The 58,905-nt window shown below is 56.7% G+C and overlaps 4 protein-coding genes across 6 annotated transcripts; 1 reads left to right on the plus strand and 3 right to left on the minus strand.

Annotated features, from left to right (window-relative positions):
• Positions 1–4,485: 4,485 nt before the first annotated feature.
• On the minus strand, positions 4,486–12,149 carry ALKBH4 (alkB homolog 4, lysine demethylase). Its single transcript, XM_063091315.1, has 3 exons — positions 12,004–12,149; positions 8,447–8,644; positions 4,486–5,411 (listed from the first exon to the last, which is right to left on the minus strand). Exons 1-3 carry the CDS (start codon positions 12,136–12,138, stop codon positions 4,824–4,826), a joined length of 921 nt encoding a protein of 306 aa, XP_062947385.1. The 5' UTR covers positions 12,139–12,149; the 3' UTR covers positions 4,486–4,823.
• A 75-nt stretch (positions 12,150–12,224) lies between these two features.
• Positions 12,225–18,926, plus strand: LRWD1 (leucine rich repeats and WD repeat domain containing 1). 2 transcript variants are annotated; one of them, XM_063089167.1, is made up of 15 exons: positions 12,225–12,437; positions 12,941–13,175; positions 13,267–13,383; positions 13,790–13,930; positions 14,149–14,253; positions 14,496–14,618; positions 14,698–14,812; positions 14,998–15,107; positions 15,309–15,516; positions 16,026–16,098; positions 16,192–16,332; positions 17,985–18,076; positions 18,241–18,396; positions 18,485–18,597; positions 18,673–18,926. In XM_063089167.1, exons 1-15 carry the CDS (start codon positions 12,358–12,360, stop codon positions 18,811–18,813), a joined length of 1,950 nt encoding a protein of 649 aa, XP_062945237.1. In that variant the 5' UTR covers positions 12,225–12,357; the 3' UTR covers positions 18,814–18,926. The 2 variants fall into 2 exon arrangements, with proteins under 2 accessions (XP_062945237.1, XP_062945238.1); XM_063089168.1 differs by lacking the exons at positions 18,485–18,597; positions 18,673–18,926 and having other exon boundaries at positions 17,985–18,147; positions 18,241–18,307.
• Positions 18,927–19,277: 351 nt separating this feature from the next.
• Positions 19,278–23,178, minus strand: POLR2J (RNA polymerase II subunit J). Its single transcript, XM_063089169.1, has 4 exons — positions 23,062–23,178; positions 21,832–21,921; positions 20,308–20,482; positions 19,278–19,511 (listed from the first exon to the last, which is right to left on the minus strand). Exons 1-4 carry the CDS (start codon positions 23,112–23,114, stop codon positions 19,476–19,478), a joined length of 354 nt encoding a protein of 117 aa, XP_062945239.1. The 5' UTR covers positions 23,115–23,178; the 3' UTR covers positions 19,278–19,475.
• Positions 23,179–28,460: 5,282 nt separating this feature from the next.
• On the minus strand, positions 28,461–55,864 carry RASA4B (RAS p21 protein activator 4B). 2 transcript variants are annotated; one of them, XM_063089161.1, is made up of 21 exons: positions 55,668–55,864; positions 50,872–50,928; positions 49,387–49,500; positions 48,841–48,902; positions 47,661–47,790; positions 45,496–45,577; positions 44,843–44,974; positions 44,559–44,653; positions 43,230–43,347; positions 42,835–42,985; positions 42,530–42,594; positions 42,128–42,240; positions 41,726–41,918; positions 41,439–41,576; positions 40,740–40,884; positions 40,468–40,637; positions 36,548–36,685; positions 35,074–35,209; positions 33,481–33,601; positions 29,233–29,297; positions 28,461–29,089 (listed from the first exon to the last, which is right to left on the minus strand). In XM_063089161.1, exons 1-21 carry the CDS (start codon positions 55,730–55,732, stop codon positions 28,968–28,970), a joined length of 2,412 nt encoding a protein of 803 aa, XP_062945231.1. In that variant the 5' UTR covers positions 55,733–55,864; the 3' UTR covers positions 28,461–28,967. The 2 variants fall into 2 exon arrangements, with proteins under 2 accessions (XP_062945231.1, XP_062945232.1); XM_063089162.1 differs by having other exon boundaries at positions 55,659–55,718.
• Between the last annotated feature and the right edge of the window lie 3,041 nt (positions 55,865–58,905).

Consider the following 58,905-nt stretch of genomic DNA (forward strand, 5'->3'; position numbering starts at 1 on the left):
GGGGGCTTCCTGTCTAGATAAGGCCATTGACCCAGGATCCCCCCTTGTTATGACACCAAGCAACTGCAGGGAAGGCGCAGCCCTAGACAGTGTCCCTTGCTGTGTCCTCCATGCCTCTCAGCTGGATGCAGGTCGCAGCTCACACACTCACACAGCTGTGCTGTGTAGGCACTGGTGTTTCCACTAAGGGTATCTGGTAGACCTGGGCCCATGTAATTGGGCCACATATATACATGCTACAGCACCAGCTGACGGGGAGCTGCTTTTCAAAACCACATTTACTTGGAGAGGATGCCTTGTGTTATGTTCCCATAGTCATCAGGCCTCTTCATGTTCTGGTTACTGTGAGGTCTGGGTCGTCTGTGTCGTGGAATCCCGGATGGCCTGATTGAGGTCTCTGAGAATGTGACATACTGTTGGAAGCATAAACCTTAACACATAACTCTGAAATGCCGAGTCCCCAGAGACTTCTATGGAGAGCCTGCGCAGTGTGTCCCATGGGGCTGAAGAGCCCTGTGTCTTCCCGAGGGCGGGGCCCTTGCCTCCCTGCAGACGTCTGTCTGTGACTTGCTTGCCCTGCAGCACACATCCGTACTTTCCTGGAGCCTCGTTGAAAAGACTCATCTGGTTTAATATGTGTTTGCTTTGCTAAAGAACGTCAGCATCACTCCAAGACTGCTGCTCTGTGTCCTGGCTGGGCCAAGATGGGCTTGCTATTCTGAATGAGTGGCTCCCTGCAGCTGGGAGGGGGCAGCAGGCCCTTCCCTGGCCTGAGCCTTTTCAGAGGGGCCATGCTGGGCCCACTCCTGCTGCGCACTTTCCTGGGCCATCTGGTACTCCTGCACATGGAGCGCCAAGCTCCCCAGATGGTGGAAGGCATACCCGCAGTGGCAGCCCTGGTCCCTGGGCAGGGTTTTTGGCTTGGCCTGGCCTGGCCTGGCAGCATCAGGGTCTGACATTAGGTGCCCAGTGATGGTACATACCACATCCTTAACAGAGAATAACGTGCTTGTAATTTCTTGTTCTCTTCCATCCAGAGTGCTCTCCCAGCTCCAGCCTTTCTAGTTCCAAGGCAAGAGCAGTTTCTATGGGAACAGAGATGACCCTGGGGATGGGGAATGGTGACCAGGAGCGGCGACCTCAGGGTTGCCCCAGAGTTTGTCGGGAGATGGACAAACTGCTGCTGGGAGCTGCAGGGACAGCTCCGCAGGGAAACTTGGGGGATGGGAAAGCGAATTGCAGGCTGGAAATTGGGCGTCTGAAGGGTTAACCTCACTTGGAAGCATGTTTGAAGATCTGTGGCCTCTGCCGTGGTGAGAGTTGCCCAGTGCCCTGGAGCCGGCGTGGGCTTTGTCTTTGCAGAGCCTTTCTGGTGCTCATCAAATGAGTGCCCTTAGCCACGATCAGGCCTTTCCAGTGTGGAACACGGTCTCCACTTAGTACCTGACCTCAAGTTTCAAAACCTAAGTGTTTCTAGTTTAGAAACTGTGAAGGCAGAATGTGTTTTAGCGTCTTCTAGGAAGGTGTGTTGAGGACCAAACCACATAAGCCTGAGTGGATCAAGGTTCACCTGCAGCAAGCCTTTTCCTGCCTGTGCTCATCGATTATGTATGCATGACATTATGTAGATCATGTTTGGTGTATGTAACCCCTGCCCTGTGTATGGATTTTCACAATGGTTGCCCTGGATTGAACTGAATAAAACAGTAAAGCTATTCAAAGTTCCTTCCGCTCTTAGTGGGGCACTGTGGGTAGAGGGACATGCAGCAGCCCCTGGACCTTCCCTAGTGTCACTGGTCAGTGCCCTAACAGGCTGCCTGGGCGAGGGGGCATGGACTTCTCTAGAATGGAGAGTCAGGGTGCTCAGACCCAGACATGCCATGATGCTCCCACCAGCTGGGGCCCAGAGAGTGTGCTGCTTGGCTGCTTCCTTCCCAAGCCGGAAACACAGGAAGGGGCAGCCTTCCTCAGCCACCATGTGGGTGGCTGAGGGCCAACATAGCCCATCTACACAGCATTGGCTAGAAGGTCCCCCAGCTCTCCAGGAAAGGAGCCACTAAAGCTCTGGACCCTTCAGGACATTCCCCAACCCCAGGTCCCTGTAGCTGGTGCCCAGGCTGTCCAGCCAGGCAGCAGGACCATGCAGATCCCTGCCACAGCCTGGTGGCACTGATGAGGAAGCACCCATTGTGTTTTGTAACAGTCGCCCACTGAGGTAGAGGCCTCTTTTAGGAAAGAATTTCTGTCCTTTCTTATTATTATTAACTTTCTGGCACTTCAACCTAGCAGCGTCTAGGAGTCAGGTGTGCAAAGCAGCTGGCACCACTACATGAAGAGTCTGGGGCAGTACATGTCTTCTGCCAATCCAGAGGGACCAGGCTGCACCTGCAGCCCAGAAGGGCAGCTTCCCCAGGCAGCTGTACAGAGACCCAGGCCAGCAAGCCCAACATTTTCCAGCCTAACTGAAAGTGGAGGTTATAGTTTCCTTAAAGGAAAAAAACACAGCAAAAACAAAGACATGAACACCGTTCCCCACTGTGGAGGGCAGGACATAACAGTCACTGTTGGCTCCATGGACCTTTTCTGCTGAGCCCTGCAAGCCTGCCATGCAGAACTCACTCAATGCCCAGAAAACCCAGTGACAGAAGACTTTTTTCTTGATGCAGACGCCTCTGGAAGACTGACGGGTAGAGTCCACAGAACCCTGGGTAGGGCCCTGCAGGGCAAGGCTGGGACAGGAAAGGGACACCTTGCTAGGCTCACTTAGAACCTGCTAAACCCTCTTCCCAGCCCATCTGCTGGCCCACCCATGGTTGCTGTGGAACACAGTGCAGGCAATTCAACATGAATCTAGGCAGAGAGGATCCCAGAGGATGCTCCATGGACTGAGCTTAGCCCCCCTCCCACCTCTAGTTGGACCAGCCTGGGTCTCACCACCTGCCACGCTAAACAAATACGCAGCACCAGGTTTCCTAGACATCCTGCCAAAGCGGCAGGCTGGGAACGTCTGCAGAGCCAGCCCTGGGCTTGCTCTGGAATAGGATGCCTCAGGCAGCGCCATGGAGTGGACGCTTCACCTGAGCGCGTTCCCACAGGCTGATGCCATCTCCTTGTTTGAGACTTCAAGAGCATCAGAACAGATAACCTAGTCTGCTCAGCATGTGTCTGGTGCTTAAGGAAAGTGTGCTGAAGGAATGTACGAACGGCCACCTGAAAGACGGGGTAAGCAGACGTCATCACCCCTCTGCACCCAGCGATAGCTGCAGGGGACCAATGTACAGTGCAGTGTTCTTGAGAGCCGGGCTGTGGTGTACAGCAGGCACATGGAGCTGACAGTCTTCATAGCTTTCAAGGACAGATTCGACTCTGGTGGACACCACCCTGACACCAGAGTTGTTTCCTTGAGTGTGCTCTGCAGAAGGGCTGAAAGGCTGGCTGTCAAATGGCCAGCACTGAGTGATACTGGGAAAACAGGTTTATTTGCTGAATGGCTCCCCAGGCCTTAACATGCCTTTCCCCGAGTAAACAGACATTTCCCCAAGCCCTCTGTTGGCACAGCTTGCACAGGCTGCCGCTCTGAGGCCCAGCCTGTCAGGGGCAGAGACTCCCCGGAGCACCCCTCTACAGAGGCCCGCTTGGTTGCTCAGAGGCAGCCATGATCGACTGGAGCTCCGGCTGGCTCTCAGCTGAATGCCCAGTGAGGGACCTGTATGGGGGTCATGTTGTTTGGGACAAAGCCAAATAAGCTGACCCAGGGAGTGGCAGTCAAGGTGGCCTGGGAGCCCACCCCTGCCCACCTGACTGCTGGGTTCACTCAGACAACAGATACCCAAGCAGCCTCCCCACAGGGTATTCACAGGTTCTGCAGACCTCACCGGTGGCTCAGCACCTGGGATGCCACATCACAGACAGCACAAGGCAGCCAGCAGCTCACCCACCTGACAGCTCTCCATGGGTCCCGAGAGTTGACTGTAAAGAGCAGTGCTGACTGGAACCTTTCCTGGCTGTGACGTGGCCTATTGCCCAGTGAGCCACTCAAGTGTATTTTGTCTCACAAGCAGCAGGAGAGAGGGCTGGCCACTAGGTCCAGACACGCTGCCACTCCCTCAACCTCCCCAGCCTGCTCCTCACCTAGCCGCAGGTGTGCCGGGGCAGCAGCCCCATCCAGGTAAGTGCACCACACAGCGTTGGCGCCACTAAGTGAACAACCTCGCAGTGGCCTGGGAGGTGGGGAGTCTTTTTCCCTACTTTTTAACAGCACTGTGGCCGGGGGGGAGGGGGAACCAGGGTCTCAGATCTTCTGCGCTCATCGCATCCCCCACTCCAAGGGGTCAAGTGTGAACCAGGCTAAGCCTGACACAGAAACTGTCACCAATTCTGAAGTCTGAACTTCAGATCTACCAATTCCACTCTCCAATCCAATCCACTCCCCTAACAAAGAAACTGGATAGTGGGATAGCAGGAAACCTTATTAAGAGAGGCGGATAAAGGAAAAGGTAGTTTTAAATGGTACCAACATTTTTTAGGTTCAAATTAGCCCACTCTCCACAAACAGTAACCAATTAAATAACCCAAACAAGAGTGGCAACAGTGCAGGTCAAAGGGGACTGACCCAAGGTGCATTCCCATCAAACCCAGCTCCTGCAGGGCTCACACTGCCTGTGGCATCAGAGATCAGATGTCTTCCCTTAAAAACCTAATGGGCAGGGAAAAAAGACCCTTGCATGGGGCTCCCCACGTCAGTTGTGGCAAATGGTCAACTCTGGAGCCAGCATCTCCACCGGGCCCCACCCAGAGTGAGCTCCTGTCCCCAGGAAGGTGGCTCACACGGGTCTTCCTTGGAAAGAGAGCGCGATTTGCAGGAGCTCGTGCCCCAAGTCTTGCTGCCTCCCTCCAGGGCAGAACTCAGCTGAGAGCTCCCGGAAGGTGGCGCAGACACGGCGGGCCTTGATGTGCCTGCGGTGGATGGCATGTTTCCACTGGTGCCGCGCAGCTCCGGTGAGCACGAGCAGAGAGCGGCGGGGGAAGGGGATGGCCACCTCCACCTCCTGGCACAGGATGGACCTGCTGGGGGCTATCACGCTGTCCTCCCAGGCCTCCAGGGCAGCAGAAGGTGCGGAGAAGAGCAGCAGGCTGCCGGGTGCCTCCCTGCACATGGACAGCACCGTGGAGGAGAGGAGGTTGAGGCTCACCAGCCGCTCTCCCCACAGCCAGGCATCGTCCAGGTGGGGGTCGATGGCAGAGCCCCGCTCGGGGCAGTAGTCCAGGTTACACTGCTCCACGGGCCGGAAGCCCTCCAGCCCCGGGTAGAGGGCCATTCTCCGCACCACCTCCTGGCTGAAGCTGGGGAGGCCCTGGAAGCCTGCGGTCTTTAGCTTCTGTTTCCGAAAGTTGACTTTGGGGCCATAGTCCTGAAGGATGGGGACAAAAAGGAAGTGGAGAAGTGTCTGAGTTTACAGAAATGTCTATCACAGACTAGGGCCAAGGACTGAAATCACAGTGACCAAGATGAGCGAAAGTCCTTGACTTCAGAGATGGGACATTTCAGCAGGAAGCTGAGGCCAAGGAGATGGAAATGAACACAAAACATCAGATGGCAGTAAATGCTAATGAAAGAATAAAGCAGGGAAGGAGGGTACAATGTGTTGGGGTGAGTGTCTTAGCCCATGTATCCCAGAAAGTGGAGCTGGAGACAAAAGGCCCGTGTGCAGGGAGCTTATTTTGGGATGTGATGATCCCAAGGCGTGAGGATCTGGGAAGAGGGAATAACGCAGAAGGGAAGACCAAGCCAAGGCAGCATTCTTGAGCTGGTCAACACCAAGGTCAACTGAGGTTCAAAACCATTAGGAGGAACATAGTTACCAGATGACCCAGCAGTTCCACTTCTATGAACATGCCCAAGAGAACTGAAAACCGATGCTCACAGCAACGCTATTCACAAGAGGCAAGAGTAGAAACAACCCAGATGTCCATTAGCAGATGAGTAGATAACAAAGTGTGTACCCTTGCAATGGGACCTTACTCAGCCATAAAGGAAGGAGGCACTCATACATGCTACAGCGGGGAGGAACCTTGGAAACATGCTAAATGAAAGAAGCAGACACAAAGGGTCACACATTATATGATTCCATTTATATGAAATATCCAGAAAAGATAAATCCACAGTGACAGGAGATTAGTGGTTTCCAGAGGAGAGGGGGAAAGGGGAGTGACTGCTAATGGGTGTGGGGTTGCCTTTTGGGTGATGAAAATGTTCTGGAACTAGACAGTGGTGATGGTTACACAACACTGTGAATATACTAAAACCAAACCACAGAACTGTCACTGTGAATGGGTGAATTTTATGGTATGTGGATTGTTCTAAAAACAAAATAAAACTAAAAGACATGAGGAACGAGCCCTGTAGGATGCACTCAGAACTGTGGCCAGAGGGATGGAAGAAAGGAGCCCTTCTCCACTGACTCCTGCACCCCGGGTCCCCTCTGGATGAGCAGAGCTCCCCCAGGTGTTAACGTCTTCCTCCTTCCAGGCTCCCATGCTGCAGAGCACCAGGGCGAGTTGGCTCCTGAGGGTCACACCTGGGCTGCAGCCAGCTGAGAGCCTGAGATGCCAGTGCTATGGGGAGAGAAAGTGAAGCTGGAGCATTCAAGGAGCAAGGAGGAGGTGGCCGTGACTGCCATGGGACCGTGCCAAATGGCAGTGGAGAGGAAGGTCAGCTGGCGGCCATGGTCACGCCAGGCCTTCCAGGTCTTCACGATGACTTTGTGTTTATGTTGAGAGGGGAGGCCTTGGAGCGTATGTAACTGAGAAATGACATGACGTGACTTAGGTTTAATAGCATCATTGTCCTCTATACTGAAAACTAAAGAGGAGCCAGGGCTGCCGCAGGAAGCTCCTGCAGGATCCCAGTGAGAACTGGTGGCTCAGGCCTAGGTGATGGCCATGGCAGGGGTGACAAGGCTAAGATTCAGGATGTATTCTGAAGGAAGAGCTGACAGGAATTCCCCACGATGGACTGGAAGTGCATAAGGACAGAGAGAAAACTGAAAAGTTCCTGGTTTCTGGCCTGAGCAGGTGGAAGATGGAATGTGCAGAGATAGGGACAGTGTGAGGGCTGCAGGTGCCACAGCTCAGTGTAGGGTCTGACAGACATGAGCAGCCTGGGCTGCAGACATAGGTGTGGGGGTCCCAAACACACAGACAATCAGAGCCGTGACTTGCTGAGATCACCCAGGGAGTGAGGCTGGAGAAGAAAGAATGGGCCCAGGTCAGAAGAGGAGGAAGAATCTGCCTGCCATGCGAGTGAGTGGCCTGGGATGTGGAGAAGCTCAAGGGCTGTGGGGTCCTGGAAGTCAAGTGAAGAAAGTGTTTCAGAGAGGACGGAGCCCAGCACCACATGCAAGACGGAGTCTGAGACCTCGCTAGCGGGCTTGGGTCGCGGAGGTCAGTGACGGAGGCAGTTTTTGAGCAGGTAAAGAGGGCACGGGAGGAGAGAAACTGAAGATAGTGGGAATAAGCAACTCTTTTGAGGAATTCTCTGCCAGACGAAAGAGCCGGCGCCTACTGGTGCACTGATGGAGAAGATGCAGCAAAGGCAGGACTGGTCTTGTAGGAGAGGGGACAGGATGGGATCCATCACCCGGGCAGAGGGGCCTCAGTCATGGGACAGGAGGGCACCTCATCTGCACAGGGGCAGGTGGGGCTGCATATGCACTTCTGTCTTCCCAGAAGTTTGGCCGTAGTAGAGGGTGGAGGGGAAGGAGGAGACAGGAAGGATGAGAGCAGAGTGGATGGCTGGGGACCCGCCAGCAGGATGAATGTCATCAGGGCCGGGGCTTAGCCAAAAGAGGATGATCAAGTGAAGGCCAGAAGGGTGAGCGAGCAGCTGTGGAAGTGACTGTAGTACATGGCCAGGTATGGAGGGTGAATAAGGAAAAACAGGAGGGGTGGGGACGTGCGGAGGTGGGCAGGCAGATGGTGTGCAGGCTTGGTGGGGGCTGAAGACACTGCAGGGACGGAGCGAGCTAGACAGAGCAGTGAGACTGAGGAGGAGGGATGCCACGGTCCCTGACCTCAGAGGCCCGAGTATTAGCAGCAAAGTCTGCAAAGAGACAGGACACCGATGGAGAGACAATGGGGAGGTGAAGACACCTGGCAGCCATGGAGGCCTGGGATTGCTGTCCAGAACTCCCTGTGACACCCCACCACCAAGCCAGCTGCGCAGAGGGATACAAAGAGCCAACAGCATGACCTGTAGAGAGGCTGAGCACACCAGATGCACCTCTGGCCTGTCCCCTGACACACACTCCTGGCAGCCCCCCAGGTCAGGGTAAGCGTGCCCACTACCAACTCTGGGGCTCATGGAGCATGGCTGCAGAGGAGGCCCCCAGTAGTGTGACGGTCCTCTCTGACCAGCCTGGCCTCACCCCAAGCTCAGCCGGTGTACCTGCTTCCTCCGTCCAGACTGAGAGAGCTTCCAGGGGTCGCAGTCCATCAGACGCACCATTTCAGCTTCTTCCTCCCGCGTCACAAAGTCCTCTATCAGCATCACTCCGGGGAAGGGGAAGGCCCAGCCCTCAAAGTCAGACTCCTGGGCGCCCACAGCCCAGCCAGTGTCAGGGAAGTAAATGAAATGGTGTGTTTTCTGCAAAAGAAAGGCAGGGTCCTGGAGCCACCGAGACCCTTCCTCACCCCTGCCCCAGTGTGCCCCGCAGAGGCCCCCTCAGGAGCAGCCCCTGCCTGTGGCCGGCTACCTCTGAGGGGGCTTCCAGAGGTTCAGCCCTCCGCTGAGGCCACTTGGAAGGCGACTGGCATCTAGGGGAGGTGCAGGAGAAGCCCTGCCCAAGGTTGCCCTGGCAAAGGCTGCAGCCCTCCTGAGTGAGCAGGAATTCTCACCTTCCTCACTGGTAAAAGGGAAGAGCCCACACAACCCTTTTTCATTCTCCATTTTACAGACGACCCTCAGCAAAGTTAAGGAAGTGGCCTAGAGCTGTAGCAGCCTGCGAGTCCAAGCTGTCTCTATGTCACTGCAGGTGTCTTCGGTCCTCCCCAGTCTCAGGAGGATTAAAGGAGAGGACTTGTGTGAAAGCACCTAGGTCAGCCCAGGAGTCTGAGAAATAGGCTAACCCTAAAGCTGGGGCCCTGGGGCTGCCTGGGGGATAGCAGCACATGTTGGGAGGCCAGAGGACAGCAATCTTCTCCATCCAGGAAGGGATCGCTCTGGGTCCTGCCCTCCTCTGCGGCAGCCACTGGGGCTTCCCGCTGGAATTTCCCTTCAAAGAACAGCCTTGCCAGTCACCCTTAAGGAGCACGGTCAGCCAGCCACCTCCTGCTGCAGTGCCTTCCCCAGGCAGCTAATGACTGCATGGGCCTGGCCACCTCTGCCCAGCATGGGAGTCCCCTAACCAGACCTCCAGGATGGGCTGGCCATGACTGTCAGCTCTGCACGGCAGTCAGGGTCTCCCTGCTCAATTAATCCTGCTTCCTCCCCTTTACGTTTCAGCTGCAGTACTGCCATAATCTGCACTCCAAACCCTGTCTTAACATCTGCTTCCAAGAGGACCCAAACTGCCTCCTCTCCTGTATCTGTGTACATCCAATCTCTCCAGGTCTTTGCTGACTCCACCCTGGTTTCCCAGGGGCTGGATGGTACCTGATAGGTCCTCTGGGAGGGCCCGCCTCTTCCAGCAGGCCTTTCTGATGGCCCTTCCCACCTGCCCCTACTCGCCCAAGCCATGGTGCAGCTTTTCTGGGGCCTCTCCCCAGGTGTGGGGTTTGCCTCTCTCTCCGACAGGATCAAGATCCTGCCCCACCATGCCTGGCCTGAAGAGCAGGTCCACCTCTATGTCCATGGCCGTGACAATCCCACTGTCTTGGAGGTCCTGAGTCTCGCTCAGAAGGGCCAGCCCCTTTCCCCTGGGCCTTGCCCACTCCCCGCGCTGAGCTGGGCATTCACCTCGAGCTCCTCAACACTCTAGTCTTTCTCCTGATCCTCACTCCCTTCCTTCTCTCTCAGTGGAACAAACTCTTCACACCCTGGGCTGCCACTCCCTCCCCTCTTCCATGTCCCTCTCTGCTCTGCCACCATCCCTGAGACCTAACAATACCCTCTGGTCTCCCCCATTCTAAGCCACAGCCCCTCCTCCTCCCATCCTGTCACACACTTCACCCCTCATTCCTGTACCTGCAGCCTCCCACCCCGCAACAACCCTCCCAGGGCCCCCGCTCTCTATCACCTGTCTCTTTCTGCTTTCCATCCAGTCAACCTCAACCACAAGTCACACCACCAATGACTATTTCTTAAAACTCTCCCCTGGCTTCCAATATACTTTCCTCTTCTGGCTCTCTTCATTAATGAGTTAATGAAATAGCTAATATTTGCTTCTATGGCACTAAACATTTTATATGGATTACCTAGTTTCAGCCCCAGGACAACCCTAGGTGGAAGGTACCACAACCATCCCAACGTGTGGAGGTTCTGTCCAGAGTCACCCAGCTAGGCCTTCAGACGCCACCAGAACTCAACCCTGGCTTCTGTGGCCTCTCTCCTCTCCCACTCCCATGCTGGCCCTATATTTTCCTCTGTTCTTCTCTGGAGATCACACACACACATACACACGCCCCAAGCTTCACCCCTAGCCTCCAACTCCGGCTCAGACACCTCCTGAGCTTTGGACTAGCATCTCCTCCTCTGGCTCCTGGGCCCCTCACACAGGACACAATAGAATTGGAAAATCATCCCGGACATCTTGCTCTCCTTGTCCCACAATCATAAGGTTGGGACAGTGTGGCCTCCAGTGTCCTGTGTCTCCACTCCCATGGCTACTGGCACAGTTCAGACCTTCCACACTTTTTTTTTTTTTTAAATGTTAAATTATGGTAAAATATACATAAGAGTCACCCTTTTTAAGTATACAGTTAAGTGGCATTTAGGTACTTTCACAGTGTTATGCAGCCATCGCCTCTATCCATCTCCAGAACTCTTTTCATCTTGCAAAACTGAAGCTCTGTACCCATTAAACAACTCCTCATCTCCCTCACCTAGTCCCTGGCAACCACCATTCTACTCTGTCTCTGAATTTGACTCCTCTAGGTACCTCATTTAAGAGGAATCAAACAGTATTATCTTTTGTGACTGGTTTATTTCACTTAGCATCGTGTCCTCAACGTTCATTCGTGTGTCAGAATTTCCTTCCTTTTTTTCCTGAATAATACAATTGACCCTTCAACAACGTGAGGGTTAGAGGTGCCAACACCCCTCCCCCAGTAGAAAATCCTCCTATAACTTTTGAAGTGTGCTATCCCCAAAGTGGAGAGTGGCTGTGCCAAGGCCCTGTTGGGGGTGCTCCACGTGTTGTTACTTAAGTAGTAAAGTAGTAACCAGTAGCATACTTTTAGGTAGGATACTTAACTGGAGCTCTCCATGGCCTTCCGGACAAGTCCAGCTTGCTCAGCGGACACTCGAGGCCCTCTGGACCACTCCAGCCTCATTTCCCTCACCTGAAGCATCACTCCACCATCCAAGCACACGCACCTACCCCAGGGCTCTACCCAAGCAGTTTCCCTAGCTGGACCGCCCTTGCAACCACCTACAATACTTGCAGGACAGTTCAAAGACCCCGAGTTCTTTCTCATTAGTTAACTGAAATAAATCTCCTCCTTGCCAATTTCCTTCCAAGATGTACCAACACCGTTGGCCTGGTATTCAGTACCCTCAACTCTTTCCATGTCGTCTCCCCTCGTGCCCATGAAGCTCCCAGCACCAGACACAAGGGCTAAGTCAAGGTTTGCTGACGGATTCCCCCAAAGTCCCAGAGGTGAGCTGTGGTCGGACCCGCCCACGCTCCAGACCCTTCCCCACTCCCAAGCTCACTCCTCAAAACGGTCATCTCCTCACCCTGCAATGCCCCTACTGCAGGCTTTGATACTGGCCCGTCTCATGGGCCTCAGTTTCCCCATATAAGAACGGGGTTTGTGGGCGCGGTCCCTTCTCCCAGCCCTTACCCCCGGGGGCAGCTGCCAGGGTGGGTCACTAACGCGCTGCCGCTCGCAGATCAGACAGGTCCGGATGCCCTTGCAGCCACATTCCCGAAGGACCTCAGGAGCCTTGGCCGCCGCCGCTGCTGCTGCCACCGCCATCGCGGCGCCGGGCGGCCAGGGCGCAGGCGCGGGGCCGCGGGGGCTGCTGGGAGCTGTAGTCGCGCGCGGGGCACGCGATCTCGGCTCCGCTTCCTTCCGGTCGTCGCCAGCTCCTGGGCTCCTCCAGCCGCGAGCGTTAGTTCCCGGACTCCGAGAGGCGCGGGCTCCGCGGGCTGCCTTGGCTGCTGACCGGGCCGGAGCGGGCCGCGCCTCCTCACCATGGGCCCCCTCTCGGCGCGGCTGCTGATACAGCGCGGGCGACCCAAGACCGACCGGCTGGGGAAGATCCGGAGCCTGGAGTAAGAGCCGGGCCGGGGGCGAGGCTGTGTCCTCGGGGCCGGGGCCCCACAGCCTGCCACCCCGGCCCGGGTCGCCGGGCGGTCGAGAAAAAGGCTGGGACCCTTCCCCACTCCTCGCCTGTCCCTGTTCTCGCCCTCTCGGTTCGGCGGAATCTGTCATCGCTCGCGCCAAACGTCTTCTGTTATGAGATGCGCCGGGTGGGGCCTTACCCCTGAAGAGGGCCGGGGCTGCTAGGGGGACAGTCTTGCAGAAGGAGGATTGGGCAACCTGTTGAGATAGTTAGGGGGCCTGGGAAGCATAGAGGAGCCTCCAGAGGATCAGGAAAAGCATCCTGAGGGGGCCGCGTTGCCCCGAGTTCAAAAGTAGTTACAAGAATTTTTTAAAAGCAGGGGAAGCTGTGCATGCAAAAGAAATGTCGGGTGAAAAAGCATTCCGAGGCAGGCTGGTGTGGGGTGGGAGGCCTGCCTGCCCCCTGAGACTTCCCGGTCTGCCTCCACCCCAGCCTGTCAGGGCTGAAGCTGCTCTCCGAGCACTTGGACCCCAAGCTCCTGGGCCGCCTGACGCAGCTGCAAGAGCTGGACCTCTCCAACAACCAGCTGGACACGCTGCCCGCTGACCTGGGCCTATCGCATCTGCGCATCCTCCGCTGCGCCAACAACCAGCTGGGGGACGTCACCGCCTTGTGCCAGTTCCCGCAGCTGGAGGAGCTCAGCCTGGAAGGCAACCCCTTCCTGACAGTGAGTGGGAACTCCTCTCCCTTCCCCAGCCACTTGCCTGGAGCCAGGATTCTGTTGGGCTCAGGGGCTACACTATTCCTTCATCTCCCAGGTCAGCGATAAACTGAAGGTCTCCTTTCTCCTGCCTAAGCTCCGTAAGGTCAATGGCAAGGATGCGTCCACAACGTGCTCTCAGGTGGAGAACCTGAACCGGGAGCTGATCAACAGAGTAAGGAGGATGGGAAGTTTGAGGTGTGCTTGGAGCAGTAGGGCCACTAAGGAGGGAGTGACAGAATGGGACATTTGGAGGACATTGAGGAGGGGGCTAGGGGCTCTTTGCCTGCTGTGTATTCTCAATGTGGCTGTGGTGTTTCCTTCTCTGTCCTTGGGGGTTCCTGCCCTCCAGGTGTGCGGGCAGGGCACAGAGAGAGAGGCTGAGATACTTGTCAGAGTAACTTTGTGCTAAGTTTTTCTGATGTGTGTGCATGGCTCAGGTTGTGCAGATAAGAAACTGTGGTTCTGGAGGCTTCCAACAGGTGGTGAGGTTGAGATACCTGTGACCATGAGGAGATTGGGGGCAGAGGTCCAGGAGAGCTGAGGTGGGCTGGGCCTGGATCTGGTCCCTCTCACACCAGGTCACAGCTCATTGGGAGAAGTTCATGGCCGCACTGGGCCCTGAAGAGGAGGCTGAGAAGGCCCAGGCGGACTTCGTGAGGTCTGCCGTCAGAGACGTCCACTATGGGCCCGAGTCCCTCAGCGAGTTCACCCAGTGGCGGGTATGTCTTCATCCCACTGTGCTTGGAGTCAGCTCCCATGGCCCTCAGCTGACCTGGAGATTTCTGGGGAGTGGGGTGGGTCAGGGAAGGCAGCCCTGTTGGCTGGAGCCGTCTTCTTCCAACTCAGGAAGCACAAGCTCCATCTGACCAGGCATCCGGAGAGGGGCTGGGGGCACCCGGGTCTTTGCTCAGCAGCCTGATATCCTGGCCCCACCCAGGTGCGGATGATCTCTGAGGAGCTGGTGGCCTCCGGTGGGACCCAAGTGCATGAGGCAGACAACCCAGTGGGGCCCCCAGAAGCCACAGCTGCCTGCAGGCCTCAGGTGAGTATACCTCTTTATGGCTCCCAGGGCCCGCCTTGGCTCTTTCTGCCTGGGGAAGCTGCAGAAAAGCAGGGGGTCCTGGAAATGGGCACAGGAAATAGTTGCTGATGCCCAAGCTAGCTCCCTTTGCGACCCCAGACCAGCCCCTACCTCCTGTACCATGGGAAGGCGCAGTCCAGCCTGTGATGGGGAGGAAGGAAGCCTACACAGATGGGCACACAGTCACAAGGCACCCTCCACAGGCCAAGCTGGTGGTCTTGAAACGGCCAGCCGATACCCCGTTCAACCTCTCTCCCAATAAGCGGGTGTGTGCCTCCCCTTTGGCCCAGATGGAGGGCAGCCCCGTGAGCTCTGATGGCAGCCAGGTAAGCTGGCGAAGTGGCAGGGAGTGTGTGTTGGGTGTGCCAGGGCTGGGGCAGCTCTGACCCCACTTTGCCCCCACAGCCTGCCCTGCAGCTAGAGCCCCTGCACTTCCTGCAGTGCCACAGCAAGAACAACAGCCCTCGGGACCTCGAGACCCAGCTGTGGGCCTGTGCCTTCGAGCCAGCCTGGGACGAGGGTACATCCTTGTGGGCAGACAGGGCCGTGGGACAGGGAGGGCCTCAGAAAACAAAGGGGGAAGCCTGAAGGGATGGGGACTCAGAAGAGGCACAGCTGAAAATATGGTGTCCAGGCTGGGAGGAGGGAGCTTCATGGAGGAACTTTGCAGAAAAAGTTTTCACTTAGTTGACCCCCTCAAAACAGGGCGCTTAGGGGCCACATCCCAGACCGTGGCCACATGTGGTGGGGAGGCCGTTTGTGTGATAGACTGCCAGACGGGCATCGTACTCCACAAGTACAAGGCACCTGGTGAGGTGAGTACCAGGGCCCTGTTCCCACAGGGCGGTAGGCTGGCTGCAGGATCAGGGGTGCTGGCATTGGGGGTCCAGGCTCGACCACCTCTTCACCGTGACCTTTCCCATCTACGCTGGGCCTCATTTCCCCAGGCCCAGTCCTGCGTGCGTGTTCACACCAGTAGCTCTGCCCCAGGACCACCTCCCTCACTCCCTCCCCAGGAGTTCTTCTCAGTGGCGTGGACAGCCCTGATGGTAGTCACACAGGCAGGCCACAAGAAGCGTTGGAGTGTGCTAGCAGTCGCAGGCCTGCGGGGCCTGGTCCGTCTGCTACACGTGCGTGCCGGCTTCTGCTGCGGGGTCATCCGGGCCCATAAGAAGGCCATTGCCACCCTCTGCTTCAGCCCCACCCACGAGACCCATCTGTTCAGTAAGACCGTCTCCCCACACTCCTGGGGATACCCCAGCACCCATGTCCTGCCACCCTGATGGCCTCTGCACTCCCCTCCCTGGGATGGTAAGGAGCTCAGGCGGCTGCAGGGGTCCCCGTCCAGGCCTTTGTTCAGCTCTGGGTTTGGTAGGAAGTGATGCAGCTTTGTGGTCAACTGACTGGGTTTGGATCCTGGCTTTATCCCCAGCCAGCTCTGTGACCTTGAGGGTTTCTGACAACCTTGGCCACCCTGTTCCCCTGTAAGTGACATGGGTGGATACACCTGGTCCTCTAGGTGTGGTGAACCCAACAAGGGTGGTGTATGAGCTGCAAAGATGGTTGCCGCACATTAGGCTAGAGCAAAATGTAGATTGTGGGCCCCGGAGTCTTCCTGTCTCCCTGCCTCGGAGGGGCTGGCCTCAGGACCCCAGTCTCAGTCTGAGATACAGCCTGCAGGAGGATGCAGGACCTCCTCAGGGCCACCTCTCCCGTTCCCCACCCCTCCTCAGCTGCCTCCTATGACAAGCGGATCATCCTCTGGGACATTGGGGTGCCCAACCACGACTACGAATTCCAGGCCAGGTGATGCGTTGGCCAGGGCTGGGGAAGGGCCAGCAGCTGGGCAGGTAGATGCCCAGATCCGTGGGCTCATGTGCTCCCACTCACCCGCTGCAGCCAGCTGCTCACGCTCGATACCACCTCCATCCCCCTGCGCCTCTGCCCCGTCGCCTCCTGCCCAGACGAGTACCTGCTGGCTGGCTGTGAGGGTGGCTGCTGCTGCTGGGACGTGCGGCTGGACCAGCCCCAGAAGAGGAGGTGAGGACGGGGGGATGCTACGGAAGCCAGACTGTGGAGCTGGGCTGCTGTCAGGCCCAGTGGGCTCTGTCAGCCCAAGCACACCACACCCCCTGCCCTGGGCAGCCACGGGCAGAGCTGTCCTTTCCCTACCTCCTCCTAGGTTCTCGAGGATAGGACCCCATGACGCCTTCCTCCCTGGTGGTGAGCTGTGGGATTGGGCTGTGATCTCACCTTTACTTGGGGCTTCAGCATCACAGGGAGACCAGTGGTTGAGCCTAGATCCTATTACTCATCAGCAATGTGACTTTCCTCTGACCTAGTGTAATATACTCGTGTGTAAAGAGGAGATTGTGACTTTCGTCCCACGCTAGTGGAGGGCAAATGAGATGGTCTCTGGGCAGGGAGGAGGCTCTGGAACTGTCATGCAGGCCCTGTGGCTCACCCGTACCACCTGGAAGGCCCTGAGACTGTGCTCGGCACAGGGTCCCTGCCCTCTGGGGCCCACAGACTAGCAGGGAAGACAGGCATTCGGCAAAGATAGCCAATTAAAACCCCACAAAGTGTGACAGCAGCTACAAAGAAAAGAGTAACAGACTCTGCTGAGGTGACCAGTGGCAGACGGATCAGCTCTCAGGCTCATGCACACCCTCACCCCCACCCCCACCACAAGCCCTACGAAGGATTCAGCCAGGCAGAGAGGGGAGGTGCTAGCGCAGAGGAACCACACGTGCAAAGGGTCAGTGGTGGGGAGAGCTGGCCAACCACGCACCCTTGGCCACAGCTTAGCAAAACAGGTGGAAGTGGCCCAGAGTGAGTGGGCCACTTTGAGGTTGCTGGGGCCAGGGTGCACTGGGCTTTGTTGGCCATGGTAAGATTTTGAATTTCACCCTAAATACAGTGAACAGCCCAGGAGGAACGTCAGCATGGGTGGCGGGGGCAAAGTACCACAGCATGTAGGGGAGCAGCGGAAGCCTCAGCAGAGGCTGTGCTGGTGTCCAGCCACGTGTCAGTCGTGGCCATGGGCTTCTCTCATCCCTGGCACATCTGGGAGTTACTGCTGGGCCTATCTTCTCCCTCCCTTCCTCCTTGCCCATGTCTGCTGGTCTCCAAGTCCCGTGGCCTTTCTCCCCCATCCCCTCTGCAGCTGCCTTGCCTCCAGGCTGGCCTCTCCAAGACACTGGGCAGCTGCTGGTGGCCTTTCCAAGCACAGATGAGAGCGCATACACACACAGTCACCTTTGAAATATTCAGCAGCCACTCACCACTGTCCTTGGAGTCAGAGCAAATCCCCTTCACACACCCCCAGGTCCCCAGCACAAGGCCCAGAAGCACCCACCCTACATGGCCACCTGGTGAACTGCTCATGTCATACTTGGTCCTGGGGGCACCATCTCTCTCCAGACCCTGATCACCCACACCCATCCTGGAAGAATCAGCCCTACGCATATCTAGGTTCCCACCACGTATGACTCAGGAGATTTGGCCACTGGCTCCCCCTTCAAGGGCAAAGCTGAACCTCTCTGGAGCCAAGAACATATCTTCCTGGTTGCTCCTTCCAACCTTTTAACACAGAGCAGAGCCTGAAGCAGGTACCTAGGAGATGTCTGAATGAATGAGCAGTTCTTTGTACATGCAAGGGATATCCGACTGGTGTCTTCTGCTGCCCGCAGGATGTGTGAGGTTGAGTTTGTCTTCTCCGAGGGCTCTGAGGCTTCTGGACGGAGAGTGGATGGACTGGCATTTGTGAACAAGGATGTTGTGGGTGAGCCCAGCTCAAGACAGCCTGGCCTCCTGGGACCCAGATGAGTCGCACTTCCCTGGGCTGGTGTTTAGGTCTGAGGGCTTCTGCGGCATCTCCGGTATGGAAAAGGTGGTGTCTGGGGAGGACAGGACCACCCATGCACAGTTCTCCCTTCTCCCCTGCAGCTTCCAAGGGGAATGGCCTGGGCACCATCTGCCTGTGGAGCTGGAGCCAGACATGGGCAGGCCGGGGCAGCCAGTCCACGGTGGCAGTGGTCGTCCTGGTTCAGCTGCAGTGGTCACCCACCAAGCTGGCCTACTTCTCACTCAGCACCTGCGCTGGTGAGCCCACCTGCCCCATCCCACTCTCCACCTCTTTGAGCTCTGCCCCACCGCCTGCCCCACCTTAGGCTCCCCCCTGTTGTGGCAGATGAGGGAATCGTGCTCTGTGGGGACGAGGAGGGCAACGTGTGGATCTACGATGTCAGGCACATCCTGAAGCAGCCGCTTCCACTGCCGGCAGCCCCACAGGCCCCCACACAGGTACTGTGCAGCTCACTCCTCCCCCCGCCTGGTCCCTGGGAAGCAGGAGCCCAGCCCCCTCTCTCTTCCCACCAGATCCTCAAGTGGCCCCAGCCCTGGGCCCTTGGCCAGATGGTGACCAAGACCATGGTGAACACAGTGGTGGCCAACCCCACCTTTACCTACCTCACCGCTCTGACGGACTCCAACATTGTAGCCATTTGGAAGAGACCTTAGCTCAAGCAGGAGCTCCTGCCTTCATTGCAGTTCCAGGGGCATAGCTTAACTTATTCAGCTTCTGGGCTAACGGTGGGTCTTTCTATGTGGATATTTTTATTAAACTCTCTACTGTGGACACAATGCCTGGGGAGAGCTGTTTATGGTTACACAGGTCCCATCCTGTGTTTCTAGTTTAAGAAAGGCAGACTTGGCAGCTGAGGCTTCTAGAACAGAGACTCATGGAAGCACCTGGGTTTTCTCAATTCCCTTCTGCTCGAGACTGCCTCCCCTGTAGCCCCCCAGGTTCCTTAGTTTGGGTCCAGAATGAGTTTGTCCCTGCCAACCTCTCACACAGAAATCAAGGTCTCTAGGCGAATCCACTCTTTGAAATGTGGCCCCAGAGGGCCTCTGAGACAGGTCATCTGCCTCCTCTGAGCCTGATAGTTCATCTGCTTCTGAAGTCATCTCAGCTTAAGCCCACATTCAGGTCTCTTCCTGCCATACTTTATTAGGAAGATAAAATAGACTCTGTACGGGACAGAGTGTCGGGGGCTTGCGGGGATAGCTACAAGGAGGGCTACAGCTGGGACTGGCCGCTGTCTCTGCTTGGTGCCTGTGGAGGAGGTCCCGGTGCAGGTAGGAACTGGGCTCACAGGCCAAGCAGGACTCCTTCCAGCCCATTATTCAATTCCTTCTTGCTTGTCTTTGATGGCCACCTGGAGGAGAGGGGGAAAGCAGCAACTCAGCTGGAATGACTGGGGCAAGGGTGCTGGTAAGTGCAACCCAAGCATCCCCTGACCAGTGTCCGCCGGGAAACTGCTGGTATGGGCTTCCTCCAGAGGGCAGCCATTGGCTACACTCCCACTCCCCAGGCCCCAAACAGCTCCAGGGAGTTGGGCAGCCATAGCCGAAGGGCCCCTCTGAGCTGGCCTAACCACCCATCCTCTGCAGCACCTGGCTGCTGCGTGGGAATGAAGTCAGTGGAGCAGAGGTGCTTCCTGATGGGCATACAACTTAGACACAGTTTGAAAATCTCACACTCTGGCTCTTTCCCACTCTAAATTGTTCTGAACACTGAGGTGTCCTGCCGGGAACAGGTGTGACCCTAACCTGGGGTGAGCTGCCCGCTAGACAGACAAATGCCCGGAAGTTCCAGGCTTGACAAACCACAGAGCAGCCAGCACCACAGAGGAGAGACATGGAAGAGCAGCCCCAAAAGGCAGTAGGTCCCCTGCTTCCATAAGGACTGTGAGAGTGCACAAGGAGAGACCCTGGGACACTATGTATGATTCCCATGCATAGGGCAGACAGCAGGCCACAGGTCTCAGCTCCATGGCCCCTTAGCCCACACTTTCTGGAGGCTGCAGTGGACATCCCTGCTCTGTTACTGCCACTGCCCCTCCCCACAGACACCTCTGAGGAAACCACCCAGGGGCCATCCTAGGTGGGGGCACTTGCTCACTGCAGCTCTGGGCACACAGGCCCGCCCACCCTGCACGCCGGGCTCCTCACCCGGAAGCGCTCCTCCAACAGAGAGAGCTCACTGATGAGGTCTGTGATGGCATTGGTGAAGGCCTCCTGGGGGCTGTAGTCTGGTGTGGTCTGCACACGGATGATGATCTTGTGCTCCAAGGGGTGGGGGACTTTGTAGCCAGCAAATAGCACCTGTGGGTCCTTCAGCAGCTGCCTGAGATACAGGATGGACAGTGTGAAGAAGGCTGAGCCCAGTGTCCTGGGGCTCCAGCCCAAGCCAGGCCTCAAGGCTGCCAGGTAGCCCCCAGCTCACGGCTTACCAGGCTTTCTAGACAAGGGATGTTCTTTTTCCAAAAATCTTCAAGTAAAACAGACACTTTCAAGAAGATATATCCTGTGGGGCACCCTCATACACACACAACTTGCATCCATGGGGATTGAGGACCCTAGCTGGGAAAGAGTGTTTCCAGCAACCTCTTCCCTCAGAGGAAGTCAAGGACACTGCCATGTCAGCAAAGAGACCTCCCGAAGGAGTAAACATCCAGCCAGTGTTCAGTAAACCAGAATACAAAAGTCCTGTTCCCAGCCAAAAATGAGCTTCTGCACAGCAAATAAAGGCAGCAAGGAGAGGGTACAGGCTCTAAGCAGTTAGTGAGATGGAAATGGCAGCTGTTGTTCTCACACACAAGGCCCTGCCAGTGGAGGCTGCCCCAGTACTGTGCTCTGGCATGCAGGGGTCTTGTCTACAGCAGCTCAGAGTCGAGTCTGCACACCAGGAGGGAGGGCCTTTGCAGAGTGGGGCCACTGGGCTTACACAGCAGGGGAGCAGCAGGGCCACGGAAGAGCCAGGTGCACTGCTGGCTTGGCTCAGGGCAGGAGTCATCCAGGCAGAAAGATGGGCATCCTCACGCCCTATTGCACCAGGAGATCAGGCAGGCTCCTGCCCACAGCCTCAAACATGCAGGCCTGTGAAAGGCCTGACTTCACTGCTGGTAACAGAGGGGAGTCAAGTCTCTGTAGTGAAATGACACATCCCTGGACCAGAGTGGTAATCAAATCCCTGACCACCTACCTGCCTAGGACTTCACTGCTGTGAACACCCATCAACCAATGTTAGGTACCCTACCAGGGGCACTGGATACCATAGCATGCATCTTCCCCTTTCCCTTATTCATTGGAGGTTACAATCTCTGCCACATAAACCTTAGAGTGCCAGGTGTGACTGAGGTCACTGTCACAAATAGGGGTGGTGTGGGGGGAGCTAATCCTGACTGCTTCTTAATGCTCATTAGCATGAAAACAAAAGTAGCCTGCTTCTCTGTGGCTTGCTGCACATTCACTGCAGTCAGATAAATAAGCCAACACAGAAATGTGGCTTACGTGAACAATATGGGTCGGCGTCATTTTGAAAAAAGGGTACTGGAATTGTGAAATGCCACAGCAAGCACCCAGAAGGACTTCCTGTAGCTTAGAGAGGCTGAAGAAAATCTTATGGAATGTGTGCTTTGTCCCCAAAGAGCCCCGTCCAACACAGCCCCTGAGAGCCTTTACCCTGGAACTTACGATTTAATGATGTTTCCTAGTGTGTGGTCTTCTTTGTTGATGGTGAACAAACAGGCATTGGGTACCTTGGTGTCCTTGTTAATGGTGATCCTAGTAAGAGGCAGAGGCAGCAGATGAGGGGCAGGGGCTCCTTTGGGCTCCCTCCCTCCTCCTGAAAGCCTTTCTTAATCTCTTCATCCCACGAAGAGCTCTCTGACGCAGAGCAGCACTGTGTCTATGCACTGACCCCAGCTACCCTTGACTGTGGAACCCTTGCCTACTGTGGATTGCTCCTTTCTTCTAACACAGTTTCTCAACCTTGGCACCGTTGACATTTTAGGCCTGACAGTTATTTCCTATGGGGAGCTGTCTTGTACATTGTAGGACATTAGCAGCATCCCAAGCCTCTACCCACTGGATGCCAGTAGCAACCCTTTTGTGACAACCAAAACTGTTTCCAGATATTGCCAAATGTCCCCTGGGGGGCAATATCGTCCCCAGTTGAGAGTCTTCGCTCTAAAAAGAGGCTGAAGTGGCTGGCAAGGGCCAGACTATAGAACCCTGCATACCAGGCTGTTAAGAATAAGAAAGCCAATGTTTACGAGGTCTTCATGTGATAAGCCCTGGATTGAACACTTTATACAAATTAACTCATTTAATCTCTCAGAGAAAACCCTATGATTAAATACAGTAATACTAAGCCCATTTTCCAGATGAGGAAACTGGGCCTCAGATCAAATCTCTTGCCCAAAGATAGAGCTGTTAAGTGGGAGAACAAGGAGCCAAGGCCAGGCTGTCTGGACCACTAGATTCCTTCAACCTGCAGGCACGAGAGGTCACTGCTGGTTTTACACAAGCCAGTCGGATCAAGGCGGATTGGATATGAGCTCTAGAGTCATCACTCTGGCTGTCTCGCGGAGGATGGAGGTGACAGGCCGGGAGACGAGGGAGGAGGCCGCCAGACCCCAGAAGAAAAGGATTTTGGAGTCAGACACTGGGTTCGAATAGAGGCCCCGCCACTTCCAGCGTCTCTGGATCAAGTTACTCAACTACTCTGAGCCTCAGTGTCTTCACCTGCAAAATGGGCACACTCGCCACTGCCCGCTGGATTGCCTTAAGTGCGGCACACACAGGCCTAGCAAACGCTCGAGCAAAAGCTGCTTGCGTCCCCCGCGAGCACGGGCGGGAGGACCGCCAGAGCCCACAGGAGCCGAGGACGCCGCCCGCCCTCGTCCCGGAGGCCCCACTCACTTCTTCTCGCCCTCGAAGAGCAAGAACGATTCGAAGGCGGGAGGGGCGTTCATCCTAGCGCCACGGCAGCGTCCAGACCCGAAGTGGCCGCCCCCACCTCCTCCCCAGCCCTACAACGCGAACTCTTCCGGGTTACGCCGGTGGTCACCCCCGTCCCCGGTGTAAGGACCGGCTCACTGCCCTCTTTCGGGCGGGAGGACCTTACGCAGGCGCGAGAAAAGCCCGGGCGGCCGGCGGCTCTGCGCATGCATCAGCTTGGACGGCGCGTTCACCCGCGGGCGCGCTCTGGCGCATGCTCGGCGCTGGGAGGGATGCTCTACTCCTACCGAGACAGCCTCGCCCAGGCTGAGCGGGGACCTTGAGCTGTGCCTCTCTCCGCTCCCCACGTCCCTTGACCTTTCTTTGGAAATGTGCATTTGCAGTACCCAGCAAGAGGTCCTGAGTCGAGCATGGAGTCATGAGGGTGATGGGCACTTGTGGTGGGTGGCAGTTAGGGAGATGAAGAAGGTCTCACGGCCAGAGGAGTGTATATATGGATAAGTCCCTGCCAAGGCTGCCTGACCCCTGACTGCTGCAAAACCCCTGCCTGGGTGGCCATTAGCTTCTTGTTAGCGGAGACAGTGGGTGAGGGTTGGGGGAGAAGCAGATGTATACAGGTGTCAAGAGAAGAGCTCGGAGGGATTAGTGTATCATGCCCTGCTCGGATTGATATTTTGCAGACTGCGGTGTAGCCTAAAGGCCCTACCTGGGTTGTCTGAAGCAACAAGGACTGGGGTCTCAGATTAGCTACTGGCTTCTCCCAGGCTAGGCAGCAGTCATGGAGCCCCCAAAGGAAGCTGGAGCTTCCACCAGTACTTCCTGGGAAGGACCATTTCCTACTTGAACCCTCAAGCCCTAGGGTGAGGAAATGTCGCTCTGCTGGAGCCCCCCACAGAACCTTGACTCTCCAGGCCAAGTGGGTGGGGGCCTCTAACTGGTGAGGAATAGAAGGCCAGAAGCATAATGATTCCCTGAGGCTGCAACCTCCATCCTTCTGGGTCACTGTGAGAAAGTTTGGGTCAAGAATGCTGCCTTTACCAGGATAGCAGGGCCCCAGAGGTGATGAGGCTGGGCACTCTTAACTGGGCTAGGGTTAGAGTGGGGAGAGGGTTTTTACCCACCAAGGGCTTCACCGTCCCTGCCACTGTGGAAGTCTGTTCTCTCTTGGGGAGTTCTGACGACACTTGCTCTTTGATTCCCAAAGATGAGATCCTGGACTCCAGAAGTTATCAGCCTGCAAAGAGTCTTCAGCAGCTCAATGTTGGGGTTCCCCAAGCGGAGGCCAAGTGACCATTCCCAGCCTCTCATAAGACTAAGGGAGACAGGTAGGCACAATAGTGGAAGCAGCTGCTGGAACACAGGGTGTTAAGAAAAATTATGTTTGTAAATAAGGTGAAGGGGGACTGTGTGGCATGTTCTGTCAATGTCATACTGGAAATATTGTTGAACAGGCCTCACCAAGGGTTATTTAATTATCCAGAGCAGAGGTTGGCAAACCACGGGGGGCCTGCAGACCAAACCCAGCCTGCTGCCTGTTCTTGTGAAAATATTAGTGGAATACACCATGCCCACTTGTTTATGCAGTGTCAGTGGCTGCTTTTGTGATACACAGCATAGTAGTTGTGGCTGAGACCTGCATGCCTGGCCCTTTACAGGCAAATCTAATCTTGGGGACTGTGCCTGTGTTTGACATTGCTATGTATTGTTCGATTTGAGCCCAGACACTGAAGTTACTCATTAACTTGTAGGTTTCTATCCCACAAAGAAGAAAACTCCATTAACCAGTTTTGTATCTAACATCACATCTAACATTCTAGCATTCTTCTCTTAGAATGCTTACGAAAACCAGCTCCTTAAAATGCTCTATGAATCAGCTTTCCCAATCCACTGGTTTCCTCACCGATGTGTCATAATAGATCTTGTGATGAGTGTTCATTCTACATTTGTAAAGGAGTAACTTTTATTATGTATTTGAAAATTATACTTTGACAAGACTTTGCCAGAAGGTGGCTGGTACAAACCTGCTCAGATTTCCTAAGGGACAGGCCCGGAGGATGAGAGAAGCAGGTACCATGTAGGTTGGGCCCACTCAGGGCTTCCCGGGGCATCTGCCTGTGAATGCCAGCCCCCTGGGCTGCAGACCTCCATCTGGGGATCAATCAGATCCTCAAGACATCGGGGGACCTGCCCCAGGTCCCAGTTGAATAACAGGCTTGGAAATCCCAGGGGAGCAGGGGGTGACCTCCAGCACCTTCCCAACCAACAGGCAGGCAGGGATCTCCTGTTCCTCTCCCTTTTCCAGGTAGCTTCCAAAAATAATATGGTATCCTGGGCTGTAGGCAGCTCACTTCAAGGCCTGAGAGAACTGGGGGCAGCTCCAGGCACATGCTCAGGTTAACTCCCCTTCTGGCTGAAACAGCCACACCTACACCAGGATCCACGAGAGGCATGATAGATGTCACCTGGAGGTTGGCTGTGTGTGTGCAGTCAGAATCCAGGGTTGTACTACTGCAGCCCCAATGAGTCCACACCTCTCTGTCCCCCTTCTCTCCTTGCATGAGGGATCAGTAGACCCTGAGGTCCAAACTTCCTGAGCATTAGGTCCTTGAAACCCAAGAAGATCCAACAGGCATGAGGATTTTTGTGAGACCATAAGGAAGTAGCCAGAGAACCACATGTTAGTGATTTGGGGAGGGGTGGAGGGTACAATAGGCCCAGCCACCCCCGGACCCAAACCTTGGGCCAGGAAGGAGGGGAGGGCCCTAGCCCTAGAAAAAGGCACATGAGGCCCATAGGATGCTAGTATCAAGGCTAAGAGGCGATGAACACCCAAGGGGTCAGGTGGTGGGATGCTTGTGGGGGATGCTCCCCACCATCAAGGCCATAGCCAGGAGAAAAGGTCAATATGGCCCCCAAAGCCATAGGGCAGAGGGAAGGGGGCAGCCCCCTGCTCCTTCATCCCCTTTGCTTTTCTAAAGTGTCCCTGGAAGAGCCATGTATGCAGCCTGCCCAGCTGGCCCTGCCCCCGAGCATGGACCTAGGATGCACAGGGTAGTGGGCCCAGAGCTTAGCTGGATGAGTTTTAAGAAGGTGCTGGAAGACTCTGCCCCTCCCCTGTCTTGTTAATTATACTGGAGTTTACCATGTGCCAAGACACTGGGTCGAGGATGGCGAGGTGATTACCAGAGGGAGCCAGCTTCAGCTGAGGGGACCAGCACAAGTCAGCAAGGCCCAGGGCCCCTCTGATCTGGGCTCTCCAAATTCAGGGTGCAGAGGTGCAAGGGACGTGTTCAAATGCAGACCCTGGGCCTCGCTGGCTAAAGATTTGTAGTACTTTAGTCTCTGGGCATGTGCCACCAGGGCATGTGCACTCAAAATTTGTATTCCAGAAAAGTTCAAAGATACGCAAAGGCAGACATATGTATCATGAGCCCCCACATACTCATTACCTCCACTTCAACAATAAGCAACTCGTGGCCAGCTTCATCTCTACCTCCATCCCCCACCCCCGCCTCTGGGTTATTCTGAAGCAAACCGCACACACTCCTGTCGTATATATTCATGAATATTCTGGTATGCATCTCTGAAAAATAAGGACTCTTAAAACACTCACGATTGTAATATCTTATCACATCTTTAAAAATTAGCAATCGTTACTATCATCCTTAGTCGATCAGTGTTCAAATTTCCAATTGTCTCACAGAAATATTTCTCAACATTTTTTGTTGCAACTGGTTGCTGTCTCTTAAGTCTATTTTTTTTTATTGTTGTAAAATACACAGAACATAAAATTTGCCATTTTAACCATTTTTAAGTGCTGTGGCATTAATGACACTTGGGATGTGCAACCATCATCACTATCTAGTTCTAAGATCTCAACTCTCTTTTAATTTACAGAGTTACTCTTTCCTTTTTTTTTTGTTTTGGGAGGCTGGCTGGTATGAGGATCCAAACCCATGACCTTGGTGTTACAAGGCTGTACTCTAACCAACCAAGCTAACTGGCCAGCCATTCAATTATGATTGAATGTGATTTTAAAGGACCCGTGTGAATTTGGAGCTGGATACCTACATTTAAAGCCCAATTCCTGCCTCCATGTGTCCTAGTTTACTGATCTTGGGTAAATTACTATGCTTGCCTTAGGTTCCCAAAAGCTAAAAAAAAAAAAAAAAAAAAAATGGAGGTCATAGTGTGATAACAGATGAGGAATAAATTAATCGATGCAGGTACATTAGAATGGTGTCCACCTGGAGGTGAGCCATGTCTATTAGCTGCTGTTTTTATGGGTGAGACTAAAGCCAGTGAGTGCCGGGGCTGGGAGTGGAGGCTCTACAGTGGGGAGCAGCCAGGACAGGGGCGAGGAGGTGGAGGCCTCCGGGGCTTCTGTGTCCTTGCCAGGCACAAAGCCTCCACTTACCCCACACCTGAGCTGTCTGCAGAAGTGGACGCCGGTGGCCCCTACAGCAGGCCAGCCATGGGAGCAAGGAGGTGACAGGAGCCCCGCCCCCATCCCGTTGCTCCAGCCACCCCAGGACCAATTCAGCCGTGTGATCCAGTGACCAGGCATCACTGCCTCACAGGCTCCTCTCGGACAGGGGGCAGGGCTTGGTGGGCAGCCCCATGGGAGAGGGAGCTGGGGGGGCCTCAGAGGGACAGACCAAGGACACACCGACTGGCTCCCAGGATGCCAGGGACTCTGCCCTAAGACAAGGGAACTGGATTGGATTCAAGCTTTGCCAACAGCAGAACCAGCCTGGGGCTGTTCATCTTGCTCCAAACCCGGTGGAGCTTCGGGATCTGGCACCAAACAGGGGCTGAAGGCCTCATGACGGGTGGGGAGTGGGGTTCAGGGCCTTCTCCTCACCCAGAGCCAAGTCAGTGTAGATGCAGCTGGGAGCTCAGCTTGGCAGCCCGTCAGGACACACAGTGGGGGGCTGGGACCCCCAGTGAGGCCCACGCTGCCAGCCCATACAGCCCCAGCTGGGGCGACAGCAACCTGTCGTGTGTATGGGGGGTGGGGAAGAATGCTGCTGGGACCAGGTTCTGAACCCACCCATGCTGTGCAGTCTTCAGGACAAGGGGCTGGTTTGGAGGCTGCTTCAAGGAAAGAACAGCTGGTAAGACCTGTTGGGCTCTATAGCCTGTGCAGGATGGAAGAGTGGGACCCAGGAATGTGGTGGGGACAGCAGCCAAGGAGAAAGGAGCTCCTGGCCCCAGATGTGGAGGGAAGCAAATAAGTGGGGTTGGGGATGCACAGAGGCTCTGCTGGCGCCCTGTCCTTGGCCACACGCACCACCAGCAGCCTCTGGAGTCCCCCTGGGCCCACTCTCCCTGGACCCCCATCACAAGACCCCAGAGCCTTGGCAGTCGCAGCAGGTTTACTGTCAGCAGCAGAGCACCACAGTGCCCCACCCAAGGGACACAGGCAGAGGCCGTGAGGGGAGCAGGTGGGGTGGTAGCCAGGAGTGAGGGTGGAAGCCTGCTCTCCTGGGGCCCAGGAGGCCGGCTCACCTGGGCATGGACCTCCCTAGGGGTGGTTTCTGGCTGGATCTGTCCTCAGCAGGACAGTCCCTGGAGAGTCAGGGCTAGAGGCAGGGACAGCTGCAGGAGCTGCAGGGCACAGCCAGGCCTCACAGAGGAGCGGTAGCCACCTAAGTCCCCTAAAGACTTCAGGTTGGCCACAATGGGCCAAAGCCTTGTCAGCTACGGACATCTGGAACCCCATGCTGCTGGATACCCCCACTCCCTCCACCCAGGAGAGACCTAGGCTCTGCACCCAAGGGAGGGGGCTGGAGTGAAGGCCCAGAGTGCACTGAGGGTCTCCAAGCACCTGGCAGGGAGCTCAGCATGGGAGTGTGCGTCAGGCCTCACGTCTGCAGCTCCAGTAGGCAGTTGGGCTCTGAGGGCGGGAGGCTGGCCGAGCTGGAGCTATGGGCCTCGCGGAGGTCCTGCAGCACCTGAAGCAGCTGGGCCAGTGAGTCCTTGGCAGCTGGAGGCAGATGTGGCCATGAGGGCAGCAGGCAGGGCCTCGAAGGCCAGAAGGCCCCAGGGAGTAGGCCTGAGGACCCCCCACCCATCCATCTCTGAAGGGGGCTCAGGCCACCGAGGGAGTCCCAAGTGGGAGGGACCTACCTTCACCAGGGTCCACAGGCACAGTGCCTGCTTCTGTGCCCCCACTGAGTTCCTGGTGCTTCTCCCTGTGGGGGAGGACAGAGTGAGGGCCAGCGGCTACAACCCACCCTGCCAGGGCTCCTGGTGCCTTTGCTGGGAAGGCTTGGTGGCCCAGTGGGCCTCCTGAGCTGGAGGTGGCTCTGGGGACTGGCTCTCCCAATCTATGAGGAAAAGACATGGCCCAAATCTTGGCCCCTGGTCACCTTCCACTTTCGCCCTTCCAGCCACCGCCTCTGCTCCTCCTTACCCATCACTGTGTGTCAACCAGAAGGCCCTTTGCAAACCATGCTCCAACCATGTCACTCCTATTTTGCAGTGCTCATGGGAAAATAGTCAATTGGGGCCTGAAAGTCCCCTAGTATTAACTGGCCATGAAATGAAATTCCTTCTTATGGGATAGGAAACAGTGACCTTCTAAGCATAGTTCCTAGTGGGGTCCACCAAAGATCCCGGCCCTTTCAGGTACCATTCTGTGTGTTTACACAGAGGGAGGATGAGCAGGCAGGTGGATCTCATGCTTGAAGTTCCTTATTTAGGAATTCTCCTAGCTCAGCCCTTTGTCTCCCTGGTCTGTTTTGGGAGAGACGTGTCCATATGCTAAGACCTTGCGGGCTCCTCCTCCTGGGATGCCTCCTAGCAGGTCAGCCCGGCTTCCTTTCCTGTTTCTCTTCACATTGCCCCTTCCTGGAACACCCTTCCCTGCCTTGCCCTGTGTGAGACCCTGTCAAACCTCACAGACCAGCTCAGATGTCATTCCTCTCCACTCTCTGCCCACCCGACACATCCTGAGAGCCTGCAATATGCCAGGCCCTGTCCTCAACACTGGATTACAGCAGAGAACACCAGAGTCCTGCCCTTGTGGTGCCCACAGCATAGTCAAGAGACAGGCAGGAAACAAGTAAACAACATGAACTATGAGACCACAGGTTATCCAGCTCCAGAGGGTGATGCGTCCCATGAGGTCTGACAGTGACAGTCGTCAGGGAAGGCCTCTCTGGCAAGGTGGCATTTGAGCAAAGACTTGAATTAGAATGAGCACGTGAACACCTGGGGAAGTGCTAGCAGGAAATGACACGTGCAAAGGGCCTGGGGTGGTGAGGCCCAGAAGCAGCAAGAAGGTGGGGATGGCTGCAGGGGCTCAGCCCAGAAGGGGACGGAGGTAGGCGATGAGGCTGAGAAGCAGACCAGCCAGGGCACATGGGCTCTGCAGCCCCAACAAGGACTATGGGGTTTAAGTGTACAGGAAGCCAATACATATTGTAAGTGATATAATCAGCTTCATGTTTTAGAAGATCGCTTGAGGGCTATTTGGAAAGCAGATGCTTGGGAGGTGGGAGTGGAGGCAGGGAGACCAGCGATGGGAGATGGGAGAGGCTTGGGCCAGTGGGAACAGCCGTGGGGATTTGAGAAGGGGTTGGAGCTAGTTTATCGTGAGCACTTTTGTCAAGAGCACTTTTGGAGGGGCTGGATGTGGGGGCTGGGAGAAGTAGGAACCAGGTGACACCTAGATTTGAGGCTGGAGCATGCGGGTGGGGGAGGAGCTTAGGGGAGGAAGAGAATCAGTTGAGTGGGAACTCGGGAGCCTGTTTTCTCATGTGAAGTGTGGGTGGCTTTTAGACATCCAGGTAGAGATGGAGCTCAGGGAGGAGAGGGATGAGAGCCATCAGGACACGGATGGAATTTAAAGCCACAGGGCAGAACGAAGAGAGCCCAGGTGTGAGGAAGAGGAGGAGGAGAGGCCACCGAGAGAGGAGAAGGCGTTCAGAGCAGGAGTTGCCAACTCTGTCAATTACTGCTGATGGGCAGAGAGACGGGGACTGAGAAGCGTCCACCAGGTTTGGAGACATGGAGGCCATCTGTGACCTAGATAAAGGCAGTTTGGGCGGAGCAGTGGTGGCCAGAGTCTGACCAGATTGGGTTGGAGAGAGTGTGGGAGGAGAGGAAGCAGAGAGAGGGGCGAGAGCCTTGCTGGCAGGGAGCAGGGAACAGAGCCAGGCATGGAAGGCAATGAGGTGTCAAGGAGGGTCTCACTTTCTAAGACGGGGACAGAGTGGCCATGTGCTGAGGAACGATCCAGGAGACAGAAAGCACCCTGAAGAAGGAAGAGAGGGGGGCACAGCCTCCGCATGAAGGAAACACTGGGGTGGGGGGCTGAGGAGGAGACTTGGCGCACCCCTGGTAACATGAGAAAAGGTGGCGGCACAGAGCTGGCCACGCGAAGTGCCCACAGGTGCACAACAGCAGGCCACAGAGAGGGCGTGGGGGGCCACTAGTGGCATGTCCACCCAGCTGCCTGACAAAGGACCCACGGGGGGGCACCAGGCAGGGCTCAGGGTCACCTGCCTGCTTGAGATGTGGGGTAGAAAACGTAAAGCGGGACCAGTGGTGCACACCATTTTCTCCAGAACATGCAATTTTGGATGAGCTGCCCGGGTGCAGGCACAGGTGGGCGGAGAGCTGGATCAGCCAGGGACGAGGCTCACAGCAGAAAGGGACAGGGGCAAGGGTGTCATTTGTGTATGCCATGAAGGCTCACAGAGGGGGGTCCTGGGACCACCTAGGAGAGGGGGGACAGAGGACGGTGGCTGTAGGAGGCTGAGCAACGACCTCCCAAGGACATCCAGGTCCTACTTCCTGGTGCCTGGGAATGTCACTGATATGGCAACAGGGACTTCGCAGAAGGGATTAAGTGAAGGATCTTGAGACAGAGAGAGAATCCTGGGTTCTCCAGGTGGGCCACAAACGTAATCACAAGGGGCCTTACAAGAGGGAAGCAGGAAGGCCAGAGACGACAATGATGACATAAAGACAGAAGCTGAGATGATGCACTTCAAAGATGGAGGAAGAGACCCTGAGCCCAGGAATTTAAGTGGCTCCTAGAAGCTGAAAAAGGCAAGAGAACAGATTTTCCCCTAGAGCCACCAGGAGGAATCCATCCTGCCAACACCTTGACTTTAGCCCAGTGAGAACGATCTTGGACTTTTGAACTCCAGAACTGTAAGAGACTAAATCTGTGCTGTTTTCAGAAACTAACAGCCAGGGACCCTGGACAGGCGGCTGGGTCAGTGGATTGGAGGTGCTGGCAGGTGGGAAGGTCTGTTGGTGTTGGATCCAGAGGAAGTGAGTTGCAGCGGGAAGAGGAGTGGCTGCAGCAGTTCTGGAGGTGGGGGGTTCTCAAGGGAGCGGGTGTGGTGTCTAGGGCCACGGGCCCTGGAGCCAGGGGACTTGGGTTCAAATTTGACTCTGCAACTTTCTGGCTTAAGTAGGCATAGTAAGAGCACTGGCCTGGCTCAGTGGTTGTAGATATTAAATGAGTTTGCACATGAAGTTAAAATGGAGCTTTGCAAATGAAGAAGTGGAGGGGGTGGTGGTCAAGTTCTAGGGCGTGGCCATGGGAGTCAGGGTCAGGCTGGGTGGAACGGAGAGAGCACAGGATGGTGCACACACCCCCCAAGTGGAGCATGAAATCACTGAATAAGGGGGCAGGAGTAGGCATCGGAGGTGGGGGGTGCAGTGAGCCAAGGTCACACCATCAGAGAAGAGGTGGCCACAGAGTGGCCAGAGGCTGCTGGTGACCGCAGCTCCAAAGGAGCAGGTGCTTCTAGCAGGACAGCAAGAGCTTCGAAGGGTTTTGAGGGAAGAGATAAACCCTGGAAGAGTCAATGAGGAACAAGGAGGACCTCGCCCCCGGCTCACCCAGGGCTGAGGAGTGTGGGAGAGAAAAGAGCCCCTCCTGAGTGGGCTCAGGGGAAGCCAAGCTCTCAGGAAGCACGGGACCATCTTAAAGACTTCCGAGGCTGGGCTCCACCCCCAGATTCTGAGTTAATGGGGCTCAGAGATCCTGTTTGCTAAAAGCATCCTGTTTTTTGTAAGCTGCAGACAGGGCTGAGAACCACTGAGTTAGCGAGATGGCCAAGGAACTCAGAGAGATGGCCGGGCGCGAAGGCTGGGCAGCCCAGGGCAGGAAGCAGCCAGGGCCCTGACCCTCGGGGCCTCTGTCCCAACCTAAGCTGGCCTCATGTGGCAGAGAGCAGTCCAGGTGCCCTCCGCAGACATGGCTGTGATGGTGGGAAGGTGCTGGGCCTGATTAGAAGAGGGGGGCCAGGCGCCACAGAGCAGCCCCAAGCTCGAATCCCAGCTCCAGCCCCTGGTCTGGCACACACCCCTGGGTTGCACTGGCTCTCCCGTGTGGGATGCATGGCCCCTCACCGCAGTGTGGCCTCCACACCCAGCAGGTGCCGGTAGACAAGTTGGGCCTCAAGGTCATGGTCAAGAGGGTCATTCCACTCCTGCAGAGTCACCCGGGACCGGGTCTTATCGCAGCCCCGATCTGGGGACAGAGAAAGATCAGAGTTATGGGCAGGCACTATGGGACTACCATATCCAACTTCCTAGTGTACACATGGGGAAACCAAGGCCTGGAGAGGGAGAGGGATGGACTCAGTGGCCCCCAGTGTGGGGCTGGGCTGGGAGCACAGCCTGGTGAGTCTGGCCAGGCCCTGCCTGTGGGTCCCCATCTTTCTGGGGGCAGTGGCTCATCTTGGGTTCAGCTCCCAGACCATGCAACACATGACCACAGAGCGTGGGAGTTGTGTGGGATGCAATCTCGAGGTGGTGGGGGGAGATGGGCTGGATAACCTTCTGGAATGCTGGTTGCCCGGAAGGAAGCAGGGAGCAGCCTGGAACTATAAGGTCATGGTGAGATGGGCCTCGGAATGAGCTAGTCCTGCCACTGCTGGCTTAAGGTCCTTAGCTGAGTCATCTGCCCTCTCTAAGCTTTGGTTTCTCCCCTGGACAATGGGATAACAGGTCCTGCCTCTTGGGCCACGGTGAGCCCCACTTCATCAATAATGAGAGTATCACTGTGACGGTTACTGCCAGAGGCGGCAGATCGGGTCACAGCTAGCAATGTCCTTGTAAAGAGCTACCAAGAGCCACCAGTTCCTATCCACTGCTCAACAGAAAGTTGAGGGCTGGGCTAGAGAGGGTGGGTCAGTTTCTGCTGGCTTCTACCACACCGGGCTCTGGGGGCCAAGTCTACTTTGAAGCAGGTGGGGATAAGGGAGGGGGTCTTGGAAGTTCTAAAACTGTGATGTCCAGCAGGCTAGCCACTAGCCACATGAGGGTATTTCAGTTAATTAAAGTTACACAGAATTTTTAAAATGTAAAATTCAGTTCCTCAGCTGCACACTAGCCACATTTCAAGTACTCAGTAGCCAAATGTGGCAGTGGCTGGAATACTGGACAATGTGGATATACACCATTTCCACCGTCACCGAGAGTCCCTCTGGAAGCTCCTCTCTGCTGTCCCTCTAGTGCCCAAGGCCCAGGGTCCCCTCCCACCCCCAGCTCCAGTATCAGGCTGCCAGCATGGGAGTGTGAAGAGTTGGGGGCTCTCTTCGGCCCTCCTTAGCAGGGAATTCCTCAAGTGTGTTCCTTGGAACATGGATTTCACAAGAAGCTCACTGGGCAAGAGCAGGGCTCCCTAGGGTTCCCTGTCAAATGAGTTTGAGAAGTGCTGGCTTAACCAGCATTAGAAATGGGACTCTAGCGAGTTTTCAAGCTCCTCAGAGCCTTCAAGCATTCACTCACGTGCATCACATGTATCGTGTGGCATTTCCCACCTGGTCACAGAATGCTTTTTGCCCGGAGCACCTGGAGGGGCCGGCTCTCCTCGGGTTGGTTCCCATGGGTGCACGGGACTTCCCAGGCAGGATGGCGAGGCAGGGCTCAGCGCCCCATCTCCCAGCCATGGCCCTGCTACAGACACACACAGAGCGCAAACCCGGGCCTCTGCCCCACCTGTTCTGTCCCTCTGGTGGCAACAGCTCCACTTGTCCCCGCGGAAGACGCCGGGGTGGTAGGATCCCAGCAGGCCAGTGTTGTTGATGCTTACTTTCCGCAGTGCAGACAGCCACTGGTTCAGCTCATTCACACACTGCAGGGGACATGGGGAGAGGGTGACCCATTAGGGAGTCACCTCCTCCAAGAAGCCCTCCTGGGGGCTTCTGGACCACTCCGGATGCCACATTGCCCACTAGCCCACTCAGCAGTTTGAGTGAATTAGGAAGAGCTGCCCTTCCTCCAGAGGGACACAGCCCAGCCTGGGCACATAGCTTGGTGAGCAGAGTGTGGCTGGACTGCAGCTGCCACTGGCCCCTCGGCCATGCCCTTGGCTATTCCAGAACCTACCAATTAGAAGTGGTGGTCCAGCTATCACCACTCTTTCCCTGAGGCTTTAGACTCTGACCCAAAAGGGAACCCCTAGAGGGCAGGGCCCTGTGGGATGAGTCTGCCACCTCCCCCCCCCCGCCCCCAGCCCAGGACAGTCATTCCTGGAAAAAAGCCAAGCCCACTCCAACCTCAACCTTCCTGCTTGTTCCAGATACATATCTGGCTCACCCCCTCACAATGTCCCTGCTCAAATGCCACCTATCAGAGGCCGTCTACGAGCACCCATTACGAAGCAGCACCCCTCCCTGCTGCACCCACCTTGTCCCCTCCCTCTCTGTCTGCCTTACTTCCCTTCGAGACACTATCACCATTTGGCATTTTCGATATTTATTTATTGGCCCATCTTCTCCCCTAAGATACAAGCTCCACGAGGGCAGGGGCTCTGCTTTGTCTGCCACTGTACCACCACCTGAAATTGTGCTTGGAACCTAGCAGATGCTCAATTGTGTAAAAAATACTTTTTACATGAATGAATGGGTTAATAAATGAACAGACGAAAAGGGTATTTGAGAGCACGCACCCAGAGCCACGCATATGCTTCAACGTGTGATTATTATATGTTGTTTTTGGCAGCTGACCAGGACAGGGATCTGAACCCATGACCTCAGTGTTGTTATAAGGCTGTGCTCTAACCAAGTAAGCTGACTGGCCAGCCCTGTTACATGTTGATGCATACCCAGAAACACACAGGTGGCAGCTCGGATATTTGGAAATACAGCTTCCCACAAATGGGTGCAGCGTGCAAGCTCAGATCACAGGGACACACTGTTCACACACTGGACCACACACAGACCTACACCTGGGTGTCAATGGAAAGACACGGGACATGGCCCTCCAGGTGTTCAGATTCCAGGACAACACACGCACGCACACACGCACACATGTACACTGACTCACATCAGATCGGACACACCCTACAGTCCCTGATGTGGCTCATAGGCAGTGGGAGACTCCCTCCCTCCTCATTCCAGCCCACCCAGGCAGATTCCCACAGCAACCCCTCCTGGCAGGTGCCCCCTCGCCCCTTCTGCGAGGCTCTCACCTTGCACTGCAGGTAGGCAGTCTGGGGCCTGCCAGTGTCGTCTGTGTAGATGACCTGCATAACGTGCGAGCTGCCGAAGCTCTTCTCCTCCACCTTTTCTGCTGCCCGGATGTTGGCTAGCTTGATGAGCGCACTTTTCTGGGGAAGGCAGAGGAGGGGAGGCTCAGGGACTCAGCCTGCCTTTCCGCAGCACGAGGGGTTATCGTGGGGGACCCAGAGTGCCTATTGCTCCCAGGAGCCTGCTCTGTGAGTGACCTCAGTCAGGACAGAGCACAGACTGATAGTGACCAAGGATCCAGTAGCTGAGAGGTGGAACCTGGCCTATCAGGGGCTCCCAGCAGGCCTGGGAGGTGTGAGCTTTGGAACAGTCTGGATACCAGCATTACCTGGGCTACAAAGTCATGCCTGCTGTGGACCAGGCCCTGTGCCTCTGCACTATTAATTTTCCAACTTGCTTTTGTTTTCCCAGCCTGTAAAAGTCATATCCCATCCCCTGTCTCCTCCCTCCTCCCACCATTAACTGATGAGACACAAATAGGACAGAGAGAATAGCTGGATCTAAAATACCCACGTCCCTGAAGGGCCCCCAACCTGCTAAAGCCAAATCTACACCCCAGCCCCGGCTCTTCCTGCCTCTTGGATACTCTCTCATCAGAACTCAGCAGGGCATCATCCAAATGACTGGTCCCCATGGCCCTCAGGTAATGCCTGCACTCCCAGCCAGGCATGTAAGCCCACCACCCCCACTGGCCTCAGCGACAATCAGAGCAGGGGCAGTGCCACCTCTTGGGAGGAGTGGGGACATGCATTTGAGCTGCCTCAGAGTGGGATCTGTCAAAGGACAAAGCAGGTGGCAGGACTCTCTGCCAGAAGATTTACTGCCTGTGCTGGCGTATGCCTGCTGCAGACAAGGCAGAGAGGAGGCGGGGGGAGCGTTGCTGCACAGGGGAACATGGGACATGCCCATGGAAGGGCACAGTGCAATGCCCAGGAACACGAGGTGGCCCAGACATGCAGAAAGAAGGCTCTGTCCAGTAATCAGGCTCTTCCAAGGCTGCAGAAAACACAGAAGGGACCTGAGGGCCGGGCAGCTGCCCAGAGCTAATGAAGCTGGAAAGTGGGAGGCCTGGGCTGAAGGGTCACCCCAGTGAGGACCAGAGGAGATCTGCTGCAGACCAGGTGGGCTGAGAAGAGTGCTGAGAGCAGGGACAGGAGGGGAAGATTTCCAGCACAGGATGAGGACTGCAGGGGAGCAGCAGGTGGGAGAGAAACTGTGCTGACATCAAGACATCAGATGACATCAGAACCCCAAAACCAGGCACAGAAGGGCCAAAGTCGGGCAGATATAGCTGCCATTCCCAGGGTGGGGAGGGGCAGTGGGCAAATTGTGCCAACTGAGCCCTGAGGAATCTGGGGCCAGGTGATGAGAGATGACAGGTCTCATCAGGCAGCTGGAAGGGGAGGCTGTGATCACAGGGGGTGGTCATGGGGTCTCCCCCGCTGAGCATATTGCCTTTGCAGCTAAGTCACAAAATCAGGAGCATGTGGGGGTTCCCACAGACAGGGCCTATCGGTGGACAGTGTCCTCCTCGTCTGGGGGAGCCTCAGGAACAGGCCCCAAGCTCTGCCCTTGAGTACCGGGTTTATCAGTGACCTGGGGAAGGACCTAGGGTCATGCTCAGATTCAGAACTGGAAAAGATCTCAGACAGCTGGAGCCAAAGGCTGATTTAAACAAGATCAAGTTTAAGAGGAATAAATATGAAGCTCTGCTCAAGTTTATTTTTTTCTTTTCTGAAGAGAAAAATAAAAATTACTTGAGATTCTGAAAACTGAGTAAAAATCTATTGAGAGATGTACTAACAAAGGGAAAAAAGATGAACGAAAGCAGTATTAACAGAGGTACAGTGACCAGAATCAGGAAGGTGACTATCCGCTCTTCAGTGTTCAGATAACATGCATGGTGCTGTGCTCAGTTCTGAATGCCACAGTCTATGAGGAAACTTGGTAAATTAAAACTTGCTAAGAAGATGGAGAAAAAGACTTGCCATCCGTTCCCAGTAGAATGGCTAAAGAGCTCAGGGGGGTTGGGGTTCTAGGAGAGCACACTTAAGTTTATGGTCCCTGCTGTGTTAGGGCAGAGGAGCAGAGCAAAGATCAGAAAAGAGAGCCACAAGGAAGCGGGTGTCAGCTCAAGGTAAAAAACATCCTAACAGAACTTCAAAGACAGAAGCGGCTACCTTTATGAGCAGTGAGTTCCCCATCAGCAGCAGCATGCGAACAGTCTTTTGGGGATCCTGGAGAGGTGATGCATGACCCAGACAGAGTTGGACAAGATGATCTTTGAGATCCCTCCTGGTGCTAAGATTCAGTGATTCTATATCCTGACTCTTCCAGGAAGAAGATTCTGTGTTCCTGCCTCTTCCCTGGTTGCCCCAGCCTTGCTCCTCACTCTAGCAGTCTTCACTAGCCAGGCCTCTGTTCGGGTCCTGGTTCCCTCCCGCCATTTGCTACCACGCAATCTTGGGGTTCCCAACTGGCAGGCAGTGGCATCACGGGGAGAGCCAGGCTGCAGAATCAGGTAGACATGAGCACACATCTCAGCTCCACCACAACGTGCTGTGTGACTTTGGACATGTCCCTCTGCACTTTGGAGCCTCAGTTTCTGTGAAATGGGAATAACACCAGCAATGCGGTGAGGTTGGAGAGCAAGACGACAGGCGCCTGACCCACGGCAGGCACTCTCCAGAATGGCCATGACGGGGACTGTGAACACTTATCCCACTGCAGAGCTCCTCAAGACAAGGGTGGGCATCCCCTGATGGGGCAGAGGCCAACCAAGGCTAGAAGGCCTGCTCAGGGTGGAAATCACAATGGTGACCCCAAACTGTCTCAGACTGACAGGCCACCTGACTGGCTGTTACAGGTTGACAAGGGACAAAAACGGGGACTAGAACTAAATGCCTAAGTGGCAAAATCTTTCAGTCCTGACGGGTAAGATGCATAAAAATAATCTAAGAGATCTTTGGGGGGGAAGAGGCTGGGCCACTCATCTGGTAGAACCCGTGGCTGGCTCCCTGAGAACAGGGGTGTGATAAGCTCTTTCACTTATCCCCAGCCCACTCTCAACTGCTCGGGGCAGGGTTGGGCTCCCCTAGAAGACCATCCCATAGCCTGAATGGGGGGTGGGGATCAGGTCAGCCCAGCGAAGGGTCAGCAGGTCCTTCAAAGAAGCACATCCTCAGGTCTTCTTGGGAGAAGAGAGCTTGTGGGAGACCAGTCCTGGGGATGTAGTGCCTTTTTCTTTTTTTTTTCCCTTGGCAGTTGGCCAGTATAAGAATCATACCCTGGACCTTGGTGTTATCAGCACCACGCTCTAACCCACTGAGCTACATGGCCAGCCAGACATAGTGTCTCTTATAATACCATTGACCTAAATGGTACTATGTCTCAGGCCCTGGGTTAGGACACTTTGAAAGGTTACAAGCTGCTAAGAAGGAACCATCATTCTAACTCACAGGCTGAGAACCCAAGAGGTACAGACACTTCTACGTACACACAGCTGAGTCAGGGCTGGAAACCAGCACTCAATGCCTGTTCTGGCTCTTCTCAGGACTCTCACCCCCTCTCTGCTTCCCTGGTCCCCTGGAAGCACCCGTCAGCCCCACCCCATGCACCTGACCAAGAAGCCAGGACTGAACACTGCAGCCAGTGTGTCCCAGGCGCCCTCAGCAGAGGCTTCATTCTCCCTTCCTCCTTCATCAAGGTCTCCAGTGACCTTGTAGCCAACGAGCACTGCAGACACCAAAAGCCTGCTCCTAGCCTGGCTTTCTTCTCTGCTCTGTGGACCCTGGGGTGGGCTTCAAGGAAGGGGACGGGTGCCTCCAGGGAGCCCCTCTTGCTGGCCTCCCTCCTAACCCACCTTGGAGCTGGGTGTCTTGGCAAAGCTGAGAGCCTCGGTGGTGAGGGAGAAGTAGAGTTTCTTGAAGGAGGAGGACATGAGGGGGCCCTTGCCCTTGGTCCTGTGGATGAAGAGCGGCCCCTCCTTCACGGGCGGCGCCTGCAAGCTCAGCGTCTGCTGCAGCTCCAGCTCTGCAGGGCCAGGGAGGGCGGGGTGAAGAGAGCCAGTGAGTGGAGGCGGGGCTGTGGGCGGGGCAAACGCGGACAGGCGGCTGTGGGCGGGGTCGCACACACCCTCCTTCTCCTCGATGTCCACGAGCTTGGTGATGAAGTCCTTCAGCTGTGCCACACCCTGGTGCACGGTGGGCTGCAGCGGCTCCATCCAGGTCTCCTTGGCCCTGGAAGCCGGCGTGTCCATGTTGCCCACGTTCTGGACCGCCTGGGGGTGACAGCAGGAAGGATCAGGCTCTGCTGGGTCAGGGACCTGGCCAGTGCACCCCGAACCCCTGCCAGTCTGTTATTCCATCTGTAGAGATGCCCACCCCAGCTCTAGGGGCGATCATGGATGGATGGATCATTGCGTTTGCAGCCTTTTGTGACCTGATAGTTGAGACCATTTGGGCCCAACCTATTGACCTTCCTCAGCAGTCATAACTGCTGCACTGGGTACCCCAACACCAGCCTGGTATCGGGCAGATAGGTACAGCCTGGAAGTAAATAGACCTGGATTGGAAGGCTCCATTCACCACTGACAGGCTGTACAGCCTTGTCACTCCGTTCCTTTGCAGGCCTGTTCCCTTATCTACAGGATGGGGCTCAGCTGAGATGACCACGACAAAGCGTTGCAAACTGTGAAGTGCAGTGCCCACATGAGCATATCAGTGGGCTTGCTGCAAGGCCCTGCAGGAGCCAGTCAGGGACAGACTGCAGTCCAGGCAAGGGCCCCTGTGCAACACCCAGCCGGGCATCCCGTCCCTGCCCACAGGCCCGCACCTTGGCCAGCAGAAGAAGGGTGCGGCTAGTACGGGCGTCTGCGTGCCGCTCCCTCAGGTGGAAGAGCTTGGGCGACATGATGGCAGGAGAGAAGAAGCGCAGGCACAGGAAGCTGGTGACGGCGATGAATGGCACGTTCTGGAGAAGTGCAAGAGAGCGAGGCTAGGTTCCCCCAGGCCTGTGTGCCTGCCAACCTCTCCCCATCGCACCACTCCTCTATCCAGCCTGGGCTTCGAACTCCCGCCCTCCCCTTCCCTCCGCCCGGGCCCCGCCCGCAGAGGGCGCACCTCGTGCTGGGCACTGGGGAAGCGCTCGCGCACGCGCTGGAAGAGCTGGCGGAAAGTGGAGCGCACCACGGCGGGGCATGCGCGCACCGAGCGGCAGAGCTCGCCCAGCAGCGCCCCCAGGTGGCCGCGCAGCGTCTGCGCGCTCTGCTCCAGCACCTCGGCCTCGGTCTGTGGGCGGTGCAGCCCCGAGCACCTGCGTGGGCACGGGCGGAGCGGCAGAGACGGTCGCGGTCACGGACTCCCAGAGGCACAAGTGCCAAGACACGGACTTAGACACAACATACAGGTGGGCAGGGCAACAACAGACCCGGGAAGAAAGAACCATAAACACATATTTGCAGACAGGGCCTAACACCTCCGCCCCCTCACTGCTGCATCCCCAGGGGTTTCCCCAGGCCTCACCCTACATCCTTAACTTCCACTTTGCTGGGGTCCAGCTCCACATACTTCTTCTCTTCAAACACTCTGTCAATGATGGGGCCCAGGACACCGTGCAGATACCGCATCCCAGCCACCTGGGGGCCACCGCGAGCCGCATTGGTCCTGTGTCCCACCTCCAGCTGCCTAACATATCCCAGCCGCTGGCCTCCCCACCCACCCCCGCACCATCTGCCTCCTGTATCAGCCCAGGTGCACAAGGAGGGCCGTTCAACAAATTGCTTCTCCATGAATGAATTAAATTCTTAGCCTTAAAGGGCCCTGGATGCAGAGACAGGACACTTTAAAGTCCCTGCTCTTGGCCTTTCTAGACCTCAGTATTGTCATCTACAAAATGAGAACAATATGCCATGCAAACAAATTCACCTTCAGAAAAGACTCCATGGACTTTGAGGCCAGAGAGTTGCTCCGGAACAGGGTGTTGGCCTCACCTACAAGCAGAGGTTCCAGCAGGTAGGGGGTTTGGACAAGGCTTTGGGGGAGGAAAACAGAGGACCTTGGGGCTGGGGGCTCTAAGCTGGCCCCTCAGTAAAGGGCCTTCTCGCCACCTCCCAACCCACTGCCCCACCTCTGCCCTTTCCCACACCTCCCTTCTATCTGACCTGTCAGCCTCCTACAGGAGGACTCCCTCCTCCACCATGCCCTAGGACTGGCTCCCTCCCAGGCCTCACTGGTGCGACCCAGCTCCAGCTGGAAGAGCAGGTCCAGAAAGTCCTTGGCCAGCCCCTGCCCCAGGAAGAGCTTGAGCAGGTTGGTGGCCACATCCTGGCGACACTCAGCGCTGGTTGTCTCCTCGATGAGTGGGATCAGCTGCCCTGGGCCCTGAAGGAGGTAGCAGGGAGAGGCAGGGCTTGGAGATACACTAATCATCCACTATGGGGACCTGGAGCATGATGGGGCAAAGGGATGCTTTCCCAAGGGATGGCCGGGGGCAGGGCCCTGGGAACTGGCCAGCTCCAAGCCATCCTGAGAACTCAGTCTTCTGCTCTGCAGAATGGGTTTAGAAGGACAGGGAGGACAGGTCTACTGTCACTGGACCCTCCCACCTTCCCCCAGGGCTCCTGACCTGGTTGCCCAGCTTCACTTCCTGGCACAGCAGCTGCACCAGGGGCTGGTAGCAGGCGGAGGGCAGCACCGTCTCATCCCGCAGCCGCACCTCCAGGTGCAAAGAGCCCAGGTTGCCCCTGGAACGGGCAGACTGTGACCTCTCCACCAGGGACCCAGGTCACCCCAGGCTGTGCCCCCTCCCATTGCCTCAGGTCTCCCCTGTAGGGCCAGCCTCCCAGCCTCTGCTCCTGCCCTCCGCTGTGCTGGTTGGGCTCCCTGCATGGCCCCGCCTCCTGTGCTGTGCCTGTGCTATCCTCTGCTTGGAAAGCCTTTCCTGCCTCACTACTCATGGAAACACCAAGCCTTTGAGGCCTGGCTCCCTGCAACCTCCCAGCTCCTGTGGACCCCAAGTTTGACCCATGTAGGCCTGCTGGGCTCCCTGAACTCAAGTCCATAAACTGCCAGATAATAGCACCTTCATGAGTACACTTGACACCGGGAGCAAATCCCAACCCTCATAACAACCTGCCAGGGAAACTGAGGCTCAAGCAGATTAAGCCACTTACCACATTAGGCCTGACTTCCAAGCTGCCTTGCCCTGATTGCTCCCAGTGAGGGTGCTGACCAAGGCTTGACATTCACTAAGGCCCTACCACCCTCCACACAGCATGGCAGCTCTGGAGGTGCTGCTACTCCACGCAAGCCTGACTCCGAGGAGAAGCTGTCCAGACGGCCCTTGGCTGGTTCTACAGAAATGCCTTGGTGCCGGACATGCACCGGCCACCTGCCCTGGCAAGGGTGGTGATGAGGGTCTAGAGCCTTCTGCTGGGAGGCAAAGCTGAACCGTCCAAGGGGGTGGGAACCCACAAGTAAGTCAAAGCTTCCTAGACAGGGATGCTAGATTTAGCAAACAAAAACACAAGATACCCAGTTAAACTGAAATATTTTTAGTATAAGTATGTTTCCAATATTGCATGGTTATTCTTATACTGAAAAAATATTTGTCATTTATCTGAGATCCCGTTTTCACTGGGTGTCCTTTCACCTGGCAACGCTGTTCCTGGAGAATCTCAGGGAAGGAGTCAGAGCTCAAGGACACTAACTCAGGATTTGAACGCTGGTCTGAGGTCTGCAGGGAAACTCCCAAAGGGAAAGGGTCTGAGGGCCTGTTCTAGAAACTGCCGGAAGGCAAAAAGCAGGAGACCTGTAGCGCCTCCAAGCTCAGAGGGCAGGGCTGGGTGCAGGACCATGGGGAAGAGGAGGTGGGGTCCAGCCTGGGTGAGGAGGATCCTAGCGTGGTGGGCAAGGGCTGAAGGGAACCTGGGGCTGCCAAGCCCGAGGCACTCACTCATCCCTCTGATGGCTCCTGGACTGATCGGGCTGCAGCCGGAACCAGCCTTCCTCCTGCTGGACTGCTCCCAGTCTCTGGACATTGAACACTACCTGGTGGCAGGACAGACAGAGGCATCATGCTGGGGCTGAGACACTCAGGTCTCTTCCTTACCAAGTACCATTCTCTCAGGGGGAGGGGTACCTTCCAAGGGTGGGATGTCTGGGATGGAGACCAGGTGCTGAAGGCAGCACGTGCAGCCTGTGTGTGTGTATGGGTGGGGGGTGGGGTGGGGTACTCACCTTGCCCAGGAAGTCATTTCGGCTGACAAGGTCCCAGTCCCAGGCCTCCACGCACAATTCCTCTGTGGCCCCCTCCCCCAGCTCAAACTCAAAAGTCTCATTCCAGCGTGGGTAGCATGATTTCTTCACAATCTGTCCAGAAAGGAGCAGGAGGGGGTGAGACTGACTCCCTGGGGCTCCCCTGGCCCAGCTAAGGACAGAGCTACCCCGATCACCTCCCCTGGGCTCCCTGCAAACTCCTCTCCTCAGAGGCTCTGCAGTAACCCAGGCAAAAACTTCCTGTCCAAGCCCCCACCCATTTTTCAGGTGGGGAAATTGAGGCCTGGAGTGGGGAAGGGACTTGTCCAAAGCCACACCACAAGATGGTAGCAACTGCTGATCTCAGCACCCACCCCCAGGACTGAGCCTGCCACCCTGCCTGTTTCCTGGAGGTGAGGAAAGCAGGGTGGAACTGTTGGACTTTTTGGATTAACCCCCTCCAGCTGTCCCGATCCCCTCCCAACTCTACTCCCACCCCCAACATGGCCAAGAGTAAAAGGGGTTGGGGCCAGAAGGGCTGGGACCCGTTACGTCCCCTCAGAAAGGCTGCCCCACTTCTCCAGGCCTCCTCCGTAAGACTGCGGTCCCAGCCTGACCTGTCACCGCCTCCTCACCGAGGTCTCCTGTGTCCGGCCCTTGTAGCGCACTCGGACAAAGGGGTCAGATGCGCCATTCCGGTCCTTCGGGGCTAGGTCCCTGATGGGGTGGGGGGTACAGTGGATCATCCACTTGTCACCCGAGGCTGCCCCCCAACCTGTCACCACTGTGAGGTAATCACACTAGGCTGGAAAGGCCTGGACTCACCCTGCCCCTGGCAAGCTGGCTGGCTGCAGACAGTGCCTCTCCCTTTCCTGTGCCTCTGTTCCCGCAGTGATCACCCCATGGTCCCCATGTGGCCAAGAACCCCCCAAGGTGGAAGCCACAGCTCCTTCTGATTGGGCAGCAGGGGACCAGCTGCTACACCTCACTCCAGGGACCAGGGGAGACAAGGGCGGTGGGGGACCAGCCCAGGCCACGGCCCCTGCCCTCTGTTCCCAGGGCAGCCCAGAGCTGGGATAGCCTCTCTGGGCCTCGGTTTCCTCATCAGTAAAAGGGAGAAGATAGCCTACCCCACTGAGGCTAAGAGAGATAAGGGGGTTCTAGAATGCCTGCCCAATAATGTCTCCATACCTGGGGAGGGAGACATGTAGCCCTGATCAGTTGACCTTCCCTCTCTCCATAGATGGATCTTTCCAAAGCCCAAACTTGGTCACAGCACCCTGGTGTAGAAGCCTTTGTGGAAGAACAAAGCCCACCCTTCTCCTGGCTACTGTATGTACTACTTTCTGCCCTTTTCTTTTTCCGTATTTTAAGTCTTATACCTCTCGTGCCTGCCTTTCTTTCCCCTCAAAACTGTCTAACAACTTCAAGGTCTGGCCTGGAGAATCTGCCCAGAAAGATAAGGAGGAAGTTTTCTTTCTCTGCAGCAAACAGGGCTTCTGATGCTGTCTCAGGATTCCATTGCAGAGTCTCATTGCTAAGGACAATGGGGACAAGGGTCCCCCACTCCAAAGAAAGGCCTGGACATATATCTTTCCTACCACTGGGGCTGGCTAAGAGGAGACCAGACTGGCCCGGCCACTGTGCCCCCAACAGCCTCAAGAGGAGAGGGCTGGCTGAGACAGGAGATTCTTGGAGGAAGGGGACAGCCAGGGAGAAATGCTTCGGTGTCTCCCATCTCTGTGGGAGGGAGTGGGCCCCCAGGAGAAGCAGCCCCTTAGTCCCAGAGCTTGGCAGCATTGCGTGTGCCCACATGTGCACACCCACGCCCCAGACAGCCTGGTGCCAGGCAGGGCTGAGGGCAAGGATGCGGGTGAGCAGGGGATGGATTGTGGGTAACAATGAGTGAGTGCAGGGGCGTGAATGCGGCTCTACCCAAGTCCAGCCCTTTTCTATCCAGCCTGGCTGGGCCTCTTCCACATCCCAGCCCCAGGGCAGATAATGAAGCTGGGGAAGCCACAGAATGCACGACTTGCCCGTCATCCACCCACACCCCTCATTTGCAGGAATGAAATCTTCCTCCTGCACAGGCTAATCACCCCAGGGTGGGGGGCTCACTTGCTCCATAGGTGCTGGCTGGCTGGGGGCCACCCGCCCACCCAGAGGCAGGGTGGGTCTTTAGGGAGGTGGGTTTGGAGCCAGAAAGGAAGGCGCTTCTCGTGGAATGGGTATGACTCACACCCAGGCCCAGACGGGAGCAGAGCCTGCAGCTAAAAATACCCTGGGGCCAGGCGGTAGTCCTGTCACAGGTGACTCAGGCCCATGGAGCCATCCAAGCCAGTGTCCCTCCTAGGGACAACCTCCACCCCTCCCATCTAGAGGTTTCCAGCAGATCTTCAGCCCCCACCCCACTGAGAACCTACACATGCATACGTACATCAGGTCAAGTTCATATTGGGGTTAAACCCAGGGGAAGCCCAGCCTTACCACTGGTGCATCGGGGCTGCAGGATCACAGTTCAGGGTCCCCCACATCCCCAATCCCCGCTGCTCTATGATGCCTGAAGTTCCACAATTAGAACATCATCCCTTCCTTTAAGGGACATATGCCCCTGAAGGGAGGTTACCTCCTGCAGGGAGGACACATCCTCGAGTCAGGAAAACCTCCCTGCTTTTGAGAGCAGGCTTGGATGGGAGGAGGCCCTGGGACAGGAGGTAGAGGTCAGGGAAGAGGAGGCTCTGCCCAGCGGGTTTCTCTAGTTCCATGGGCCCCACTGCCCACTCCCAGTACCCCATCTCACCTGGCCTCCAGCACAGAGCAGCGCAGCCGGCGGGCCCGGGTCCCTGGCACCACCTCCAGCCGCAGGTGGATCTCGCCCTGCACCTCCTCATCTGGGTTGACCTCTGTCAGGTGGGCCCACCCGCTGAAACCTATGGGGCTGCAGCTCAGCCAGAGGCCTGGCTCTTTCCCTCCACACCCTCCACCCTGAGCCCCACCTGGCACCACATGGCCCCTCTGTAATCCCCTCAGAATCTTCTCAAGCACCCATGAGGCAGGAGCTGTCACCCCCAGTGGTAGGTGGGAAACTGAGGCTCAGAAGCTGAACAGCAGCAGCTGGAACAGCTGGGATTAGAATCTAAGTCAGTGATGTCAAGGCCTGTGCCCTCACTACTGTGCCATGCTCTATTCCTAACTCGTCACGGGACTGCCCTCTCTGTCCTCAGTTTCCCCATCTTAAAACAGGAAGAGAGTGGCTCTCCCCTAAGGCTGCTGGGAGGAGGATCTGAGGCCCAGATGGGGAAGCTACAAGAGACCCCGAGGGGCTGGCTGGGGCTGCAGGCAGGAGAGGCCTCTGGCCTGGCAGGGACTGAGAGGCTGCATGAGTCAGCAGAGCCTGCACCCTCTCCCCTCCTCCCCTCTCCATGCCTGCCCCAGTCTCACAGACAGGAGCAGGTGTGTGTCGGGGAGGTGGCAAGAGGGTCACAGAGGCTCAGGTGGCAGAGTCTGGAGCATCTAGAGCTCCTGGTCTGAATCCTCAGAGAAGCCCAGGGAAGGCAAGAACTGCCCAGGGTCACGCAGTGAGGCTGGGACAGGGCTGACACCTCCAAACAATGTCTTCATCCCAGGAATAATCCAGAGTGCTCCCCAGCCTGAACTGGCTCCAGGCCAACCCTTCAAACTTAGGACATAGTGGCATTGGGAAGAGGGATCCCTACACCTCAGCAGTGGAGTTTAGGAAGGTGGCCCCTCCCTCTGCGGGTAGAGACCTCAGATCCCACCATCAGCAGCCCCTCTTTGCCTTAGGGAAGATGAATGGGCCCAGGGCACAGAGGCAGGGGGTGCAGGCTTCTGGGGAGGGGAGAAATGGCTTTCCCTGAGCAGGAGACCTGAAGGAGCCTAGAGGGAAGGTCTCTGAGTGGGAGGGAGGCCAGAGGAGGGGAAGCAGGTGCCAGCCATGGACTCCTTCTCAGGGACCTTACCCTTGGGGTGAGAGGCTAGAGTGTCCCTTGTAAGGCAGACCTTCCCGATGACATCGTCCCGGCTGGAGGGTGGAGATGGGAGTCAGAGCTGGGCAGGGCTACAGCATCTACTTGCTGGGAACCCAGCACCCCCTCCCACCACATTCAGGGTCCCTCATGCAGAGCAGGAAGGTTGACACTCCAGTCACTTGCAGCACAGCCCAGTGAGGCTAGATCCCTTCTGTAGCCTTGGATTCTGGGCACTCATGGGCATGTGATGTGTTTCAGCACAGGGACCAACATGGGTGCCCACACATGCCCAGTTCATGCTTTCTGGGTGCCCATCTCATAGCTCACATCTCCACGCACACATAGCCCACCTGGGCCTACATCCCCGCACATACCCACATGTGCTGTGGCGAGGGCACCGTGAATCCCGCATGCTCAGGGCCCGCCCCTCCCTCTGGGCCACAAAGAGATGCCCAGGAGCCAGCAGTCCGGCAGTGCCATGGGCGGGGAGCAGGACAGGTGGCCACGCCTGGGCCCAGCTGAAGAGGGGGCACCCACCTGAGGGCGTCCTCGTCCATGACGTAGAAGGCCACGGCGTGGAAGGTGGGTGGCATGCGCACCTGATATTCCTCACCCCAGAAGGGGCACAGGGTCTTCCACACAGTGGCCGTCCTGCAGGAGAGGACCCTCAACATGTGCCAGGCCACCCCTGGGCTGAGGCAAGGTGGGCTGCATGGCTGGAGCCCACCTTCCTCACATCTCCCCCCACACCCCGTGACAACACGCTCTGCCGTTGGATGTCACCACCAACTTCACTCCCTGCCCATCCTCTCTGCCCTGGATGGTGCACAGGGCTGCATCCACCAGGCCATTTTACATGTGGGGAAACAGACCCCAGCTGGCAGTAGCTGGCCTCAGTTCACACAGAAGAACAGCTAGGACCACAGCCTCGCCTCCCAGCTTCACCCAGCTCTGGCCAAACCCCCAAGGATCAGAGCCTTCAACTCATGGGACTCAGTAGAGCATGTGAGTGGGGGAAGTGGAAGCCCCCAAGGACCCGGATGAAGGCTCAGGGGATCACCCTTACCATGACCACTACTTAGACAGGTCATCTGCACTCTGTGACCTTGGTTTCTCTGTCCGTACTGAAACAATCAGAGCCACCATGCCCACTGCCCTGGGGATCCATGCTCTGGAGAGACTTTGGGGCCCTGCCTGCAGGTGGGGAAGAACCAGGAGTCTGGCAGCCTTGGCCAGTGGTCATCAATGGGCACTCGGTGGGCAGAATAGCAGAGTGGCTTTGGCCATGAACTTAGAGGCAGGGGCCTGGGTGAGGAAGGGGACAGGACAGCAAAGACCCTACCCAGAGACCATGGAGAACATGAAAGAAGGGACATCCAGGGGAAGGGGACCTTCTTGGTGCAGGCTGGGGATGCCCAGCCTGGAGAGGAGCAGTCATCGTGGGGGACAATCACTGTGGGACTGTCAGGGAGAGGGGCCCAAGTTCGAGCAGGGACCAGGGAGGGGAGAAGGAGCAGACTGTGGGGTCGGCCAGGTTTGCGTTCCAGTCTGGCTTTGCCACTTACTGGGTATGTGACCTTCAGCAAGTTACTTAATCTCTCTGAGCCTCAGTTTCCTCATCTGTACATGGGTTTGGTGATATAGCATCTAGCTCATTGTAAGAATTAAATGGGCTGGAAAAGGCTTAGTTTGGGACCTGGCAGAGACAAAGCTCTATAAATGATCGCTATTGTACTAATCGTCATCATCATCATCATCCTCCATCTCTCCTGGGTTGTAAAGATGAACGCAGGTAGGCGAGAGGCCCCTGACCATGTCCCTGGATGCACAATAAGGTCAGTAATTAGCAAGACCAGTTACAGGTAGGTTTTTCTCATCTCCTAGTGGGCGAGTCACAGCACGGTGGGGGCCCCAGGGGCTTAGGTGTTCTGAGCCCTCCCTACAAAATTCACATCTTTTGGGAGGAGAGGGGGGCTCCGTGAGGGGGCTCAGCCCTCCCTCAGTCCTGGGGGTGGGCAGTACCTGATGATGGGTTCATTGTCCACCTTCACGATGCAGTAGGGGTCGCTGCTGCCAGTGCTGCAGGACAGACAGGTGAGGGGCTGGTGGGAAGGCCAGCTGAGGGGTCTCTGGAGCAGCTTCCCGCCCCCTGCCAGGGGCCCTCAGTGACCCCAGGAAAGAGAGTGAAGGCTGAGGCACCATGTCCTGGGCCAAAACATGTGCTCCACCCTCAGCCTGGGGGCCTGGTGAGAAGAAGGCAGGGACCCCCACCAAGGCTCTCCTTCCATGTGCAGAGTGGGGGCAGGGGCACTGCTCACGGCTCCTCCTCCCTGCCCTCTCCCATCCCACCCCTGCCTCGCCCCAAAACAGCATCCAAGCAATAGCCCCAGGCAAGCAGCCAGCACCCTGGCCCTCAACACCTAAGTCTAGCCCCTTACTCTCCCCTCTGAGCCTTTGCTCCTGCTGTCCCTCCTGCCCAGACTGTCCTCAACCCCCTCCTCTAAGGAACCTCTCTGCCCCTGAGACAGGGAGTAAGGTCTCCAGGGGACCTCACTGCCGCCTGCCCCTATGCATGTTTCCCTCTGTCCCAGTACTCAGTACTCATAGTGATGCACTGTCATCACCTGCCCCCCTGACTTGACTACAAGCTACCTGAGGATGGGTGCCACTCTGTGTCCCCAGGACAGGGCGTGGCACAAGACAGGGGTCCTCCTGTAACTGTGTACTGAAGGAGTGGATGAACGAATGGATGAATGAACGAACGAACACAGGCCACAGTCTGCTCTCAGGCGCTCCCAACCATCTGGGGAGGACTGGCAGAGGCAAATCCGAACCACTCAGTTCCACCTGTCTCAGCTTGGTGGGGGGGTTCCTGGGGTTGAAAGGGGATTCCAGCCAGGCCCAGGGCTGGTACTGGGCAAAAAAGCAGGGGAGAATGAGGTCTGTTCCTGGAATTGCCCCTCCGGCCAGGCATCCACAGAAAGGAAGTTTGTTTACATGTTGGAGACTGGGGAATTCCAAGCTCTGCTTCCCTTTTCAAAAGGGCTCTTCCGGCGAGGAAGCCACGTGCGGTGAACATCTCCGAAAGCTCTCCTGACACAGACAGGAAATGTCTGCCAAGACTCAGTTTTCCCACCTGTAAAGTGGGGATTGTAATCCCAGCTCACAGGGTAGCCGTGCTGGGTCCCTGGGATGATATGAGAGGGCCAGCCCCTTGCAAGGGCTCAGTACATGTTAGCTCTGCCTGAGACTCTGCTCTTCTGCCTGCACCCTCCCCCCGCCATCGTTCAATAGCCTTCTCCTCCAGGGAGCGCCTGTGAACACCCAGCTTGCATCCCACCAACCCAAGCCAGGGGACTCCAGGCTTCTTAGCAATCAGGCCCCTGTGCACCCAGGTGCTGGACTGGGCCACAGGACCCAGGAGCCGCACGTGTATCTGTACAAGGAGCTCAGAAGATGCAGGGAGAGGTCAGTGCTGGCTGAACATCAGGGGACCTCTTGGGGCTGTCCCCCACCGCAGAGCCCCCTCTGCCCTGCTGCTGCCTCCTGGCCTCAGGGCCCCTCAGGGCAGGGAACCTGCTGTTCACCCCAGTGAGCCCAGCACTGCCCGCTGCTCAGCTCTAAGTCAATGAATGAATCTATGAATGAGGATGAGGTTTGGGGCTCCCGTCATGGGCAGGATGACTGGAGTGGACAAAAGCCTGGAGGCAGAACCAAAACCCAAGTGCACAAGGACAGCGACGGGCTGGGTGGCTGCATCAAAGAGGTGGGGAGGAGACAGTGTCAAGAGTGGGCCAAAGCCAAGTTTAAGGACTTGGGCCCAACAATGATCCCTGTTGAGCTGTTGTGACCTGTGTCCTGCCCAGTGACCTCCCCCCAAGGGAGGACCATGGCCGGTCCCCTCTCCCACTTGTTCCCCAAGCCAGTCACCATTCACCCAGTCTGGCCATTTGTGGGGCCTCTATATTTAGGGCCTTGGCAGCTTCTAGGCTGTGGGAGGGGGAGGATCAGGAAAACCCCAGAATAGTCCTGGGCCTCTCCCCAGGGCCACTAGGCATGGGAGCCAGTGGGTTACTGGTCACCGTGATCTCTGCTCCTTTCCTAACTGACCCAGGTACCAAGGGATGGAAGACAGTGGAAGGAGCATGGCAGGGGCGGGCAGGCCCTGAAAGCTGGTGGTGGGAGTGCAGCTGTGCTGTGTGCCCTTCAGAGAAGTAAAAACCCAGGCATGGAAGTGGCAGGGAGGCAGGTGGCAGCTGTGTGAGGACGGCTCCCTCCTCAGACCTGTCTCAGTCATGGTGGACCACTATGAGAGGTGGTGAACTCCCCGTGCTAAGAAGTGTGGGAGCCCTGGCTGGAGAGGATGCTGCTTGGGACCCAGGCCTGGAGCTTGTGAGGCACAGTGAGATGGGCTCGCCACCACCCCTGCCAGTGGTACTCAGTGGGGGCCTCCTGCGATCTCCAAACCCTGCTGTCCATCCCTGTGTGTTTTGCATGGGATTTGGGAGGCTCAGTCCCCCTGAGCCCCACAGCAAGCCTGCAACCTTGGTTGGGCTAGCATTCCTGGCCTGTCAGCAGCAGAGTAGGTTTGAATCCTGACTTCTCTATCTATCTGCTGTGTGATCTTAGCAAATTACTTCCATGTCCTGAGCCTCAGTTTCCCCATCTGCAAACTGAGAATATCTACCTTTAGAGCCAATAAGAGGATTAAGTGGGAAGGTCCTCAACACCTCTACTACGGACCGGGTCCCTCAGGGCACCAGGAACATCAAGTCATAGTCCCTGCCCTCATAGTCAGGCGGGACAAGCAGCCCCTGCAGGAGCAACTGCTACATCAAGGGCTTCTTCCAGCTGACCTGGGCTAGAACAGGAGCTGAGAACTTACCCGAGGGCATCAGGGAAAGCCCTAGGGAGGAGTCGAGAGGGGTCCTGAAGGATGAACAGGGGTTTTCTGGAGAACTCTGAAGGGGAATGCTCGAACGCAGAGGGCCCCTGATGTGCAAGGCAGGGCTGTGAAGGACAGTGCCCAAGTGTGAGGGGCTGAGCTTATAGGATGGGTTGAGAGCTGGGTTCAAGAGATGGCTGACAGGTCAGAGCTGTTACGCTAACCACCAAGGGGAAGGCAGAGGAGAGGTAGGGAGCGGTGGGGAGGAGAGGTGAGTAGGGCAGGCTGGGTGAGGGGCGGGGCAGGGTGAGGAAGGAGATCCCAGAAGCACACCAACAGCACTTGGTAGCCCTCCCCTGGGGATGGAGGCACGGCTGGCCAGGGAACTGGGCACCTGGGCCCCCAGGTGGGCACAACCCAAGAGCTTCACGGCCCTGGGCTGGTGAGAGCCAGCTGCTGCGGATATGCGGAGAGAGGCGACAGACGGAGGGGACTGCTCCTCCCAGCCGCCACCAACCAGAGGCCAAGATGACCTAGTTACCAGTGCAGGGGTGCTTAGAGGCCAGGTCCGGGGGCTGAGACCCCTCTCAGAGCTCATCTGCCTTCCCACCCCAGAGACCTCATTCCCAGCTCCCGCCCCATCCCCACCTTCCATGCACAGAAACCCACCTTGAAATGGCCCACTCCCCTCCCTCACCCATTGCCATGGCAACTGCTGAGCTCTGCCTTGTCAGGCCCAGGGGGCCTCGAACTGGAACTGCTTATGATGCTAAGCATGCCTGCTCGTAGGGGACACGGGGCGCGTGAGAAAGATGCCCTCTCCTGGCCCCCCATCGCTCCTGCCCTTCATCCCCCTTCCCCCATTTCCCCCCATCCTCCACTTCTCTGCTTCTGGGAGGCCGCTAAGGAGCAACAGGGGCGGGGAGGCTCCCGCCCAGCAGACTTTGAACCCTATGCCTCCTCCAGGCTCCCCTTCCCACCCCCGCCCCCAAGCTTTGTGCTTTCCACTTGTCCCTCTAGAAGGATTTGACCCCTAGTTTACAGAAGGGGAACCGGCTTTGGAGCAGGGAGCTGCCTAAGGCTACATATGAGGAAGCTGGTGACAGAGCCAAGATGGGGGGCCAGGGGTCAGGCAGCTCAGCCCTGGGACCTAGTGAGAAGTGTGGGACAAGGGGCTCCTGAAACCTTAGGAGCCCTAGACCTAAGCCTTGCTCTACCGCTTGGAGCCAGCATTTTGCGTCTCAGAGCCCCGGTTTCCTCATCTGTAGAGATGAAATGATGAGAACTGCCTTGCTGAGTAGCTGTGAGGATTAAAGGGAAGGCTCGACCAAAGCCGAGGGCATGAGCAACAGTTACCACCCGGCCCCCGGTCCCCATCTAACATCGGTCTGGGCGTCCTGACTTCACGCCAGTCCCTCCCCGCCCAAGCACACAGCAGGGAGCCCCGGGACAGACCCTGGGCCCCAGCTCTTGTTTCAGGTGCACACTCCGCAGTACTAAGGGCTCCGAAACTACCAAGGAAGACCCCTCCTTTCTAGGGGCGCACCGACCCCTGCAGCCACAGCCTGGGCAGTTCTCTGAGACCTCTTCCCTGCGATGTCTCCCCGGTCCAGCTCCTGCCTTACCAAAGCCCCTTCCCCTCACGAGCCGCGGTTTGCTCCCTCTCCGATCACTAAGCCTCCTTACAGACCCCCGTCCCCTCCCCCGTCCCCGGCCCTCACTGACACTCTCCCCCTGTTGTCACCCCTTGTCCGGTGCTCGCAACAAATCTCACTGTCCTCGTTTTCCCTGCCAGTCCCCCACCGCGGCGACACTCCCACACCCTCGCCGCTGCTCTACAGTGCGCGGGCCGTGCAGACCGAGAAAGGTCAGGCGTAAGGGGGGAAGCGCCCCTTCCCGGTAAGTTGGGGCTCCCACCACCGACCACGCTCACATGTCCTTGGCGGGCAGGTTCTTCCCCTCCACGATGCGGATGGACAGCGAGCTGCGCTTGGCCATCGCGGATCCACCACGCAGGGTCCTGGCCCGGGGGAGCCGGACGCCGGGGTCCCAGGCGGCGGGCGACGGGCGCTGCACTGGGCGCCGCTGAGGGCGGGTCGCGCCGAGCCGGGCGGGCGCGCGCGGGGGCGGGGGAATCGCTTCCACTTCATTCACCCCCACCCCCGCCCCCGCCCCACGTGCGGGGGGACACTGCGCCCTAGCAGGCCAATCAGCGGCCGGGGTTCCCCGGGGTGGGGCGGGGCCGGCCCGGGCCGCGGCGCTCATTGGCCGCCTGGGGCGGGTGGTGGGGAGGGGCCTGCGCGGAGGCGCTGACGCCCGGGGGTTCGTGGCGCGCAGGCTGGCGCCCCTGCAGGCGAGGGTGGGCGCTGGGCCCCCGGCTGCCTGAGCGGCGGATACGGATACGTGGGGGCGGCGGGCGTGGGTCTGTGTGCTCGGGGACACGCGGGCTGGAGGGCGTGCGAGCAGAAGGCACTTACCCTGCTTCGCGCAGGGGGCGGCCCTGCATGGGTGTGAGTTGAATGAAAGGGCGATCAGACGAACTCGGCAAACTGTGTATGTGTGTGTGTTACAGCCACCTGGACCCAGAAGGAGGCCTCGAGAGCCAGGGAAGCCTAGAAGTTTTGGGAACGGGAGTCGGAAAGACTGGATTTTGTTTGAGTACCTGTTTGGGAGGAGGGTTTTTTTCTGAAATGTCAACTAATTTACTCCTACCCCCCCAACCCACCACCCCCGCAGTGGGAACCTGGATGAGGTGCTCAGGTTCCCAGAGGGAAGATTACCGCTGGAGGTCAGGAGGTCACACAGGTGGCCCCAGGCAGGGCCAGGCTTGGCCTCCCCAGTACTCCGTGACCGTGACCACAGGTTTTTCCACTGGGTCACAGTCCTCCCAGACTCAGTGTCTAGAGCTGCTTCTAGAATTGTCGACCTCCGTGGTTCCCCTCCCAATCGAGAGATCACAGTCCTGGGCCTGACACAGCAGTGACTGTATCTGAGCGGCTGGCTCCCAGGGAGGGCATTGCCCCAAACATGACTGCAGTCTCGGGTCACAGATGCAGTTCCACCACTCCCTTGCTGGGTGACCCTGGGTAGCTTCCTGGGCTTCTGTGAGCTGGTTACATTTCATCACCTGCAAAGGCAAAGCAGTGACCACGCCAAAGGTACCCAGGAGACACTGTGGGGGCGGTGCCTAGCACAGGTTCTAGTTTCTGTAATATTCTGTTTTCTTTTCCTATTTTGTTATTTATACGCTACACGCACACTAACCAAATTCAAAACATATAGAAAGCTTGCAATGCTTGCAACAAAAAGTAAGTCTCTCTTCTCTTCCAGTCACACAAATTTCCTCCCTCGTGGCATCTGCTGCTCTGAGTGCCTTGTGAATGAATCGTGCTGGAAACAGTCTCTGCCTGTAATTCATCAGCAGATTTTTTTTTCTTTGATATACAAATAGTAGCTTATTGTTTACATTTACAGTTTCACTTATTTTATCTTGGAGAGCCATGCATATCTATACACAAAAGGTATCCTCATTCTCTGCCATTGTGCCGATGTACATATCTGACAGGTCCAGGTCCCCTGTTAGTGAATGGGCACGTTGTTGTCTTCATTTGCATACACCAGACAATAGCGTGCCTGACACATTTTGCACGTGAGCAAACGAAGCTGAGGATAAATACCTACAAATGGAATCACCAGGGCAGAAGACACATGCATGCAGAACGTCCCTAGGATTTGCCAGATTTTCTGATGTGGTGGTTGTTCCCCTGTACAGGGCCACCAACATATAGGACAGTGCCAGCTCCCTGATGTCCTTACCAGCCACCCGTTATCAGTCTTGTGATCTTTATGTGAAGGGTGGAGAATTGTAGTTTCTCAGAGTACTTCTGGCTGTTATTTTAGGAGGTTTATCAGAGCCATTATCAGCCACCCTTGCTCACTGAGATTTGTCCCCTGTGCCTCGTCATCCCCCAGGCCTGTCCCCCTCCTGACTTCCCCATCTCGGAGTTTGGACCAGGCCACTTGGGGGTGGGAAGAAGCTTTGTTGGCCTATTGGTAGAGTGGGGGCTCACTTCCCCATCCTTGGGCTGTTCCTGAGGCCTGGGTGGTGAGTGGTGGACAAGGAGGGCCTCTGCCAAGTCCAGTGTTAGGGTGCTGCTGCAGGCTGGTCCCTTCCCCTGCCCGGAGATGCCTGCCCCCAGACTGGCCCAGGGAAGCCCCGGTTGAAGTTTCCTTCCCCACCTGGCTCCTTCTGTCTGCTTCAGGACTCCTGCTTGCTCACCTGCAGTCCTGGGATGCTCACCTCCTCCTCCAAAGGCAGCTCTGTCACCTTCAGACTATTCCAGCTGGGAGCAAGGCCCAGACCCACCCCACTGAGCCTCCAGAATGGCCCTTGGGTCCTAAATCATGGCTGTTCTCCCCAGAACAGTTCAACTGGCACGACATCTCTCCCCCAGAGCTTTCAGCCTGCTCTGCTCCAAGCCAGACTCCCCTCCTCCACCCTGAGTTCTAGACCCCACACTGACCTGGTCACTGTCCCCTAGGCAGCCTCCACTTTGTCATTGGCCCTTCTAGAGTGTGGCTCCCAGAGTGGGGCTGGACCCCCCTAATGTGCTCTGGGCTGCACAGAGCAGACATGAACAGACCAAGGCCTCCCTTCTTCTGGGCAGTAGACCCTCAGTGACGCCACACACAATCCCCTTCACTTTCCTGGGCCACACTTCCTGGTTTCTGGTTCCAAGCAACAGAAACCACCTCCAGCTAACAGAAAAAGGCTCATTAGATAGCTGTCGAGTATGTCACAGATTCTTTGGGAGGGCCAGAGACCCAGGTCCAAAGGCCACACATAGCCAGGAATAACACCCTAAATCACATCACAGAAGTGGTTTGGTGCAGACGCCCCCACTGCCCCAGATCATCTCACACTGAGGCTGGATGCTGGGCACTGCTGCCACAACTGCTGCACCCTGTGTCCCTCAGCACAGCGAGGCTGGGGGCCAGTGACACTTGTTAGCACCTGTGCCGGGAACGGGAGAGGGAGGAAGCCCCCAGACAGAGGAATTGACAACACTCACTCTAGGATCTTAAATTTCTCCTTGTCCCACCCCAGATGACAGCCTTGGCACCCAGTGGATGTCACCTGGACTCCGGGCACCCACATAGTCTTCTCATTT

Source organism: Cynocephalus volans, chromosome 3, assembly GCF_027409185.1.
Source record: "Cynocephalus volans isolate mCynVol1 chromosome 3, mCynVol1.pri, whole genome shotgun sequence".
NCBI lineage: Eukaryota > Metazoa > Chordata > Mammalia > Dermoptera > Cynocephalidae > Cynocephalus > Cynocephalus volans.

Coding starts and splice junctions, on each gene's coding strand:
- ALKBH4 (XM_063091315.1), bottom strand. CDS start 12,138: ATGGCGGTGGCAGCAGCAGCGGCGGCGGCCAAGGCTCCTGAGGTCCTT. Junction 8,645..12,003: donor CCTGGCAGCTGCCCCCGGGG/GTAAGGGCTGGG, acceptor TTTCTTTTGCAG/AAAACACACCATTTCATTTA. Junction 5,412..8,446: donor AGTCTGGACGGAGGAAGCAG/GTACACCGGCTG, acceptor CCCATCCTTCAG/GACTATGGCCCCAAAGTCAA.
- LRWD1 (XM_063089167.1), top strand. CDS start 12,358: ATGGGCCCCCTCTCGGCGCGGCTGCTGATACAGCGCGGGCGACCCAAG. Junction 13,384..13,789: donor ACCGGGAGCTGATCAACAGA/GTAAGGAGGATG, acceptor CTCTCACACCAG/GTCACAGCTCATTGGGAGAA. Junction 15,108..15,308: donor AGTACAAGGCACCTGGTGAG/GTGAGTACCAGG, acceptor CTCCCTCCCCAG/GAGTTCTTCTCAGTGGCGTG.
- POLR2J (XM_063089169.1), bottom strand. CDS start 23,114: ATGAACGCCCCTCCCGCCTTCGAATCGTTCTTGCTCTTCGAGGGCGAG. Junction 21,922..23,061: donor CTCTTCGAGGGCGAGAAGAA/GTGAGTGGGGCC, acceptor GCCTCTTACTAG/GATCACCATTAACAAGGACA. Junction 19,512..20,307: donor TGTTGGAGGAGCGCTTCCGG/GTGAGGAGCCCG, acceptor CCTCTCCTCCAG/GTGGCCATCAAAGACAAGCA.
- RASA4B (XM_063089161.1), bottom strand. CDS start 55,732: ATGGCCAAGCGCAGCTCGCTGTCCATCCGCATCGTGGAGGGGAAGAAC. Junction 45,578..47,660: donor TGCTCTGTGCTGGAGGCCAG/GTGAGATGGGGT, acceptor CCACCCCATCAG/GGACCTAGCCCCGAAGGACC. Junction 42,595..42,834: donor GCTGGAGCTGGGTCGCACCA/GTGAGGCCTGGG, acceptor CTCTGCTTGTAG/GTGAGGCCAACACCCTGTTC.